Raw genomic sequence first — 63258 nt, 5'->3', positions numbered from 1 at the left:
AGCCACCACGCAACAGGCCACCACAACCACAACACAACAGGCCACCACCACCGCCAACACACAACAAGAAAACCACCGCAACAACACAATCACCACAACCACCACCACCAAGAAACAACATCTCGTTCATGCGTTTCCTCAAACAAGTGAACAGCATCAAGAATGGACTCAGAAGAACAATAACAATGAAGAAGATTGTTAGTTATAAACAAATCTGATCCAAACCCAGATTTTAAAACACAAGCATGTATCATGTTCCCCGTCTGTAAAGATCGAGAAGGGATCGTATTCCTTAAGATTGAGATGATAAACCACGAATCCATGATCTGGGTAGGATTTAATTGGGATCCATAAATGAAGAATCAAAAGGGTTTTTTGAAAGTATTACATATAAGGGTTAGAGAGAGAGATTGCTGATCTGGTCACCATGATTAACCTTCAGCAGAACTTTTTCCATCTTCCATGTGAGAGAGAAAGACGGTTGAGAGAGAGTAAATGAGGAAGGGAAACAGATAAAGAGGGATCTAGGGTTTCTTTCATTTATTGAGATTGAAAATAGAATTTAGTTTTTCTTGGTAAAATAATATTAATTAAGGGTAAAAATGTCATTGTCTGAATTCAGACTTAATGATTCAGATTGGAAAAACAAACATCTGACTTGTAAAATAATTCATCTAATTCAGATTCAACCATTTCAGTTCAGCCAATTCAGATTCAGCCAATTCAGATTCAGACATATAAAAAAAAACAAACAGCACCTTAGTCTATTATTAAAATTGGGATTCAGACAGACAAATTAATTTGACTGTATCAAAAGACATAATAAAAACTATCTTGAATTCAGGGGAACAAGTTGAAATAAACAATTCGTTGACTAGAAATAGGGCAACTTCAAATATTTTATACTCCAATCAAATCCAGATCTATATTCTCTTTCACATATAAAATAAAACACAAGCAAATCAGTATAGTCAATAATGAAGTATAACAAAAGATAATCACTAGAACAGCAAATTTATGAGTCAAGTACCCGTTTTCACCAAGTAATGAAGATCGTGAGTTCCTATTTATCTGATTATCAGTCGTGTTCTTCGCTTTCTCCTCCTATTTATGCATAAAATGATCCTAAAATCAAAGTATTGATAAAGTTGGGATTTTTTCTTTCAACATTGGATGTGTTAACAACGGTTAGGGTTTTTTTTCTAAGAAAATTGTATGGCGACACGGACTAATTCTGATTTAGCCCCTGTAGATGTTACCAATTCTTTTATCCTCCCCTATATGACCAACGCGCCTTTTCCCACATTGTCCAACAAGTCGTTTTAACTCGTTAACTAATCGTTTAGGCAAGATAGTTTTTTTTTTTTTTTTTTTTTTTAACTTACCTTACATTAATTAGAATAAACGTTATTACAATATTTATCAACTAAAATATAAGGAACATTTTACCACTTTTTGCTTTTATTCTTCTTTCTTGTCCATTTTGCTAGCTTGTCTGCTTGCGAGTTGTTTCTCTTCTAGTGTGTTTGAATTGAACTGTTCCGAAGGCTCTTCTGGTTTCTCGAATTCTTCGGATATGGATCAACGATTACCAATGCATTGTATGCCTTTTATTATGGATATGCTTGATGAGATTCATGTTGTCGCTTTCTATAATTATTGACTTGTAATTATGTTCCTTCGCCCATTCCATGCCATGTAAGATAGCCATAGCTTCACTTTCTTCACTATTACTTGCCTTCGAGGATTTCACTTGAGCTTTTATAAATTTGGATTCTGCATTATGTGCGATTAAGCTAATTCCAGTATTGGATGTTACATCTATAAAGGATGCATCAATATTTATCTTAATAAAAGAGTTTGTTGGCGGTTGCCATTTTTCATTGGGGTTTTGTTTATTTTCCTCCGGTTTTTTGTTGGATGTTGGAAATGTTATCATTCTAATGATTTTATTAAGATCATTTATCTCATGGCGGAAATAGTGGTCACATCTCACTTTCCATAATATCCAAAGAATGCTCACAAAATGAATATCATCACTAGTGTAACATTGTTGGGTATTGTCTTGCCACGAGAAGATCCAATATGAAATTGATATGATGTTCTCAAATATAATATTAAAATGAAACCAAACATTTTTTGCCATTGCACAGTGTAACAATGCATGCTCAATGGTTTCAATATTCATGCAATTTGGGCAAGTGATGTTATTGTCAATGTATTTTCCTATTCTCTCCCTCACCGGGAGAGCTTTAGTACAGATTTTCTAAATGAATATTTTTATTCGCCGAATAGTTGGAAGAGACCAGATGAAATTCTAATTAGGCGAATTAGGAGTGTGGGTGATATTGTTAGTGTTCAGATGTTCGTACATAGATTTAATTGTGAAGTTTCTCGATTTGGTTAGCCTCCATTTGAGCTGATCTATACCTTCGCTATTCACAGGGATAGCCTTGATCAGATTTTGAGTCGGAACATCAAAACTGGCGTGGACAACCTCATTGTTCCAGTTGTTATCCGTAATAAGTTGGGCCACCTTTGTCAGACTAGAATGATTATTGTTCGGAACAGCTCCATTAAATTCAGGGATCCAATTATCATCCCAAATGTTGATATTCTTACCAGAGTGCACTTCCCATGTGGCAAGATCATCAATGAGATTGTAGTGCTTTCTGATCGTTTTCCAACTCCAAGAATGACGAGGTTTCGCTGGACCAGGTTTAACGGTGTGAGGGAAGTATTTAGCTTTGAGGAGTTTAGCCCACAGAGCTTCTGGTTCAGTTTTGAGCCTTCAGGCAAGTTTAGAGAGCAAAGCTGTGTTGTCCAGCTATGGCAAGTGGATCCCTAGGCCTCCGAGATTCTTCGGCAGGCAAATATATGACTAGGCTTTGGTGCATATACCTTTCGACTTACCCCACCAAAAAGTCCTTTGAGCGGACTTGATGCGTTTGCTCACTCCTTTGGGGATAGCGAAGCACTGCATCTGGTATCGGGGTACGGCTGCAGCAATGCCGAGATGACCACTGTCTGTCCAGCTTGGGAGAGAAAAGAGTGATTCCATTTATTGAGCTTATTCTTGATGTGATCGACGGTATCATTGAAAATTTTAGTTTTTTGAGCTCCAATAAATAATTGAGCACCCAGGTATTTCTCAAAAGTGGAAGTATATTTGACTATGAGGGTACGCATGATAAGGCGTTTGAATTTCGGATGAGAGTTCTTGGAGTAGAAGATATTGGATTTGGTATAGTTAATCATTTGCCCCGAGGTCTCACAGAATTCTTTGAGGATATTCTTAAGATTGTGAATGTTATCGATAGTGTTCCGACTGAAAATAATGCAGTCGTCGGCGAAGAGAAGATGGGAAATCTCAAGATCAGAGTTCTTAGTAGGAAATCCCAAGAATCTATTGTGACTATTATTCGACATCAGCTTACGGCTAAGGCCTTCCATGACAATCGTGAAGAGAAAAAGGGAAAGCGGATCACCTTGTCTTATACCTCTGGAGGGGTAGAAAACATTACCCGGACGACCATTAACAAGAACTGACATCGAGGAAGCAGAGATGCACGTATGAATCATCTTCATCCAATGCTCGTCATAGCCCAAACGTCTCATGATGTCAGTAAGAAACTTCCATTCAATTCTGTCAAAAGCCTTTGACATGTCTAACTTAATTAGACCAAAGTATCCCACCGTTCCTTTCATTTTCTTGAAAGAGTGGATGATCTCTTGACCCATGATGATGTTATCGGTTATTTGTCTACCAGGGACATAAGCTGCTTCGAACGAAGTGATGATGGGGTTCAAAGTGTGTTTAAGTTTGCCAACAGCTTGGTGATGATTTTATAGGTAGTGTTGAGAAGACTGATGGGACGGTAGTCAGCAGGGGTTTGAGGAATGGGGTATTAGGGATTAGACAAATGTGTGTATGATTAATCTCAGGGGGGGGGGGGGGGGAGGTAGGCTGTCTTGAAGAAGTTCTGAACCAGATCGTAGATATCATCACTAATCATTTCCCAGTTTGATTGGAAGAAAAAAGGGGGGTAGCCATCCGGACCCGGGACTGTCTCCTTCTTAAGACTATGGATAGCTTGATCTATTTCTTTCTTACTAGGGATGACTAGCAGATCTTGATTTTGCTCACAAGTAATCACAACGGTGAAAAGGTTGAGAGTAGTCGCGTCTTCCTTGGGATTGATAGAGGTGTTGATGTCGAGGAGATGAGAAGTGAGCGTGTTCTGGATATCCTTCATGTCTTCCTTCCATTCTCCATTTTTATCTTTAATAGCGTTGATTAGCTTGGGAATGAAAATACTTGGTGTTTTTATCTCCCAACGTAATAAAGTTATTCCTCGATTTCTCCTTCCATAGGCTTTCTTGTTGGGTGTAAAGATCTTCAAGCTTGAGATTTGGTGGCACTATTCTGGAGTTTCTTAATGATCTGGTTGATATTATTCTCAATGTTACCGAAAACCTTTTTGTTCTAGGTTGTGAGCTTTTTGCTAAGCTTCTTGAGATCTTGTTGGATATTGGTAGGGTTCAGGGTTTTCTTGATGTTAGTCCAATTTTCAGCAATATCCTTCACTTGTCGTCTGACACAAGTAGAGAAAGAGAGGTCCTACCACGAAGGAAAATTCCCTTTCATCGGTCGATTGACAACTGGAAGGAAAAATCTCCTTCATTGATCACCTGGTAGTGGAAGAGAGAGAGAGAGATCCCACACTCAAGAAAATTAAAATTCCTTTGATCATTCCCCTCACAAAAAAGAGAAAAGAGGGGAAGGGTACAATTTATGCTACTTCAATATAAAAACAAACTATGGATGTGATAATTCAACATGGATATAATTTATTTAATTACAATTCCAAACTTAAATCAAATCCATCTCTAATCTTCTTGTATTGATTGATGATTATCGACGGGAGTTGATTTTTGACCACTATCATCAACATTCTGATACTTATACAAAACTGAACACATAATAAAATAACCAAAATTAATAACTCCTATAACAACAAGTAACCAGAACACCTTATCGATTCTACCTTCGTTAATGTTATTAGGCAACCATTTAGTAACCCTTTGAATCAAACTAATCACGGCCGTACTTAGATAAAACCCGATTGCCACTAATAAAGAAATCATAGCGGTAGATGTACTTCGAAGGGAAGTTGGAAATTCTTTATAATATAGATCTACCTGTCCAGGAAAATGAAATGCCTCACCAATACCAACTATAGTCAGTGGTAAAATTTGCCATAATGCTGACATAGGCACAATATTCGGCTGTTCGAGGTGGTGCGAATGGACTATGTGGAGTCTACGAGACTCGATTAGGGCTGACGTGGACATGCCAATGATGTTTAGGACGTGGCCAATTCCGACACGTTGGAGTGGTGTTAGAATCTTACGTGTCAGTTTTTGATAAGTAGGGAATAAGAAACGGTCGATGAAGGTGAGAGAAATAGCAGTTGATAAGAAGCTAAAAACAAGGAAAGAAGCAGCAGGAATTTTGAAGTTGTGAATAATGTGACGGTTCATAGTTAGGGCTTGAAGAACTACTAAACCGGCTTGAATACCAATAGGGACACTTAAGAAAAAACTTGAGGACCAAAGTGGGAAGATCCTAATTAGGGTTTTGAGATCTTCAACTTGTTGGACTGTGCATAATCTCCATGGTTTTGATATTGATCCATCTTCGTTAGTGTCTCCATCTGTTATTAGTGCTGCCCGGTTTAAAAACCTACATCAAAATTCATAAAATGAATGAGATTAGGTAGTATAAATCGATTTACTTCAGATTTAGAGTTGACAATTTGACCTATAAATAAAGGTCGTATATACAGATTCAATCTTGATCTAAAGCAAAGTTTCCGAAAGTTCAAATGTTCATACATTCTACATAATGTTTTATGTCGAACTTTTGAAATACATATATGGATCATTCAACTTATTAGTAGGTACAAATTTATGTAGTCCAGTTTGACCAACTATGTAATAATATAAGAATTCACGTGTTAAGTACAATCGTAGTAATAAAAGACAAAATTCGTGTTGCCCACTGAAATCTATTAAAAGAAATACAAATCTTGTTAATGGTGTAAGGAAATCTCTTCAAAAGTTTTTCTCCTCAAAAGATAATCATAAATAGATTACTACACTAAATAATCTAATCCATTATAAATACCACCAATATCTTACCAAAAGCGCACCTTTCAGTTTACTTTTCATGTTCCCAAATAAAAACTGGTTGATAAAAATGACACTAAAATCTTTTGCTGCTTTCGTGACGCATTAAAACCTAAAAGTTGGATGAGAATGAAATTAGGGGACAAAAGGAAATGGTGCAAAAGATCTTGATAAAATTATATTTCCTACTAGTCAGTGGTGCATGATCCTAGTGGGCATTCAATTTTTTTTTTTCTTTTGTTATACGGAGTAAGTTTAGAGTCTCAGGATATCAAGTATAATTTTGTGATATTGTCGTCGTGCATATTACAATTAAGCTTATATACTAAGATCAAACAACTAATCCAACAAAATGACATTTTTCTTTATCAAATTTAAACCTACAAAGATGATTTTAAAACTGCAAAGATGACTTTAGAATGATACCTATCTTTTAAGGTTGCATTTTAAATCAAACAAAATGACTCTATTTGATCCTTTAACACTTAGGTACAAAATATTTAGCATATTCCTATTAATTTATAGATTTATAATCTAAAAAGAGATCTTTTTTCTTTCTTTCTTTATATTCTTGAGATATCCTTTAGAAAGAGTCAAGTTACTGTGTTTCCTATTAATCATTACTATATTACTTGCACCAAAATATTGCTTTCTTGGAAAGTTTTTTTTTCTTTCAAAGTTTGCTTCCTTTCAAATTATCATGTTACTTTTTCCTAATATACCCATTGAAGGTCTACTCGGATCTTTAATGGAGGTCTCCACTCTCTCTAGATCTGATCTAGAGAGAGAGGAGAAGGAATTTTTTTTCTTTTTTTTATTGTTGAAGGTCGCCGGCCGGAAATTGGTCGGCCGGCGACCTTCACCGGTGAAGACGATGAGGTGGCGAATACATGAGGTGGCAGAGAGAGAGAGAGAGAGAAGTGAGGTGGAGAGAGAGAGCTGAGGTGGAGAAGCTATTTTGTTTTCCCCCTAAATAAAATTGTCAAACAAAATTGATCAATTTTTGACCAAGTCTTCACACCCCGGAAACTATTTTCCTTTCCCCAAAGCGCTGACCACATAAAATTACATACCTAAAACTTGAAGTTGGAGATGAAGATGATGGAATGGTTGCACTCATACTATCACCATAATAAAATGACTTTATTTCCGATGACGATACCAATACATTCCTCTTCTTAACCGTAGCTACAATAACGCGTGCTAAGCTCGTAAACGGGCTTCCTTTGGGCTTAACATGACAATAATAACGATTACCCGATAAGAAAACAACTAATCCAACGATATTAGCAGCAACACAAACCCCAAATCCTAAACCCCAACCAATATTATCTTGAATGTAAACAATACCAACTGCATTCACAACTGCAGCTATATATAAACAAAAGAAGTACCAATTGAAGAAAGTTGCTTGATCTTTTGGTTTATTGAATTGATCTGCTCCCATTGTAGCTATTGTATAACGTGTGCCTCCTAACCCTAATGAACCTAGGGTTATTGCTATGTACAAAACTGCAAATTGAAGAGTTGATGGTGACTGGCATGACAATGATGACCCATTCATGGTCAAGCACTCTGGAGGCCTTAGTGAAGGAATTGTCACTGATAATGTAAATAAGATCACACCCTACACATGTATAGATGAAAGAGGAATCAGTAACTAGGTATATAAGTAAATTGTGCGATGCTATCGAGAAATACAACCTAGTTCTAAGAGGTCAACAACAAGTAACATCATGCAATAAACTAGCTATATAGTGTTTGTACGCGTAAATGATCATATGACTTCACATAACTTTATGAGATTTTTATATGATGTAAATTGTTATCACATTCTTATCTATAAGGAGATTAAGTTGAGTAGTTAAAGATCATGTACTAATTTAAGCACGAAAAAAAAAAAGTTTTTACCAGTAAGGATAGGATGGAAGAAACGATTATGACAAAGAAACTTCCAAAGAAGGAATCAGCAACAATGGCAGCAACTATAGGCAAGAAATTTGTAGACCCGTTAACCACATTAGATATTTGAGCAGCATCAATACTCTTAATATTAAATTTTTCGATGAGGAAGACGATTAAGTTTGATCCCCAACCAGATGTAAGTGTTAGACCAAATATAGTCACTGCCATGAATGGAAGAGTGACCCATCCTCCTTGTTGTCGAAAATGGGTCGATGACAATGGTGGTGCTTCTTCTTCAACCCTGAAATCATCCTGGGGAACTCCATTTTTAGTCTGTAATAAATCAGTTGATGCTGCCATTTCTATCTCAGAGATAAATCAATAAAGTTTTGTATGTCTCACTGGTATATGTAGTAGAGGATGCTTCACATTGGAGCAACCACTACTTAATGAGTAGTGCTAGTTGATGTTGAAGTGTTGGGAGGTCCTTGTTAGTTAGGCCATGGTACAAGCAACACCATATCACCCTAACCCCATGATACTGTATGTTGCCACTACAAGTGTGGGGAGGTCCTGGTAGAATATTATATTATCAACATATCAAAACATTATATGGTTTTATCATGACTCTAACTTTGTCCTGCTTATAACAAATAAGTATCTTGTGGCACAAAGTCACATCAATCATTTTTTTTTAAAATGGAGTAGTTGTTGAATATGATCCACTTCCAAATAAAGTTGATCCCTTCTTTTGTCATGTTCTCCACGTGATACACAATAAACTTTTTATTCTCTAGTATGCTAATATTTGTTGGACCTGAACAAGCTCTACAACCTGAGCCCTATTCTAACTAGACAGATTGTATGGAGGAGGGTACAAGTCTCTTAGGCACTTTGAACTTTGATGTAACATAAAGGAGGAGAGAGGTGAATCCGAGTAAGCTCTACCCTTACGGTTTCTTGTACACATTTCACGATAATGTCTAAGTCACTTATGTGAAATGGTCTCAGAGCTACTTTTGGTGACAGTTTCTAGAACACTTCCCAGGATGGTTCCCCATCCAGTAACCATTTTCGCTGAACGTTGCATGTTCCACTTTGGGAGGGTCCATGATCCTCCCTTTTTCGTGGTTCCTTAGGTCACTTCAAGTGTGTTCCGTGTGCAACTTCCCGTGGCCAGACGGATCTGGACCACTTTCCGTGGCGTGTACTGGCACCTATTCGGAGCCATCGGCATCCAACTAAAGTTGACTTCACCCTATAGAAGAAGTTATTATTCTTTACAAAATGACAAAGTTAGCTAGAGAGTCCAATAATGGTGGGTCAGGTAGCCTGCCAAGAGAAACCTCAAGAGGAGGCTTGACATCTCTTCCAGAGAGGTGAGTGAACTGAAACATGTCACAAGAACATATAAACATGAAGACAATTGAAAGACCTATAAATTGAGTTCTTCACCAAAAAATGATATCAAAACCTCTTCTCTGTTATCAATTAAATTGAGTTTTATTAAGAATTTTGTTAAGTTTTGCATAACCTCAAAGAAATTAATGGCGGATGAAGTGGTTCTATTAGATTCTTGGCCAAGTCCATTTGGGATGAGAATCAGAATAGCTTTAGCAGAAAAGGGTATTGAATATGAATATAAAGAAGAAAATATCAGAGATAAGAGTTCACTGCTTATGAATATGAATCCTGTTTACAAAAAAATCCCAGTTTTGATCCATAATGGAAAACCCATTTGTGAATCCTTAGTTATACTTGAATATATTGATGAGGTTTGGAAAGATAAATCTCCATTGTTACCTATTGATCCTCACCAGAGAGCAAAATCAAGATTTTGGGCTGATTTCATCAACAAGAATGTAAGTTCATTCATACTAACTCTTCACATCTATTTAGGATTTTTCATTTCTCCATATTCTTTATTATCATATAATCTCTACCTTCTTTCAGTTAAGTTTGTGGGCGTCTAAGTCAAATCTAAATGGAAATGAGTTGAGAAACCTTAGATGGATCCAGTAGTATTCGTCACGGTCTGACTTGTATTTATCTCCAATGCGGATAGGGGGACTCCCTGGTACACTCCATGGTGTACTCCCCCTAATAGGACAAGGGTTATTTTGGTCTTTTCAGTTTGGTCTTTTCGAGTCTGAAAAAACTGTGAGAAGACTAAAATAAACCTTGTCTTATTAGTCATTAGTCAAAGCAGCTATAGAGTGTATCAAGAGAGTCCACCAGGGAGTCCCCCCCCCCCCCCCCCCCCCCAATCATTTTTTTATTTATCTCAATCTTAAAAATCTAAATTATTATGGTTATAAGCAAAATTATCATTCTAGGTTTTTAATTTAGGTATAAATGACAAAAGGACGTTCTCAAATCAGTCATTCAGTGAGTCAAACGCACCAGTTAGATTAAAAATAAACATTCTGAAATCTAATTCAAGTCAAGTAGCATTTGGAAACAGATTTCAGATCCGATAAAAAAAACACTAATTTAGTCATGAGACCTCCATTGATCTATGTGGGATTACTCTCAACAATCATTCTAATATCTTTTAGCTCAACATTTTTTAGGTAAGTGGGGTGAAGATGCTGATGAGTAAAGGAGAAGAATTGGAGGATGCAAAGAAGGAAATGATACAAGGATTGAAGATATTAGAAGGGGAGCTTGGAGAGAAGAGTTACTTTGGTGGGGAGGATATAGGGTTGATAGATGTGGCTTTGATTCCTTATTATAGCTGGTTTTATGCATATGAAATGTGTGGGAAATTTAGCATAGAAGCAGAGTGTCCAAAATTGGTGAGTTGGGGGAAGAAATGTTGTATGGAAAAGAAGAGTATTGCTCAGTCACTTCCTCAGCCTGAAAAGCTCCATGAGTTTATTCTCAAACGCAGGCAAACACTTGGAATTGAATAAACTCTCTTTCTCAATCTAATGAACAATGTGACTTGTAGTTGAGTATTAATAATGTTATGATTGACTGGTTGGTTTTGTAATAAAAATTAAGGTTAAAACCAACATTATTTATGCCATACCCGTGCCGTCCCAACACTTCATTTAGTTGGTGGTGCGTGTCAAAATTTTCGACACGGTCGTGTAGCCACCACTATCATAACATAGTTATACATAATCAAGGATAAGCTACAACAAATGGAGAGAGTTGTTTTACTTGAAAACCCTTAAATCTGCACCCCAAGAGGCAAGAGCTCATTAGAGTAATGAGATAGTGTTGCAATAATGCGATGCTAAGTTAAATAAGAAATTATGCTTATACTTGTGAAAGGGACAAACCTCCACTCCACCAATGTGAGAATGATATTTAGAACAATTTCTAAGACTGTTTTGACCACAAAAAAAAAGAAAATACAAATAACCTAAAGGTTATTATGGACTGATTCCTCACATTAAGCTTTATTTTGCACCTTATCTGATATATTACAAGCTATCATTTTGTTTATTCGGTTGCAGTATGCAAGCTTATTTTATAGAATGTTCTCCGCAGTTCTTGCTCCTTGTCACTGTGGTGAGAGTCGTACAGTGGCTATTTGATTTTCCCCTTGAAGTTGATGTATGATGACTTGATTATAGCCTTCTATAATCTTGTCTATGTTGGGTGTCTTTACTCAGAGAATGGAGGACTTGGCATTAGGTCGATACAACAAGTTAATGAAGCTCTGATAGTTAAATGACATGGTGGTTCATTACACAACCTCAGAATATACGAGTCAAATTATTAAAAGCCAAATATTTGAAACATGATGATTTTTGGTCTTCAAGTAATCCTGCTTCAACATCAACATTCTGGCAGGAAATTATCAGTACCAAATCCTATTATAAGCAGATGAAAGTGCTACCACAGTTATCAGTACAAGCTCATGTCATCAATGTTGGAATCTGACTCAAAAATACAAAAGATGTTTTTATCATATTTGAGTAGGGTCAACTCGTCTAAATAGCTCGAAACCGGTGTTGTTGAGTTCGTGTCGTCGAGGCTTGAATTTCGACTAAAGATTTGCGTAAAAAAGATTCCATATGAATAAGATATTAATATTTGAAGTCGGAGTTATAACATGGGAGCTGGGAGCTAATTATAGTTAGTCCCACATCTAATACATGCTTTAATATCCTGTACTGTACATATAATTATGTCTTACACTCTTCTCTAATTTCTTACAGATTTTAACAAGATTAACATCCAATTTGTTAACATAAACTAATGAATACAAACATTCCCCCTTTATTGATCATCAACGCACAATATCATCATTATCCTCATACACAAAAATTTATGTACTGCACATACCGAAAGAAGCTAACACTTAAATCTCTTAAAACCGAAATTTGTCGAAAGAAGCTAACACTTCAATCTCTTAAAACCGAAATTTATAGTGGAGATCTGTTACAAAACCTAAAGATTTGTTCAAGAAAAAAATCAAATTTGTTTAAGAAAAAAACCCAGATTTGTTCAAAGAATAATTCATGTAATTGTAAGGGATATTTAGCGTTTGGGTCAAGGATAAGTACCGGCTTTAGCGTTTAGGCCACAAGTTTGTCCGTTATAGCCTTTGGGTCACGGACTAACAGTTGACCGCGTTGACCGTCGACGAAAACTAACTACCGTTTCAATTCAAAAACGCTAACGGCGTGACGCTGACGAGTTAACGGTCGTCTGCTGACGTCATGTGACCGTTTTTTGAAATTGATCTGGATCGTCCAAATGAACGATCCAGATTACCCACAAATCTAACCGTTTTTTCTCAAAATCTTTTAAATACTCCTCTTCCCAGTTTCATACCTCAATCTCATCATTTACTTTCAACAAGTAAATTGTGTTTTTTTTCTTCAAGTTAGGAGTCTGCTAACATCAACATCAACATCAACATCAATTGGAGTTAAGAGAGAAATAACCAATATGGAATCAAAGAACCAATTGGTAAGTTTCATTTTTTCTGTCATTTTTGACCCAAATACTAACATTATGCACAAACAGATGTACCAATGCCTAATTTATACTTAATTTTCAGATATGTCAATTGTGTGATCAAGCTTCACATTCTGCAATTTCCTGTTGTTGGATGTACTCTAAATGCTCCAAGAGAGGATGCCCTGGTATTAGAATGCTATTGCAATTTGAAGGAACACTTGTTAAGGGAAAAAAAATACCTAAAATGTCAATTTTCTTCATATGATGGATTCCAATGGTTAGATGAAGCTCTTGCAAATGCAAATGGGTCATCTTCATTCTCAAAATGCTACTATTGTGGTGATGATGAACATAAAGCAAGAGACTGCCCATGGGATGGATGCCCATGTCCTAAACAACAATGCAAGGGTATGATGCATATAGGGATATCACATTCACATGAAAATGAAGGGAAAAAGTTTGTGAGATGTGAAAAGTGTGAAAAGTTTGAGTGGTTGGCAGATGCAATTGCCAAACATGAGGCAACCACCAAGCAACAATCCTTGTTGAGAGGGAAAGGCATGCAAACACCAAGTCTACATATGGATGAATTATGTGAGGAATTTATGAACAAGTCAAAGATGCCCAAGTGCTGCTATTGTAACTCATTTGAACATCATGGAAGTAATTGTCATATTTTGCTTACTACATGTGTTAGAAATTCATGTAATGCAGAAATGAAACTAGGAACTAGTGGCAGAGCTCATAGTTATGGAAAGAAGTTTTTTTTCATGACTAAACCATCATGCTCAGGATTTATGTGGCTTGAAGATGTATTGAAAAATCAAAACAAATGAATATGTTATGAGCTACTAGTATAGCAATATCCAACCAAAGTTCTAACATCAATATCCATTCAAAAGTTCTAACATCAATATCCATTCAAAAGTTCTAACATCAATATCAAAATGCATTCAAAAGTTCTAACATCAACATCCATTCAAAATACTAACATGGAAGAAACCATTGTGACCATAGTAACATAACATCCCATTTCAAAACAGTAACATCAAGAAACCATTCAAAATAAACATTAACTACACAAAATACTTAGGCAAGTTTTGGAGTACATACCCATTTAGTCGGAGTCAATGACAAATGTCTTCTCATTCAGAGCAGGATTACTTCTGAAACCAATTCTTCCACTTCTGCGCACAGGAGCCAACTTTTGCTTTTTGTGTTGATTCCCTTGTGATATCTGTGATTGTTGTGTGATCTGAGACTCTTGAGTTGTCTGGGTGAAGGTTTGAGATGGTTCAACTGAATCAATAGCATTACCTCTACCATTGCCCCTACTCAGAGCTCGTGGAACAACTCCTCTTCCTCTACTCAAACCAACTCAATCACTGCCCCTACCCAGAGCTCTAAGAACCACTCCCCTTCCTCTACTCAAACCAACTGAACCACTGCCCCTACTCAAAGCTCCTGGAACCACTCCCCTTCCCCTACTCAAACCAACTGAACCACTGCCCCTACTCAGAGCTCCTGGAACCACTCCCCTTCCTCTACTCAAACCAACTGAACCACTGCCCCTACTCAGAGCTCCTGGAACCCCCCTTCCTCTACTCAAACTAACTGGACCACTGCCCCTACCAATCTCAAATGGACCACTGCCCCTACCAATCTCAAATGAACCACTGCCCCTACCAATCCCAACTGAACCAATGCCTCTACTCAAACCTCTGCCACTGCCCCTACTCAAACCTCTACCACTGCCCCTTCCTCTGCCACTAGATTCACCATTAACTTGTCTAGTCTGATTCCTTACATGTGGGCCTTCATATGGACCAGTTCCAGCAGCTGAAACTGTATTAGCTGGTGCACCTTTGCAAGTACTCCTATTGTGACCATATTCTTTACACTTTCCACACATTTTCCTATCTCTTACAACTCCATTTTGCTCATCTCTGTCTCTTCTTCTCTGAGTTCTTAGTCTTCCTGCTGTTCTTACAAGGGGTGGTGGTTTCACATTGTATGTTGGCTACACAAGTAACCTTAAAGTGAGACACAATAGAGTAAGAGTTATAACATAAGATAAGATGCAAATGATTACCTCTCCCCATTCTGATGTATGGTTTAATGCTTCAATGTGATCCTGGTAGCTTCTCATGTATGCACTCACTATGTGTGATTGATCCACATACTTGTCAAAACAAGAAACAACATATTAAGAACAACCACTAAGTCCATATAACACAAGTAACAATGATATTATAAATTCAAACTTACTTCAGAACATTAGAAAGTCCATAATTTGGAAGAATCACTGCAATAGCATGAAGACATGGGATTCCAGACACTTGCCAAGCACAACAAGTACATGTCATTTCTTGCAGGTCAACCTTCCATGACATCTCCTTGTAATCATCAACTTTCCATTTTGTCTCTGTGGATGGCTCAGTCTGATACAAGTGGTAGTTTTTCTTATGAGCATTTATAACCTTCTTCAGTCTAGGAACCATATCATTCACATCCCACTGTCCCCCCTTCATTTTCCTCTCATAAAACAATCTCATTACCATACACTGATATGCATCCACAAACTTACATATTGGTTTAGCTCTTGACTCAAGAATCCAAGAGTTGAAAGACTCTGAGAAGTTGTTATTAATGTGATCACATTTTGATGTTGTATCAAAATGTGATCTTGCCCATTGAGATGGGTGTTCTCTGTCCATCCATTGCCTTGCTTCTTTCTTTGCCTTCTCTAGCTCTTCCATATGTTTCTTGAACTCACTTTTGCTATAAGTCTTTGCAGCCAACCAAGTAATAGTCTCAAGGTTTGAACCAGGGTGATATATCTTAAAGTTCTTATACATATGTCTGAAGCAAAATCTGTGGAAATGATTCACCTCACCAAACACATCATTACTGACTCAATCAAACCCTTTTGTCTGTCTGAAATGATTGTTAGGGGTTTTCGATGTAGCTTAAGATAACCACCTACAGTCATAAGATATGTAGTCCATGTCTCTCTGCATTCATTCTTGCATATATAAATAGCAATAGGAAACAAACCATTGTTAGCATCAAGTGACATTATGCTAAGACACATACCCTGATACTTCCCCTTCAAAAAACAACCATCTAAACCTAAAATAGGCCTACAACCCCTAACAAATCCATCTAAACTTGCTTTATAGGCAATACACATAGCTTTGAACTGCTCAGTTCTATCATCTCTGCTACAGGAGGCTATTGAACCAGGGTTTGATATAAGTACTTGCATACAACATTCTGGTGCCATCTTGTAAGACTCCTCAAAACTACCCAAGATCTTCTCCATGCATTTGTGCCTAGCCAACCAAGCTGTCCAATATGAGATCCTTACATGATGCCTTCTCAAGATGATCTTTCTGATGTCTTTGGGTTTATGCTCAATGTTTTTCCTCAGATCTTCAAGTATCTTATCTGCCACCCACTTGCTGTTTGCCATGGGGTTTTTTAAATCCCTAAGCCCTTTACAAGTGTGTCTTAAAACACCAGTCCTAAGCCTAAAGGTTTGTTTTTCTGGCAGTACAGAGCAATACACTCTCCACTCACAGTCTTTATCTTTACACTTATACTCTTGTTGAGTTGAGTGATTCCTTACTTGAGTTGTCACAAACTTCTTTGAGATGGAGTAAGCTCTTATAAAATTTCTACAGTGGGTCACACTCTGCCATTCCATACCAATGAATAACTCATCTGTGTCTGTGTCCCCTAACCCATGTGTTCCCTCATCATACACATCTTGTGATCTATTCACAAAGTCTGCATTAAACAAATCTTCTCTATCAGAATCTCCTCCTATGTACTCATCTTCATCATCTACATCTGTGGGAACAGATTCTTCACCATCACTGCTTCTTCCAGAATGGTATTCCTCATCAGGTTTAATACCATCATCTTCATCATCTTCAACACCACTATCTAACACATTTGTATATGAACCTCTTCTAGCAACTTGATCTTCACACCTTTTAGCAAAATCTATGATAGGAAGCCAATCTAACTCTTCCTTAGACACATAGTCAATGCTCTTGCCCTTTGTTTTGGTTTGTTTACCCAAACCCTTATTGTTTACTGTTTCTTTAGAGGTAGACCCCACCATTTTTCTGCAAAGTTATTCATGATATAACAATACAAAAGCATTGAAACTTACAACAACAACCACATATAATAAACATTACAAAAGCACAGTGAAAGAATTTCAAAATTACAAACATGGAAAACAGTGAAAGTGCTTCAAAATTACTAAATTACTACATCTGGAAATGAAATAAATCCTAAACCTTTTCCATATGGTAAGTGTTACAAACATGGAAGACAGTAAGGTAAATGGGTTTACAAGGTAGTAAGGGGAGTGTTACAAACATGGAAGGCAGTAAGTTAAATGGGTTTACAAGGCAGTAAGGTAAGTGTTACAAACATGGAAGTAATTTTGATGGAATAAACCCTAAACCTACATCCAGAGAGAGAAAGTTCGAAACACAAAGATTTTAGGTTAATCATTCAGCTATTCAACAATCTAAATAGAAATTAGGTTAATCATTCATATGGAAATGGAATAAACCCTAAACCTAAACAAGTTCGAAATCTTGGAACAGTTCTAAATAGAAATTAGGTCAAATAAGAAAAAATTGATGAACACTTACCTTACTGCCTTGTAAACCCTAGAAATTTGTCTTCGAAGTAAACAAAGAAGCTCGCACGAACATGTAACTAGTCGGAATTGACCTAATCGCAAGAACCCTAAACCCCTAAATTTAGAAATCGCACAGAAATCGCACAAACCCTAGGAATTTCGAAAATCCCCAATTCTGTCGCGGGAAAGAGATATAACGAATCTGACCCAAATTATATTTTCGTTTTCAATCTGACCGTCCATTCAGAACGAATTTGGGCCGTCGGATTCATTCCGTCAAGCTAATGGAAATAGGTTAGGTTATTCCGTAAATTATATTTAAGAGTTAGGGTGAAACAGTATTTTCGGTTGAATTGAAACGGTAGTTAGTTTTCGTCGACGGTCAACGCGGTCAACTGTTAGTCCGTGACCCAAAGGCTATAACGGACAAACTTGTGACCTAAACGCTAAAGTCGGTACTTATCCTTGACCCAAACACTAAATACCCCTAATTTTAATGTTGAATCTTTTAGATATGTTCTTAAAACCTCATTATTCTTTGCCCCACTGACTTGTAAATAAAATTTTAGAGAGAGAGAAAAAAATAAAACTCTTGCAAATTTTAAATAGAGGGAGAGGAATAATGAAAACTACATAAAGAAATAAATATGAAAATGAAGGTTTGAATGTTAATGTACGGCACAAAGGTAAAGGAATAAGAAAAAATATGTACAGTTAAAAAGGCAAAATTTAGAAAACAGTACACAGTCTCATGCTTTGAAACTACGACCCGTTTCCTGTACACGCTGGGTGAAGTCTTATCAAGCAGGGCCGGTTGTAGCCCAAAACGAGCTCGCTTTGGGGCACCCAGTTTTGAGGGCCACATTTTGGTAAAACTCAATTGGGCAGTATCATGGAAGTGCATATAAAAGAAAAACTAACCCAAGTCAAAAAACAGACTAAGAGGATGATGTGAAGGGCACTTTAAATCCAAGTTGTTCCTACCGGCCACCATTTCATTTGTGGTTGACTTAATAAGGCCCCTAGTGTTTAACCAACTATAAAATTTGGCCCTAGTTGTTACCAACTACGAAACTTGGCCCTCATGTTTATCATAATAACTCTAGGGATCGTGCTTTCATCTTGTTCTTTGGTGGGTGTTCTCAAAAAGTCTTGATATCTTCTTATATTCCCAATTCAAAAATTCACATCTATTAATTCTACTTACTATGATTATAGTTCTATTGTAGTTTATCATTTTAGGAATAACCTAAATCAAGAAAATTCTGAGATTCTGATCAAGATGATCGACCATGTATATTTCAAGTTCATTGATTTATGCAACAAACATTTCATGGTTCCCTACCAAACCCAAGTTATGAATATGCATAAACATAATAATTGTTGTTTAAGTTTTCATCTACGTGACCATGACCAATCATTCTGGTTACCATGAATGACCTAACCAAGTACATGAATGAGTTCCCTAAAACGAGATGATTTTCATGAGTTTGTCCCTGATTCATGATTATAGGTTATCTCCAATGCTCTACGGTCAAGAGCCCAAGCTAATAACTCACTCGATGAGCTTGAGCTCATTGAATCGGCAATCTTCTATGATAAACAAGTTAAATACCTAATTCATGATCTTGGAATTAATAGTCAACTCCTAGTTTGGTACGTTATATGCGTAAGTAAATAGTAAGTAATGAATTTTATTTATAGATTAATCATTTATTGATTTATCAAGTAATAAGATATGACCTATTTTTTTTTAGTTTCTCGCTAATTTGGGTATAAATTAGCTTCTCAAAATATATGGACAATAATTATTAATTTTAAATTTTCTTTGGAAATATATGTTACACGGTTATCTTGCATATTATACTCGTTTTATTATCGATTGTGATAAATATGATAGGACGTTACTCGTATATTCAATTTCGAAATAAATGAAACTCTGATATGGTAGACTTATATCCAGACGCATACAATTTTTGCTAGCTTTATATGTTATAGTTGCATATGCAGAAATAAGTTTCTCTAGATATGAAGTTTAGGAAATCTTATATCTGTTGTATACATAATGAACTTTTTTACGATACTAATAATGTTTCTATAGTAAATATGATTTTTGACTTGTACATAGTATAAGGGCCACATTTTTTTAGTTCGTTTCGGGCCACCAAAGAGTCGTGGCCGAACCTATTATGAAGCCATAAGTTTTTAAGACTCTACCTAACTCAACTCTCCATTAATTAATGAGAACACCCAGAGTTTGAATAAGCTATTAATAAAGGACTAATTATAGTTCCCTGCCCCACTCAAGAAGTTAATGACAAAAGATGACCAATCACCTAAACACAATAACACGCTTTCTCTCTTAAATGTAGAAATATATATATATATATATATATATATATATATATATATATATATTTTCACAATTTTAAAGGTGGTGATCTAGTTTGGCTTTAAGTATGTCTAAAATATAATCTTGGTGTTAGATTCTTAAGACTTACATTTATATAATTTATAGTAATTATTATTCAATAGTGAGCAAGAATAACAAAAGGCTTAAAGAATGTCACTTGGGCGAGGAGGGTAATGTCCAAACTTCCACGGAAATAAGTTTAACTAGTCCATACAAATTTCATACATTCTTGTGGGAGATTTTTAAAGAGGAATCTGAATAAGGTCATACATGTAATTTTAAATGAGTTGAATGGGCTATTTGGGGTAGAGTTTTTATATATATATATATATATGTATTTTGATGCGAAGATGGAATATATATTTTTCTAGAAAGAAAATGTATAAGGGGCAAAATCAAAATTCTAAGTTAGGGGTTTACGTAAAAGTTAGTGTTCAGAATTTTTCTTTTTCAGTTATTTACCTTTTAGGTCAATTATTAGAATATAAAGATCGAGATCCGACGATATCAAATATCAACCGCCCAAGATAATCATAACATGAAGAAAATATTAGTGAATATCTGAGAAAATATTTTTATAAATGTTAAGGGTATAGGTACTGCTTCAGGTTGTTATTCCCTTTTTTATGTCATTCAAGTTATATATGGTTTTTACTTTTGTATTTGGATCCATCTTTATACATTCTAGACTTTTTGTACAACTTTTGTAATTTAAATTGTCCGGTAAAAAGACAACGTACGTACTGCTGAAAGCAAATAAAGGAAATCCGAAAGGAAATTACTTTATAATTGTGGTGTTGGACAGTCTTGAGAATTAGAGTGATGAGTGGTTCATGTTTGGGGCTAGGAGAGAGTAACTCCTACAAACAGATAAGTTTTCTTGTAAAGAAGATGAAAGAAATGAAAATATAATGGATTTTGAACCCAAGACTTCAACATTTAGCTGCAAACGCTTAACCAACTTATGAATAACAATTGTGTGATATACAAAAAGTGGACAAAGACATCCACAACAATTATCTGATATGGAGTATACAAGAGTAAGGCAGAAGACCCAAATTTCAACCCAGACAAACTACCTGAGCTTTCTCTTAATGGGTCTGCCCAAAAATATACCTATCAGTGCTCGAACTCGAGACCTAGTGGAGTAAACCAACTTCATAACTACTCTGACCAAGGATTGTTCAAAAAGAATAATATATCTCTTATGATTTTTAAAAAAAGAATTACTCTTATACTCTACTACAATCTCCTTTTTAATATATTGTATTGTGAATAAAAAAACCACCCAAGAAAAGAAATATATTGGTTTTCCATCCGACATTTCACCCAATATTTTAAGTTACTACGTATTAAAGATTAGTTGAATCCACATGTATCTATATTTTCTGTGTCTAAGCCGAAAGTTCGGATTCTTATTACTGAATGAAAAATTATTAGGAGTAACTGTTTGATATATTTGCGTTTTATTTTGGGTGAATCTGAGCAGCAAAATTCTATAACAAAATCACGCCAATCTAACCGTCGCTAATATTAGCAGATGTGAGCTCAAAGACAAACATCTTAATAGACGGCTTTCAGTGACTTCTACCGTTGCTAATTATATAAAGAAGTTTCATATCAACAATTCCTTAATTTTCATATTAGCAAATGAATCCAATGCATAAGATCAACTAAGCTACAATTGCACTAGAAATTTATTAAATGGCCCACAAATTTAAGTCAGGGGGAACGCTGATGTAACCGACCCAGATTGACCAAGCATGATAGACAAATAGATAGATAGGAATCATAGGATGTTTGGCCAATCTTGTCAGACCACTCAGCACTCGCATCCATTTTCGGCCCAAATATTTGGAGCCAAGTATATCACCTTTGTAGTGAAATTGCAATCTAACAAGAGTAGTAAACAGTTCATCTCTATAAACCCATGAACATAATAAAAGGACTGATTTATAAAAAATAACAGGTTTTGCAACATATACAACACTTTTAATTGACTTGGACTATGAACTCTTGAAGTGAAAAAAAAGGGGAGAAAGAGAGAAACCCATTAAAGAAATCCAATCAAGAGACCATAAACTACAAAATCAGAAAACAAGAATTCCTTCATTCTGAAACTTCAATAGCAACCCTTGCTCTCCTTCTTCTACTTCTCCTTATTCCTTGTAATGAAATTAAAACCTTAACATATTTCCATACAATCATAAAAATCCTGAATTTAATCATCCCTCTCTTAGGTAATAACCTAACCCTTGGTCTCTGTACAATCATATTTCCAGCTCTAATCGCCATTAATGAATTGAGCTTAATTTAGTTATCTCTCTGTTTTTTTTAAAGAGAAAAAAAGAAGTGGGTTCAATATAGAAGAAACTGGGGCATTTTAAACATTAGGTTTGGGCTATTTTTATTTTTATAAAAGTAATAGCAAATGGTCAACCGGACCAAGTCCTCTTGTCTTGCCTTCACGCGGTGAGGAGTTCTATACACGCCTCACGTCATTTATATAAGCACCTCATTTTCACATAAAGCTTTCACTAATTTAGCTTGCTAGAAGCGCCTGTAGTACTTCTGTCTGGCGCGTATAGACCTTTCCTTACGCGGTATGGCGGTAATGCTGTATAGTACTTCTTTCTTGTCATTTAATATGAGACAAATTTCTTTAAAGTGGAGAGAACATATTAGGTGCACTTTGCTAGGGCTTATTGCCCCTAACTCTCTCTCTCTCTCTGCAAAATGGTTTAGAAACAAACAATTGGTTCGACTTGCAAATTGTTTGTAATGCTAATATATAAATTTCGAAATAGCCAATCAAAATTGAGTTAAGGTTTGTTTTTAATCACTCCAGAATCAGAACGAATAAATAAAAGATTACAAACTTGAATTTGTTGCATAAATAGTGTAATAGCTTTATTTTTATTTTATTTTTGGAAACCGATTACATTGTCGTAGATGTGATAAGCTTGCTACCCGCCCACTCAAACTCTAACATGACCTGGCCTATAGCCCACTCAAACTCTTAAGGCCTATAGCCCAACTAAATAAAGGCCTAAAGCCCAACTACACTACATTATTTATACCCTAATAATCCCCATTCAAATAACCAAAGATTCCACCTTCTCTGGGATTCGAACCTGAGACCTCCAGGGGTTTCTGGAGTTTATGTCAACACCTTGGAACCACTTGGGCTACCAACTGTTGACAATGTTAAGTTTGTGGCCATCCAACTCAAAACCAATTGGAAATGAGTGGAGAGGACCTATACTCTATATTCTTGGTTGCTAGTTACCTATTCTCTCATGTGTGACTATTCTCACACGCTCCCTCACGTGTGGCGTTCTTTGAGCCTAACACGTGTGTTTTTTTCTTTACGGGTGACGTGAAGCACGTGTGGCTTTTAAGCCTATCACGTGTGGGACTAGCTCTGATACCATGTTAAGTTTGTGGTCATCCAACTCAAAACCAATTGGCAATGAGCGGAGAGGACCTATACTATATATTCTTGGTTGCTAGTTACCCATTCTCTCATGTGAGACTATTCTCACATACAATAGCTTTATTTTGTTGTATCATATATTTACTTCGGGTTAATTTGTTGTTGGTTCTCAATTTATGACCAAATGTCGTTTCAGCATCTAATTCTGTCTAGACTTCCATCTTAGCTACCAATTGTGTCTGGTCTTCCCTTTCAGACTCCACTTTTTCTCTCACTTAACAATTATGTCGTTATGATATTTCTATAACTTTTCGTATCTTTTTCTTCTCCTCTTTTATTTGTACTTTTATTGTATATGGCGACTTTCTCTCTCATCTTCCTTTTTCTTCTTTCTCTTTGTTCATCCATAACCATCTTCACTCGCCATCTTTGTGTTCCACGACCACCTGAACGCCCCCATCACTCCGAACTCCACAATTCTGATTTCATCTTAAAAGGTTTACATCTGGAAAGATATAAGTTAGTTCTACTAAATGCTTCGTCCAGATTGGAATCTACATGGAAGAATTAGAGTGAGTAATTTTAAGGGTTAATTTCGTTTGGCCCCCAATTTGTGAACGACTTTCCATTTTGGCACACAATTGTGTCTGGCAGTTGTATTAGCTGTATTAGCCTGTGTGCAACAGATCGTTTTGACCCAACTTTTGTCAAATGTATCGATTTGGCCTTTTTATACAAATTTTTTATTTTTCAATTTTTTTCTTTTTTATTGTTTTCTCTCTTTAACTTGCAGATTATTTCTCTCTTTCTCTTTAATTTGCAGACTATTTGTGACCGATTGTCCATCAAAATTGTTGGCTCTATGCAACCGAATAAAAAACACGGGACGAGGTAAACTTAGGAACTTCGAAACCAAATAATTCATCATAGAAGGTGTGTTAGAGAGATAATCATCAATTCACAACATCACTTTGGAACAAAAAATCCAGACGACGAAATCTAGAGAAAGGAGAGTTTGGGTAATAGGGAGAGATTACGTGAGACAAAGCATGATAAAAGTGCAGTTATTATTAGATTAGGAGAACAAACGCATCGACGAACCTTTTCTACATCCTTTATATAAGTTGAATAAACCACCACCCCTATTTTCTTCTTTCTGATTTCTTTTCTTCGTCTCTGGTGTTGTTTTGTGAGCAGCTTATTCGTCTTTGCACTTGAAGGTGAAGACTAAAATGAGAGCAGTGAAGAAAGAGATTGTATTTCTTCATACCTCGATTTGTTTTTCTTCAATTTCTTGAGAAATTTTTTTTGGGGAATTTCTTTTGAAGAGGATGATGATGGGAAGACATGAAGGTGACAATAGATAAGATGATGGTGGTAAGGATTTCTTCATATCAGTAAATTGAAGAGTGGGACGAGATAGGAAGAGAATTCAAATTAAAGATAAAGAAAAAAAAATTGTAAATTACAAAAATGTCACAATGGAAAGATTAGCACATTTGACACAAACTAGGGCCCAAAATGAACTGTGTCGAACGGCTAGACACAATTTGGAGCCAAAACAATAAGTTGGTCACAAGTTGGTCACAAATTAGAGGCCAAAATAGGATTAATCCTTTTAGTATGTATAAATCCTTCAGGAGAAGAGAAGATAAGTGGAGAGATGAAATTTTTCCATCACAGAACATAAGGGATCCAAAAATCTTTATCATTTCAACATTCTAGTTGAAGTATATTTTGTCTGAAGAATATCTAGAACTTATTGGTGGAACACAAATCTTTATCATCTCATTTTCTCTCTCTGCCAACTCACCTATCACGCCACATCATCATTTTCTCCGGCAGGGGTCGCCGGCCGGCCAAATTTCCGGCCGGCGACCTTCAAACCTAAAAAAAAAAATTCTCTTCTTCTTCCTCTCTCTCCGGCCATTTTAGAGAGAGAGAGAAGAGAGGGGAAGAGAGAGAGAGAGGAAGAAGAAGAGAGAGATAGAGGAAGAAGAAAAGAGAGAAAATAGGAGAGAGAGAAAGGAAGAAGAAGAGAAAAAAATTAGGTTTGAAGGTCGCCGACCGGAAATTTGGCCGGCGACCCCTGCCGGAGAAGATTATGATGTGGCGTGACAGGTGAGTTGGCAGAGAGAGAAAATGAGATGGGGGGAGAGAGAGTAACGGAAAGTTAAAGATAACGGAAAAAGGGGGCCATACAGAAATTATTGCTAAAATAGGGGGTCAGGCAGGAAGCTGGTCACAAAGTTAGGGGCCATTTGAAAAATAACTCAAAATTATATTATCGTATTGTTTAACTTACATTTCAAGTTTTAAGTTCAATTTTTTTTTTATTGTAAAATCACCCCTAGAGTATATTTGAAAGGGAAAGATGTATTTTCGTTTAATCAGTTCAAAAGGTCAAATCAATTGAAAATTAAAACCCCTACCTTTGGATGGGGTTCATTTCATCAATCCACTTTCTTGTGTTTTTATCACGTTTAACTGAGACCATACAAGTGAATTTGCCACAATAATTTGTTTTTCCAGCCTAAATTAAAACAATATCTTTAAAATAGTTTTTTTTAATTAATATGGACAGAAGAATTACATCGTTATATAGATACATCACGAACGCATTACATCTCAAATTACATAAACTCAATAATTGTCATCTCAAAGGCATCTTGGGTCCGAAGAGTCATATAGAGACCCTTAAGGCCGCACATGAGAGCCCATTTATTTCTAAATCTATCTTATTTATACCCAAATTTAACCAGACTAATTAAGCCAACTATATCGTATCCAATAAAAGAGATAATAACAATACAATTATACAACAATATTCATCAAATACAAAAAACCCTCAACTTTCTCTCTACATAAACACTCTCAATAATTACCCCAAAAAAATCCCAAGAAATCTTGGTTTTTTTCCGGCGAACGGAGGAATACCTTCGCGAAATCCCCTACACTTACGAAGAGGAAGTTTGCTATTATATCTAATATAAGTTTTTTGGAGTTAAAAAGAATGTACGAGAAAAGGAAAAAAGGAAGTTAGCATGGTTACAAGTTTCTTCTATCTTGAAAAATTATCTTCATCTTCACGAACAAACGAGACTATCTTCAAGTGGTGTTGGCTCTCCTCTATCTCTTTCGGGGTTATCAAATTTGAAGACAAGTGGTTTAGAATTCACATACCTCTCAATGGTCAAACCTTACAAAAAATCATCACTTCAGATTTTCGGCATGAAGAAGAGACTACATAAAGAAGAAGATACGAAATGAAGAAGAAAATACGACATCAATATATATGAGGAACAAATGAATCTGAACAACCTGTCTTTTATAATGGTGGGTTTGGATAATAAAAATGACTCAAAGAAAAGACAACATTAAGAAGAAAATATCATATTCGATCAACAACCTCAATGATCGTTCAACAAAAAAAAACCTCAATGATCCACAAACTCATCAAATTTACAAATTCTCCACTAATTGCTATGTTAGGTGTGTAGTACTCTGAAATCCAATAGGCTATAGTTCGATTTATAAGGGCAGTTTTCATTAATCATATGTAAAAATTATATGATTTTTTCGTATAATAAAGTATACATCTTTGCTGGGTCTTGTAATGGCCATTAAGAGTCATGGTATAGCATTTTAGAATTTTACTATGACCTTTAAAGACCCAAATACTTGTATTTATGACAGTAAACTGTTCTCCCGATCATCATCAAGTAATTTGATTTTGTATTAACGTGATGTAATGAAAATCGTGTAAGAAGTTTTGATTTTTACTCCATTATTAATGAAATTAAAGTTTTGTTCTCAAAAAGAATATTTATTATACAACTACCAATATTTAATCTCCTAGTTAGTAATAAAATTTAGGGTTAATTCTGTTTCGGCTCCCAATTTGTGACCAACTGACCGTTTTGGCCCCCACAAGTGTTCGACAGTCCGTTTTGACCCCAAATTTTATCCAACCTCCCAATTCTATCCCCATGGCATTTTTGTAATTTATTTTTTTTCTTTTTCTTTGTCCACCTCATTTAACAGTTACCACATCACCTCTGTCCACATAGGATATCGCCGGAAAAAAATTGCCGGAGAAAAGTCGCCGACCGACAACTTTTTTCGGCGACCTCCATTTTTTTTTAATCTTCTTCTTCACCAATCTTTCATCTCCTTTCTCTCTCTTCTTCCTCCTTTCCCTCTCATCTTCTCTCTCTCCCTCCTTTACTCTCTTTCCCACTCATTTTCTCTCTCTCCCTCTCTTTATTTCTCTTTTCCAGCGAAGGATAAGGGTAACCTTCGTCGGAAATCGTCTGGATCTGGGTTTTTCCCCAGATCCAGACTCCTCTTCTAAAATCCAGACGAAGAGAGTTTCTCTTCGTCTGGGATTTTAGACGAAGAAAGCTCATCTTCGTCTGGGATTCCAGACGAAGAGGAGTCTGGATCTGGGGAAAAACCCCAGATCCAGACGATTTCCGGCGAAGGATACACTTATCCTTCGCCGGAAAAGAGAAATAAAGAGAGGGAGAAGAGGAGGGAGAGAGAGAGAAGATGAGGGGGGAAAGAGAGTAGAGAAGATGAGAGAGAACGGAGGAAGAAGAGAGAGAAGGGAGAAGTTTTTTTTTTTTTAATAAGGTGGCCGGCCGGAATAAAAAATTCCGGCCAGCAATATGTCGCCGGAGAAGAAGGGTGAGGTGGAGAGGAGGTGGTGTGATGGAGGAGAGATAAGATGAAGTGGGTGATAAAGAAGGGTGTGCTGTGGCTTTTTTTTTTGTTTTTAACCTTTTTCAGAGTAATTCCATTTTGACCCCCGAGGATAATTTCGTCAAAAATTTAGCCCTTGGGGCCAAAACGAACTGTCTGACACAATTGGGGGCCAAAACGGCCAGTTGGTCACAAATTGTGGGTCAAAACGGAATTAATCCTAAAATTTAAGGGTTATTTCTCAAATAGCCCCCAACTTTGTGACCGGTTTCCTGCCTAGCCCCCTACTTTATCAAAAATACCCAGATGGCCTATTTTTTCACTTACCGTTATAACACCGTTAACCAGTCAGCATTTCTCTCTCTTCCATCTCATCACCTCTCTCGGCCACCTCATCGTCTTCTCCGGCAAGGTCGCCGACCGGCCAATTTTCCGGCCGGCGACCTTCAAATATTAATTTTTTTTTCTCTCTCTCTAAAAAAAAAAAATTTTTTTTATTCATCTCTCCTCTCTCTCTTTCTCTACACACTCCGGCGAAGGGAAACCCTTCGCCGGAGTACCCCGATCTGTTCAAGGAACAGACGTTGAAGGTCTGTTCCTTGAATAGATCTCGGCATGTTCAAGGAACAGACCTTGAAGGCTTGCTCCTTGAACAGATCTCGGCCTGTTCAAGGAACAGACCTACTCCGGCGAAGGAGAGATGATGATAATTTTTTTTTTTTTAGAGAGAGAGAGGAGAGAGAAAAAAATATTTAATATTTGAAGGTCGCCGGTCGACAGCCTTACCATGAGACGATGAGGTGGCGAGAAGATGAGGTGGCAGAAAGAGGTGATGAGATGGAAGAGAGAGAAATGTTGACTAGTTAATGGTGTTATGACGGTAAGTGAAAAAGGAGGCCGTCTGGGTATTTTTGATAAGGTAAGGGGCTAGGCAAGAAACCGGTCACAATTTTGGGAGCTGAAATAACCCAAAATTTAATAGTCCATCAATATCCAATAATCCAACTGGCAAGACAAAGTTATTAGAAACATATGACAGAGCAGTGACATGTAATTGTAGTACCATATAACTTCTCAAAGAGGATGAATAAGTCGTTGCCCAATCTATTTTCTCACATTGTTACAATATTTATTACAAAATATAATTTTAATGTACTAAACAATGTTAGACAAGAAAATGACATGACAAAAATACCAAACCGTGTTTTTCTATTTTATTTTGTAATATACCAAAAAAAAAAAAAGAGTAATCCACACACTAAAGCGACCATTGTGATTAAGAAGTGTGGTTAGATTTATTAATATTTGCGCTGTAGATGATAGGGACACTTGTAAAGCTAAATTAATTTTATTGATTATTAAAATATAAAAAACATAAGTATTATATTATTGATATTATTAAAATATCATTTTTTATCTACGCCTATTAATATTGGAATGTAGATATGTACACCTAGGAATATTGTTCATATATATATATATATATATATATATATGTGTGTGTGTTTTATTTTCTACTTCACTAACAATTGGTAGCCCAAGTAGTTCCAAGGTGTTGACATAAACTCCAGAAAGTCTTGAGGTCTCAGGTTCGAATCCCAGAGACGGTGGAATCTTTGGTTTATTTGAATTAAGATTATTAGAGTATAAATAATATAGTTGGGCTTTAGACCATTGTTTAGTTGGGCTATAGGTCCGGTTCTGTTAGAGTTTGAGTGGGCGGTTATCGAACTTATCACATCTTTGATGTATTTATATCTTTTCATAAGCGGTAAAAGCAGAAGAGAATTACCCCGTCCACTACTACTTAGAGTAGTAGTTCGACACTCACTCATTAATCTAGAGGTCCAGGGTTCCATTCTTATAAGAAGTGAATCTATGAGTTATAAATTTTGAGATAAATTTAATAAGATGGGGACCCTCTCTTAGCCACCTCCACCCAATCTTTCATCTTCTTAAACTTATCAAAGCCACTAAAGCAGGTTCCTATGTTTATACCATGGCTCGCGTTTTGGATAAATAACATAAATTTAGGAATAAATTTTTTAAAAGGAAGGTGTAAATTTGACGAATTATTCGAGTGAAAATTTTTAAAGGGGAACAAGTCATCTTCTTCTTCCTCATCTCTTACCATCAACTCCAAATCCGGCCACCACCATTTTCCCCTATTTTTTTTTCTTTTTTCCATCCATCACCTCTATTTATTCTTCTTCTCTCTCTACTCCTCTTATTTCTATCCTCAATCCTCCCTAATACTCAATAAAAAACCGATCTGGTTTGGGATTCTCCTAAACCAGTGTCGATTTCTAGCTATTCCTTCGCCAAAAGTGGCTAGAGAGCCTATAGGAAGAGAAAGAGAGAGGGAAGAGAAGAGAGAGATAGACGGAGAGATTAAAATAATGGTGGTGATTGTGGTCGAAAGTGGTGAACGAAACAGAAGAGAAATATTCTAAAAAAGTGTTGAAGGTTGCCAACAATGGTCGTTTATCAACGACCATTGCCAGAGTGGATAAAAAATGGTGGGGTTGTAGAAAATAAAAAGGAAAGCAAAAAACATTTCACTCAAAATGATTTTCCGCAAACAATTAGAAAAAAAATTAGTCAAATTAAAGTTAACTAATTTTTAACAAAGTCTCTACACTCCAAAAAAAGTATTATCTTCTTTCCTTCGGAGTGCCGGCCTTATACCAAAAATGATAGTATGCGAAAAAGTGGTTAACTTCACATTTAGAATGAATTTGGGTCCATTTTCTCAGACACAATCACAATTGTATTTATAGAGTTCCATAAATTTGTCCCCCCTCTCTCTCTTCCTCCTCCTTGTCAACACAACTAAACAGAAAAAGGAAATCAAAACAAGTACACTACTTAACCACAAGCATAAAAAATCCCATTAAACAGAGAAAGAAACAGAGTTAAAATCTTCAATTACCGCGGTTGCGGGCCCTATCAACTCCATCATTACCTCCGGTTCCGGCACTTCCACCACCGTAACTAGAGAAACCTCCATGGCTGTCTCTGTACTCTCATGGTGGGTAACTTGATTACCATCTTCTAATACCAAAATTGACAAGACTAATTTTATCACATCTCTGAATATTTTACTTTTGATTGCACCTCTTTGTGGGGGAAATCTTGTGTTTGAACTATTAATCCATCTCTGTTGATTCTCATAGGACTCTCTATTTCCAATTTCCATGGCGGACTCTTCTACTGAAATAGTATAATTTGGAACTTTACTCTGTTTCCAGAAATAGGGTAAATAAGAAAGGGAGATTGGAAATGGTTATGTATAATGTAAGTTGTTGGTTCAATAATTGAAACTTGTAAAGTCTTACATCACCACCAACTTGACTCAAAGATGTCAATTAGATTGTCTAGATTGTCTTATTTCTTTGTTTAGGTATTGTATATTGGATTATTGTGAATAGATAAATTTAATCGTAAAGAAAGTTCATATAAGTCTAGAACTAAATTTTTTTTTTTTTTGTTAAAAGGGTCTAGAACTAAAATATGATGACTAAGACACTTAGAAAACTTCTTCAACAAAAAAAAAATGACACTTAGAAAACTCGAATAGGACAACCTAAATTTCGATTTTCAACCGAAGGAAAAAAAAAAAGGGAAATGCTGTTTGGAGGGAAAGCGCCAAAGCAAAAGAAAAAGCGACCCAACCATATGCGGACACGTGGCGAAGAAAACAGCATGATTCTTTCAATTTTCAAAATCTTATATTTCGGTCGCTCATTTTACCGCATTTACTTTTAAGTCCCTCCGGGTTTAGCTTTCAGTCCCTCCACGTTTAGCTCTCAGGTACCTCCCGTGTTTAGCTTTCAGAAATAAGATCATATCCAATAAACCTGCTGCCAAGTGCCAACTGATCCTATTTTATCACTTTCGTTTAATTTTTTTTTTTTTTGAGAAATGGATTACGATCTACGTTAGTCCTTACAAGGCAATGATACATCATGAAGATGTGATGAACACGATAACCGCCTAATTTAAACCAAGAATGAAAGAGGCCTAAAATCCAACAACATGAAAGAGGCCTAAAACCCAACAACATGAAAGAGGCCTAAAGTCCGACAAATTTATTATATTATTTACTATATATATTGTCTAAATTACATGGGATAAATATTAATGGCAAACTGCTTCCACCGAGACTCGATCCCACGACCTCATGGGCTTAACAGGGAGTGTCCAACCACTGCACCAAAGGGTGGTGGACACTTTTGTTTACTAATTAAGTTCCCGAAAGCGTCAAATTGCCTAAACTCCATTCAACATTCAAACCTTATAGCATCTTTATTTTTGGGTTCACATTTTACAACATACGAATTTGATTTCTTCCAAAATCTATCATAAACTACTTCTAATAAGATTCATTGCTTCTCTGAAAAAGTGTGTATTTGCACACAAATAAATTCATTCCCTTTTTGGTTAAATTGGGAAGACTTCATAAAAAATTTAGTAGTATTTTTTTGTAGTAATTTTAACACTAATTTTAGCAGTAGCTATCATTTATAGGTCAAGGATTTGAACCTAACGTTGTTGATCCAGGGCAGCTTCATTTTTAGGTTAGGATGAGATTCATGAGACTATGGAATCTAATTGTAGTCGAGGCGAGAAATCCAAAAGTACAAGTATTCATTAATATTTAGAGGTTCATGATGGTCTAAGTTGGTCGACGGAGGTGCACCAGGCCAAAAACCAGGAGAGAGGGGGATATATGTGTGGGGCCTGAGTTTATTTTTGTTAGATATGATCTGGACCGTTGAAAAGATCAAATATCCAGATCTTATTTTTGAAAGCTAAACCTAAACATGGAAGGACTGAAAGCTAAATACTGAGGGATTGAAAGTTAAACGCGGAGAGACCGAAAATTAAACACGAACAAATGAGGGATCGAAATATAATATTTTGAAAGTAGATAGAATCACGCCATTTTTCTCCGCCACCTGTCCACCAATGGTTGGGTCGCCTTTTAATTCGTTTTCTGCTTTCGCTCCGAACAACATTCTCGAAAAAAAAAATCTTATAAATTTAAAATGTCTTGCTAAAGATCTTTAAAATAACTACGTTCACACCAACTTGGTCTACGCTCCCACTTGATCTTTCAAAAACCGTATTTCTAACTAAGGATATCATATACATATTAATATTAAGGGAGATTTTGACATTGACCCCCACTTTTATATTAATATTAGGACTACACCCCTGTCTTTTTAAAACTTTTGATTTACACTCCCACATGGACGGAAAATGTTAACTTCTAGTTAAATGTCAGTTGTGTGAATCACACACGTGAATCAGGACATAAGTGCCCTTATATATGATTTTGACATTGGCCCCCCACTTATATATCGATATTAACACTAAACCCCCATTTTTTAAAAACTTTTGATTGATACCCCTCGTGGACGAAAAACGTTAATTTCTAGTTAAATGACAGTCGTGGGAATCACACATGTGAATCATGACAAAAATGCGCTTATTTACATTTTAATTTCCACCTCAATACCTTCTTCTTTTTTCTTCCATTAATCAACTTCATCAACCACATACAACTATTCCCTTCATCGACTGCCACCACCATCATCATCATCATCATCATCGTCATCTTCTCCGACCTATGAAACAATCGCCACAATCTTAATCTTCACAAACTGCTTGAACTAATTTTCTTGATAATGGATCTTATAATCTTTACCATCTCCAAGTCCATCATTATCAGCACTACCCAAACAATGATTTCGCGAAATTTTGTGAAAAGAGGTATCGACAACTTATTTCCTAAAATGGAGTCATCTCATTTCAAAAACACAGACCGAAGTATGAACAACTTGTACATCCCAAAATGGAGTTACCTCTTTGAAAACACACAAATTGGAATGAACTAGTTTTGAAATCATGGCGATCTTCGACTATTGCCACCACCACCACCACTATCATCATCATCATCTTCTTAATCAACTCTTAAATTTGATTTCTTCTATGAGCTAACCTCTAACTCAATTAGCTCTAATCAACCAAAAAAGGCATACAACTTTGATCACTGACTAAACTCCTTAAGGTTGATGATGGTTGTGATGGTGGCTTGTGAAGATAAAGATTGTGCTGGTGGTTGGTTAGGGATGTTGGGAGTGGAGGTAAGGGAATGGTTGTCTGTGGTTGATGAAGTTGATTAATAGAATAAAGAAGAAGGTATTGAGAAGGAAATTAAAATATAAATACGAGTATTTTTGTCCTGATTTACATGTGTGATTCGCACAACTGAAGTTAAACTAGAAACTAACATTTTCCGTCCACTTGGGGAGTTGGGGGTATAAATCAAAGTTTTAAAAAACGGGGGTGTAGTCCTAATATCCATATAAAAGTGGGGGTCAATGTTAAAATCATACATAAGGGCATTTTTTTCCTGAACTGACATTTAACTAGAAGTTAACGTTCTCCGTCACGTAGGGGTGTGAATCAAAAGTTGTAAAAAAACGGGGTATAGTCCTAATATCGATACAAAAGTGAGGGTCAATGTCAAAATCTTTCTAAATTAAATCACGTCAAATTGGACTGACCCAAAGTCTTCCTGCCTACTCCTAACATTTAAATAACGGTGAAATGAAAGAGTTGGTGGTATTTCGTAAATTTATTTCATTATTTGTGACGAATGTTGTGATTTATGACAGATTCTAAGGCTTTGTGTCAGTTTATATTCATTTGTGGCAGTTGCTACATATTTTGGTAAGGATAATCTTTATTTGCGACAGTCATCTGTACCTTGACCAAGGAATCAAATGTTAGAAGATGAAGATCACCACCAAATGTTAGTTAAAACTCACTTTTGTGGTCACACCTTACTTGAAGAAAGAAAAATTCTCTGACCAAATCACACCTCTAGGTTTGGTCTTGACCTTTAGACGGTTGACATGGGGCGGCTCTGCCAAGGCATGCCCCTTTGTCCCTGCGCACGGCTTGGGCCAACACCTTCTCGCGCTAGGTCGTGCGCTGGTCGGGTCGCCCATGCGCTGGCTCAGTGCGTAGCTTGGGCTGACGCGATTTTTGGTCGGCGCCCTCGACTAATTTGCCTAAACTAGTAAATATAATAATTTTCTACAAATGTAAATAATAAGGGTCGTTTCCCAAATAGCAACAACTTTGTGACCGATTTTCTGCGTAGCCCCTACTTTGTCAAAAATACTTAGATGGCCCCCTTTTTCAGATTCTGTTATAACACCGTTAACCAGTCATTATTTCTCTCTCCTCCATCTCATAACCTCTCTCTGCCACCTCACTTTCTCGCCACCTCATCATCTTCACCAGCGAAGGTCGTTGACCTGCCAATTTTCCGGCTGGCGACCTTCAAACATAAAAAAAAAAAAATTCTTTTCTCTCTCTATATTTTTTTTAAAACCTCACCTCTCTCTCTAGATCTGGTGAACCAGATCTAGGGTCTGCGAACAGACCATTGAAGGTCTGTTCGCAGACCTTCATGGCCTGCGAACAAACCTTCAATGGCCTGCGAACAGACCTTCAATGGCCGGCGAACAGATCTTCAATGGTATGTTCGCAGACCTTAGATCTGGTTCACCAGATTTAGAGAGATGTGAGGTTTTAAAAAAAAAATTAGAGAGAGAAAGGAATTTTTTTTTATGTTTGAAGCTCGCCGGCCAGAAAAATTAACTGGGCGGCGACCTTCGCCGGTGAAGACGATGAGGTGGCAGAAAGATGTTATGAGATGGAGGAGAGAGAAATAATGACTGGTTAACGGTGTTATAACGGAATCTGAAAAGGGGGTCATCTGGGTATTTTTGACAAAATAGGGGGATAGCCAGGAAATTAGTCACAAAGTTGGGGGCTATTTGGGAAATAACCCAAATAATAAGCTTATAAATCCTTGTAATTTAATTGATTTTCCTGTCAAATGTTCTAAAAAAATTTCTACAACAAACCATAATTGTAGAGGATGGTCAGGAAGTGCAAACGGTGCTTTCACACCAAACCCCCTCGAACCCAAAATTTTGGCGAAGAACCAAGGACCCATAATAGGATCATCAATATAACGATCGTCGTCGAAATGGCAAATACCGATGGTCGCGAGTTTGGGGAATAAAAAAGATTCCGGGAATAAACAATTAATCAATAGAAATTGATTTAGAAGGCATATTTTTCTTTTAATCCAAAAATTGACTTCATCAAACATTACCCCCTAATCTTCATCTTCTCTCTCTCGCTGACTACCTCTTTGTCGTTCTCACTCTAGATCTCTCTTTTTCATTGTAGAACACTCTCATCTCTCTCGTTGTAGACATATCTCTCTGTAAATTAGTTTTTTCTGTTTTTCTCTCGCAGTCTTTATCTACCTTTCTCGCAGCCTCTATCTCGTCATTTTTCTCTTGCAGTATGTATAGATCTCTTTGTGGAGATCACGAAATTCGTGGCCACGAAACGTTTTGTAGCCAAGAAACCTTTTGCAACCACGAAACATTTTGTAGCCACAAAACGGTTAGGGTCACAAAACGTTTTGTGTCCACGAAATATTTCGTAGCCATGAAATACTTGAAAGATTTCGTCAAAAACCCTCCTCGAAGTCTGGTTCTGGCGAAGGGAACACTTCCCTTCGGTGGAATAGTGTTTGTGTGAGAGAGAGAGAGAGAAAAGCAATGAGAGATCAATCAAGAAACAATGAACGATTGAGAGAGAAACAGTGAGAGGTCGAGAGACATCGATAGGGAAAGCAATAGAGAGAGATAGTGAGAGAGAGGAAGAGATCGAGAGAGAGGGTAACAGTAAGTGAGAGAGGAGAAGAAAGGAGAGAGAAGAGGAGGCAATGGTAGTTAAAATGGTGATAGTTAAAAGCTGTTGTGGCGATGGTGATAGAGAAGATGAAGATTAGGGGACAATGTTTGATCAAGGTATTGGGTTAAAAGATAATATTACCCCGAGAATGTAAAGAAAAACATAGAATCCCTAGAGAATATATTCCCTAGAGATTATTCTTTATGCCCCAAAGCCGCGGCCACAACAACGTTCAACTAATCGAACAAGAAATGAGCAAAGACCAAGTTTAATAATTAAAGGACAAGAAACGACAACCCAGACTTATTCCCATGTAAATAAAACTTAACGATATTACAGAATAATATGACAGCCCAAAGATATGAACACAAAAACTTAAATTGATGTTCAAAGAATGGGCATCACGAGTTGAGAACCACGTATATGTACGAAGAATCAGTCCTGCACTCTAGTACAGAAATATAATAATAGTTACCTGTATTCAGATGGAATTAGGATTTCCCAGGCAACTTTTTGCCTATTTTCGGCAACTAAGCACCAACTCTCTAAAATCTAATTCTGCAACTATAGACCGATCGGATGATTGTTTATCTGGATATCGGAACAAAGAATCTTACCTTACCAAGACAGGTATTTCCAAGTACTATTATACCATAGATGTTTTTATGTACCCAAAGAAATGGTTGATAAGGACATAAAAAAGCTAACTACCTAGATCATAACAATGTACCATGTATATAAAACCTGATTCCACGGAGACCCATCGGCACAATCGGTTAAGGAGTAGAAATTCTAGTTATCAACATGGTGCGAAAGGAGTTGGCATGGGTAACATACAGGTATCGAGTATAAGCAGCTTAACAAGGCTGATCATCTTCGGTTTGATCCAGAGTGATAGCTCTTGACATTCCTCTTGTTTCAGTGTCAATATCATATGATGATAGAATATTTCTCTGCACCATTAAGAAACATCTTTAGCTTGATAAGAAAGACTCCATAAGATCCAATGAAATTAGACTTTTTCAGTATGTATGGAACTTCTGTCTAGAACCTAATCACACCAAATTCGTATTAGATATTGTATAATTTCAGAAATAATAGCACAAATATTTTGCTTCTCTCATATAAAAAACCATCTCTGGATGCCTCATTGACTCGCATGATACTTTTTAATACATTCACAATATATATTAAAACCGGAAAACCATTTAGATTTGTAAGGCATCTCATATCTTCATCTTCAAAACTAAAAAAAGATTATCTAGATCAAAGACCTAAAAGGTACTAAAAAAATGCATAAAAATTCTAAATATATCAGCTTATATTTCTCGGGCTAACACTCGAGTGAAACAGAGGGGCTATACGTTCGGGTAGGAGATTTTTTACAGGTGCTCACGGGTAGCCCATCTAAGATATCGGGTCGTGCTGCATTGTACTTTTCAGAAAGGATCTTCTCCCATCGGACTCGGGTGTTTTGGATCAGGTAACGGACTCTCGGGCTATATTCCCACATCTACTACTATCTAATAACCGTAAGGATATCGTTATTATAATGCATGGAAAGAAAAAAAAAATTAATTACTAGGAAAGAGTTAATGAATACTAACGATTGGCTCAAACTCGGGACTAGACAGATTGAGGGTGAGGTTTCTCATCAACAATAACACCTGCAGAATAAGTGAAAATATTTAAGTATGCATACAGAAAAGATGTTAAAATTATGTCATCACAACCACTAGGTTTCAGCTATTATCGTTTGTGTATTGAATTTTCACCTGGTAATTTCAAAATTGAAACATCTGAAATACTCACAGTTTCAAAATTAATAGGATCCATGTCCTCAAGCTTTTGCATATGACCAGTTGTCTCTGGATCAAACACACTACCAATGAAACCATAGACTTCAGCAAAGTCAGGTATACCTGCAAAATAGTAGTGCTGAGTAATAACCAGCTAATAATGACATAACAAAATGGTTTATGCCTTGTGTTTATACAAAATACATAAGAATACGAAGGAAAATTAAAAAATTCTTGAAGTAGCATATCTTCTGTCAATCAATAATCCACGAGAACTAAACAGATTACAGCGACTTTACTAATCCACTTGTGGCAATAGCCACAATAAGATTATACATAAAATTTGCAAAATACTAGTGCTATAATAACTTATCATATACTAAGAGGGTGCAAACCTATAATTCATTAATTACGATAAGTCTTTTTTTCCGGATAGAGTATGATTTCAACCCTGGTCTCCCCAGTAGGGAGAGTCGGAGAGACACACATTACCACCCAACTTAAGAGGGTTTCACAAAAAGTACTCATTTACCTTGCTTTGGTATGTCAACAGTCAGCACTATCTCACTTGAGCTTCCCATGCCACTGAGGTTACCAATCGTCTCTTCACCTTCGAATCCAATATCAGTAGAGTTAGTGACTTGAATACATAATAAGAGTGGGTTTACAGGGTTACAAAGAGAGAGTTACGTATTAGTATAACCTCAATTCACATACCTCCAACTCCAACATTGGTGTAATCATCTTGAGAGAGGATATCAGTATTAGATGTAGAGGTTGTAAGCACAGACGTCTCAAGCCAAGGGGAATTCCCAGTAGCAAAGCTACTCAAGTTGGAGACATAAGCCATTGATGCTTGAAATGGTTCTAAAACTATCAATTGTTTAGAAGGAAGAAGTCAATACCGTAATAGACGAATTAGAAGAAAAAAATGCCACCTTGGTTTAAAATGACAAACCATATCTTAACGGCTTATGCGGATACGGATGAATAGCTTTTCGTTTGGGTCGAGGAGGGGGAACATGGGCAATTGTACCATTCTTTTGAACCTTTAAAAAGTATTTTTGAGCATGACTTCTTATCTGAAAGTGGGAAGAATGGTAAAGACGACATAACAATATGTGAAACTAATGGTGTACTACACACTACTTCTAAGAGAATCAATACCTGTATGACTGTCTTTGAACCAACATAGTCTTCAATTTTCTTCCAGTCACGATCAAACCTAATTATCCAAAAACAAATCAAAAAAAGGCTACGGTGGCGGTGTTTGTTTTTTCTCTCATTGTTTGAATCATCTAACTCAAATAGACCCAAAATCAACCCAAATCGACCATTCATACGAGTCAGATAAAACAAGACATTCTGAAATTTGACTATCTGCGGGGAAGTTTTCAATGTGATGGGTGAAACTATAGTGGAAGTTAAAGCTTTCATCTATTCAAGGGAACCTTTCTCAGTTTTATTATTTTGAAATGTAACTCTAGTCAATTTCAGACCTCGAGTAATATTTCAGATCTGACTCCGGACAAATCGAACACTACCTAAATGTAGTGAGAACTGGTCCACCGCTCTTTGGTGCAGTGGTTGCAAGCACATGGTCATCAAGATTTATCATATGTAATTTAGGCAATAAGTATAGTAAATGATGTAATAAATTTGTCGAGCTTTAGCCCTATTTCATGGTGTCGGGCTTTAGGCCTCTTTCATTATTAATTTAAATTAGGCGGTTATCGTGCTTATCACATCTTCATGATGTATCAATGTCTTGTAACGACTAACGTAGAACGTAGTCGATTTCTAGAAAAAAAAAATGTAGTGAAAACTGAGAATCCCACTCAACATAGGGGAATAGTTCCACAAGAAATCCAGTTAGGTAATTACACAAACTGTTCTTTAGAACAGAATTAAGTTAAAATTACCAGATCAAATGAGTATTAGGTTAAAATCTTCAATCACAATAACAATCAGTAACCAGCAAGAAAACAAACCAAATCTTAAGAAACAAATTACTCAAAAGCTACACAGATTGAAGAACAATTTCACTTCAACTGTTCTCTATTCATTGAAAAAAAAAACCTAAAATTGAAAATCGCCGTTCACTCAGGAAGAACAAATTTCCTTACTACTAGAAAGAGTAATTACTAAAAAGAATCGAAAAGTGATCAGAAAATGAAACGGAGAGTATACTAGAGAGAGAAAGAGAGAGAGAGAGAGAGTTACAGTTGAAGAGCTTCGATGAATTTATCATGTTCTTCATCAGTCCAGCTTTCTCTAGACTTAGTAATGGTGTAGGGTTTCCGTACTTTCTTACTGAGTATATCAGTTGGAGTTGATGAAGAAGCCATAGATTAAGACTAGAATAAAGCTCGTATTCATCAGATTCAGGGGAGTCAATTACTGATGATGATAATGGATAACCTCAGAAAAGGGAGAGAGAAAGGATTTAAAAAAGTTAGAGAGAGAAAGTGTTTCAAGTGTGTGTGTGTGATTGTCTGCTTCTTCGACTGTGTGTGTGTATGTGTGTGTGTGGATGAGGCGGAAGAGTGATTAGTCCCCACCTGGTCGTTTAAAATCGTACATGAATTCATTTGAACCGCTAATTTTAATCACCCAATTTTATTCTCCACCACTAGTTCTCGATACACAGTGTAAAGTGCCTCTTATTTATTATTTCTGGTTCACAATTTATTATTAATTATTTATTATTATTATTATTATTATTATTATTATTGGGCTTGGGTCAGACTTTTTCTCAGATGAATAAATGGATTCCACTCTCGACAAATCATGGACAAGAGAGATGTCTACTGTTGGGAAAAAATGTTTTCGTACACGCAATTTTTCATATTATGTGCGGAAAAAATGGCGTGCTGAAAATAACAAATATTTATATAGTATGATAGTTCATAATGTTTTATGAAAAATACGGAATTTCTAAATAAGAAGAGAAAGAACATCTTAAAAGAAATATGATTGTTTATGTTCATAGTGTAAGAGAAACAAAAAATAGTTTTTTTTTTTTGTTGAATGAGAAACAAAAAATAGTTTAGAAAGAAAATAATGTTGTGTTCATGTTGAAGGGAAAGAAATTAAATATTTGTCGTAATACATTATGAATGTTCATAATGCATTGCATTATGAGTGCTCATAAAAAGAAGGATTCTTAATACGTTATGAACAAGCGTAATGCATTTTGGTGAATTCACGGATTCCACAAGTAGAAGGATACTTTCGTTCAAAATTTTGGTTTAGACATCAGGTCAATTATAATTTCCCAAATAATTTTGCTAAATTTAAGATTACTCTTAAAAGAAATTAGACTAATCACCTATATTTGATCGAGTCAGGAGTAATTGCCCATGATGGATTTAGTATGATTTTTCTTCTAGTAGATGATTTATCAGTCACATTTTCAAGATTTTTAATAAAAATGAAATAATTTAAATCTTATTGTATGTCCTTAAGAGACATAATAAAAAAAACCTTATTATTAACAGGAGTAGATGATTTATCGACCACGTTTGTGAATTGAGATAAAACTTAGTGTATAAATAGCAACCATGTGGTTACTAGACCATAAGAGTATATGTGAATAAACATTTTAAGGTTATTGACAAAACGTATTGTACAAATGTACCAAGAAAGACGTTTTTCTTTAGCTAATCTTTCTTTATCATAACATTTTCCTTATTCCTAAAACTACTTCTCCTCAAACGCCGGCAGACTATCGTCCGATTAGCCTATTGAACACTACTTATAAGATTATTACAAAAATCCTAGCAGAAAGATTTAAACACACGCTTACTAATATCATATCTCCCTTTCAATCTGCTTATGTCCCAGGTAGACAGATTTCTGACAATATTATCACGGCTCAAGAGATCATCCACTCCTACAAAAAGATGAAAGGAAATAAAGATTTTTTCGGCCTCAAATTAGATATGTCGAAAGCTTTCGACAGAGTTGAGTGGCATTTCTTAGAAGAGCTTATGAGAAAGTTAGGATATGCAGAACACTGGATTAGCATGATCAACTGTTGCATCTCGACTTCCTCAATGGCAGTCCTCATTAATGGTAGGCCAGGCCAGAAATTTCTCCCTTCCAGGGGCATTAGACAAGGTGATCCCCTCTCCCCGTTTCTCTTCACAGTGGCAATGGAAGGTCTCAGTAGGCTCATCTCCTCCAAAGTGGGAACGGACTCTTTTCTTGGTTACCCGATCAGCAATTCAGAGTTGGAAATCTCTCACGTATTATTTGCAGATGATTGCATCATTTTTGGCAAAAACTCCTTGGATAATATTTACAATCTAAAAAACCTTCTCCGAACCTTCTGTGATGCTTGAGGACAAATTATTAACTATAGTAAATCGAATATCTTCTTCTCAAAGAACTCTCATCCGAAGTTCAAAAGGATGATTACGAAATCCCTTAAAGTCAAATATGCTTCTACTTCAGAGAAATACTTGGGAGCACAATTATTCATAGGAGCAAACAAAACGAAATTTTTCAACGAGCTCATTGAGCAGATTAATAATAAACTTAATAAATGGAATCACTCTTTCCTTTCTCAGGCAGGTCGAACGGTGGTCATATCTTCCGTGGCGGCGGCCGTACCTCGATACCAGATGCAATGCTTCGCACTCCCGAAAAGTGTTAGCAAACGCATTATGACCGTTCAAAAGTCATTTTGGTTGGGTAAGTCTAAAGGGATCTGTACTAAGGCCTGGACATCTATATGTAGGCCTAAAAAAGAAGGTGGACTGGGTATACACTTGCCGGATCTGGATAATAACGCTTTCCTCAGTAAGCTAGCCTGGAGATTACGCACGGAGCCAAAAGCCGCTTGGGTGCAATTGTTAAAAGCCAAATATTTCCCTCATACTGATAATCCTGGCCGTAGTAAAAATCACCATTCCTGGATTTTGGAAGAATATCAATAAAGTTTACAATCAAGTTCAAGATCTGACGTGTTGGGAAATTCACTCAGGTACAGAGGTCAATATCTGGAATGACAATTGGATCCCAGATCTTCAACCTCCTCTTCATAATGATAATAACTCGAGCTTTATCAAGGTCTCACAGCTCATTTCGAATGATGAATGGAATGAAAACATTCTGGCAGAAACGTTTGATATGTCTACGAGGAAACTAATTAAAACTATCCCCATAGATAGCAACGGGAATGATCATGTTAGATGGAAACTCTCAACGTCAGGGAAATTCACAGTTAAGTCCATGTATAATCATCTGAGAAATAGCATCCTCACCACCCCTTCTACCCCCTATAACTGGAACTTCATTTGGTCGATCCCCACCATTCCACGTATACAACTTTTCATCTGGAAAATTTGCACTAAAGCTTTACCAGTTAAAAATCGTATTGGTAAATACATAGGTAATGACTTTCTATGTACAAAATGTCCTACCCAGGAAACTATGGAACATGCATTATTACATTGTTCTATGGCGAAGAACATATGGTTCTACTTTAATGTTATCACAGAAAACATTACTTCGATAATAGATTGGATCTTCTCTTGGCAGAACTCACCTCTGAGAATCACAACCTCTAATGGCTCCCACTTTGCGACGATTCTATGGTTTATATGGAAAATGAGATGTGATAATTGCTTCCAACAGACCCCTACATCAAAATCAATGTTGATGCCTCTTTCATCTCTGTTACTGAGCAAATTGGGATTGGCCTCATTGCTCATAATGCTGAATCCAGATTTCTTGGAGCCTTTGCATCCTCGGAGAAAGCGAGAAACAGTGAAGAAGGTGAAGTTGTTGCTATTTTACATGGACTCCTCTGGGCTAAACATAACAATCATAAGAATATTATTATCGAAAGTGATAATATTAACCTCATCAATCACCTTAATAATCAGAAGCATACCATCCACTGGTACTCTAATATTCATATCAAGAAGATCAAGGAAGTTACAAGAAGATTGGATAGGGTCCATTTCAACTACACAAATAGACAGCTAAATGACAAGCTGGCTAAATGGGCAAGAAAGAAGAATACATCTAAGTTGTGGAGAGTTGTCTCATCTTTTTTAATTCATAAGTATTGTAATAGTGTGCTACTTTGAGTTTATTCAATGTATTTTATTAACAAAAAAAAAAACTAGGGTATATCTCGTGTCCTAGGACACGGACACTTGTATCAATTAAATGTTACGAAATTTATTGTTATATTTTATTGAAAGAGAGATTTTTATTAGTTAATATTTTGTATAATATTTTTTTTGTTTCTTTTCTCTTAAATTAGTTATTATTTTATTGAAAGAGAAAGATTTTAATTTCTTTTTTTAATGTTTAAAATTTATTTATTTTTTTTTTTTTCTTAAATTAGTTATTTTATTTCTAATAAGGAAACGATTATTGTTTTTTAAATAGGTAATTTTATTTCTACGAAAGACTATATTTTAAATTTTGAGAAGGGCTTCTAGGCAATTTCCTTTATTAAAAAATGATGTTTGTCCCAGGCATCGTTTTCCCTTCTATTTCTATTTTATTATATAGATATATAGATGGTTCTTATACGGAGCTGTATATGTCATTCTTTCACGGAGAGGAATACATTGCTATTTTTACTACTATGTCCAATTACATTATCCACTTTTTTTTTTTTTTTGTTGAAGCTCATTGTCCACTTTTTTGTTTTCCATTTCACATCTTAGATCATTCTCAGATTCTCCTGCCCATTTGAAGCTATTTTTTGGTTTCTTCCAGTTGATTAGTGGATAAGAAAGGTCAACCCTCAATTTGTGCATGCCACGCCTTAGCATGCCCTCTAGAAGGACCACAAAAAAGCGTCCATGTAGCCTTTTTGAACTAACCATTATGTACGGGGACCACATCTTACATAAACATGTGCGTAGTATTGGCCGACAATCGAATTCCTGAGGATGTGAATTAGTAAAAGAGAATCTTCAATTTAGAAGACATTTTTAATGCAGTATAACAATTTAAAATTTTAAAAATTGTTTACGTGTCATTTTTTAAAAGAAATGACACTTATTTTACATTGAGAGTTGAAAATTGAGATTTTCAAAAGAAATTTCAAATATTGAGATTTTCAAAAGAAATTTCAAATATTGAGATTCTTCTCGGGACATTGGAATATGAAATAGTGTTAATTCTGTTTTGGGCCTCCATTTGTGACAAATTCACAGTTTTTGCCCCCGTAAGTGTATGGAAGTTTGATTTGGCCCCCAAGGGCTAAAAAAATTGAACTTTTTTCGGAACTACCCTTGGAGCTGAAATAGAATTATTTCTAAAAAAAATTAAGAAACATAAAGGCCACCTCTCCTTCTCTCTTCCATTTCATCACCTCTTTCCTCCATTTTATCTATCTCTCTCCTCCACTTCATCTCTCTCGCCACCTCATCACATTCTCTCGTGAAGGTTGCCGACCAGTCAAAGTTTTCGGCCACCTACAAAATACTTAAAAAATAAATCTTCTTCTTTCTTCTCTCTCTCTCCCCCTTTTTGTCTCTATATTCTCTGGCGAACCAGATCTGATGAACAAGACCATTGAAGGTCGTCGGCGATAAGATAAAAAGAAGAGTTTTTTTTAGTTTGATTGTCGCCGACGACCTTCACCTGAGAAGGTTATGAGGTGGTCAAAGAGATGAAGTGGAGGAAAAAAAATGATGAAATAGAAGAGAGAGGAAGAGGTGAGGTGGCTTTTATGTTTCTAAAATTGTTCGGAAATAATTCTATTTTGACTCCCAAGAGTTGGTCCGAAAGAAGTTGAATCTTTTTTGGCCCTTAGGGGCCAAATCAAATTGTCGGACACTTATGAGGCCAAAACAGTGAGTTGGTCACAAATTGGGGGCCAGAAGGAATTAACCCTATTAAATATTGAGTTTCTTCAAATAAGGTTAATTCTGTTTTGGCTCCCAATTTGTGACCAACTGACCGATTTTGGCCCTCAACCTTCTACTCTGGCAAATACCATTTTCTCCGGCTACTACCATATGTAAATTCTTCAACCTTCACCATCTCCTTCTTCATCTTCATCACGACCAACATATCACCTCCTCCCTTTTTTTTTTGTTTGTTTTACCTTTACTTTAATATAAAATTAGAGCTAGGCCTTCGTATATTGAGAGGCACCCTCCATATGTCACCAAGGGGGTTTTCGGAAGGATAAAAAAATTTGCTAACATTTTTCCGATTACAGAACCAAAGCTATTTTAGCTTAATCCGTGCCTACCTAAAAAAATTTATTAGGACAGATAAATCTAATACCTAAAGGACTTTAGAGCAACAACGAAGGGGCGCTACCATTGATGTGAATCGAGAGCCAATTATAATATAGTGATGTCATCCTATACTCTTACAACTAAATATATTGTTACATCTAAATATATTGATTTTAAAAGAACACAAAACAAGATTTATATTTTTAGAATTTCGAAAGTAATACAGGTAAAACCATGATAGTACCAAATTGAATGGATAAATATGTAGTTACTTTCTCCCTGAGTACAAGTGAAGCCAAATTGTTTGGTCACTCGAAATAAAGTCAAAAGATCAACCTATCAATAATACTTTTAGCAATTATTCAACAAAAATTTTATCTTTTCAACAAAATATACAAAAATCTTTCAACAAGAAAATAAAATAAAAATAAAAATTGTACTAAAAATATCAACTTGGCTCTCATTATCTTTTCCGTTAAATAATTTCGTAACGGTTAACGGAGGTGGTTGTTGAATTAATAGATCAATTAGAACCGTAAGATCAAAGGCGGCTTTAACCTCAGCCGTATATCTCATCTTCAACGCGTTTACTCTCTGAGATAGAGAGAGAGTTTTTAAAAGAGGGCTTTAGAGAGAGAAAGTGACAAAGACGACGACGAAGAAGAAGAAGAAGAGTATTACTCTGACTAGTAATAAGTGCTTCTAAAGTAGTAGCATCAATGGCGGATGTTCCGCAAAACACAAATTCCGGCAACACCGCCGATTTTCCGGCCGTTTTAACTCATGGAGGTCATTTCGTTCAGTACAACATATTCGGTAATCTCTTCGAGATCACAACAAAGTATCGTCCTCCTATTATGCCAATCGGTCGAGGTGCTTACGGTATCGTCTGGTAAATACCTAATTTAAACTAGGTTTTGATTTTTTTTAGTGATCTAGTTCAATTTTTATTCTAATTTTGTTAAAATCTTACCAAATTTGGTTGACTACTCTAAATCTTGTTATTTGTGTGATTAGTTCGATTTTGAATTCGGAGACTCATGAAATGGTTGCAATTAAGAAGATAGCTAATGCATTTGATAATTACATGGATGCTAAAAGAACCCTAAGAGAGATTAAACTTCTTCGGCATTTAGATCATGAGAATGTAAGTGATTCAATTTCTGGATACCTTTTACTTTGGAATTGAAATTGAAATTGAATTCTTGTTCTTCTGATGATTCTCTTAGTGTGTATGATTGATGTTATCTTTTGGGGTTTTCTTTGTTGTGAATTTGAGCTAATTTTATCATCAATTTTTGACTGATCAAGCAATCAACTACTTTGATTTCTTAGCAACTAAGTATATAACTTACCATTTTTGGTGAATTGGTTCATTTAGTTCCATCTAAATAGAAACATCGAACAATAAATTGGTTTTAAGTATTTGCAAGTATTAGAATATATTTGGTACGACCTATGTATAGGAGCAGATCAGCAGTTAATCTACAAAGAATGTTGCCGATTCGTTTCAACCAACTTTCGAGTTGGATGTTACTTAATATGGTACCAGAGCTAGGTCCGCTTATGTTAAGTCGCAGGTTTATACGTGCTTACATGACCCGACAAAGAGAGACGTGCTAGGTTTAAAGAACACCACATTTGATCAAGGAATTAAAACTCAACAATGCCTTGTCAAGGAATTAAAACTCAACAATGCCTTGTCAAGGAATTAAATTTTGAAATATTTCGATCGAAATGACCGAAATATTTCTGTTTCCCTGTCTACTGATATTTCCACCGAAACCAAAATTTCATTCCTTGCACTTGAGAGGACGTGTCTAGGTGTGGGAATAGTCTCACATGAACAAAAGGTACTCTCGTGACCAAGAATGTAATGTACGAGGTCTCTCCAGTTATTGCTAAATAGTTCCAAGTCGGATCAAGCTTAAAAGGTAATTTTCTGTGCTCAAAACAGGTGATAGGCATAAGAGACGTGATCCCACCACCCGTACCAAGTGCATTTGCTGATGTCTATATTGTAACGGAACTCATGGACAGTGATCTCCATCAGATAATTCGCTCCAATCAAGGTTTATCGGAGGAACACTGCCAGGTAACACTATTGATATCGTAATCCTTATGACTAATTGTTTCCATCTAGAGCTGTATCTGAAATCTCCTCCATTCATCTTTGTGCAGTATTTCTTGTATCAGATCCTTCGTGGTCTGAAATATATTCATTCTGCCAATGTTATTCATAGAGATTTAAAACCAAGCAACCTCTTACTAAATGCAAATTGTGATCTAAAGATCATTGATTTTGGTCTGGCACGCCCAGCTTCAGACACTGAATTTATGACGGAGTATGTTGTAACAAGATGGTATAGAGCGCCAGAGTTGTTGCTCAATTCTTCTGATTATACTGCTGCAATTGATGTTTGGTCTGTGGGTTGCATCTTTATGGAGCTAATGAATAGGAGACCATTGTTTGCGGGTAGAGATCAAGTTCATCAGTTGCGTTTGCTAACAGAAGTAAGCTGATGAATCCATAATTGATGTGATTTTCCATTTTTGCTTTTATCTAGAAAAGGAAGCTAACCCATGGTTTCTAATGTTGTCTAGCTTCTTGGTACACCTACTGAAGCTGATCTTGGTTTTGTTAGAAGTGAAGATGCAAGAAGGTATCTACAACAACTAACACCACATCCCCGTCAACCTCTTGCAAAGGTCTTCCCACATGTTAATCCTGTTGCCATTGATCTCATTGAGAAAATGCTAACGTTCGATCCCACAAAACGAATTACAGGTACATAAATTCTTTCTCTTGCTATTTCTGTTGACGATTTAAATTTGATTAACGACTTTCATGGTCTTAGAGTCAATAGTTAAAGACAGTAATAATCACATGATCATTGTTGTGTACAGTAGATGCACTTAACTTTCTTGACTCCTCCAATAACTCTTCCATTCCTTAATCTTCTAATCCATCTTATACTATATCTAGTACGATAACTATTATTCCAAGCAGTTCTCACTGAGCTGGGATGTGGTGGGATGACCCATCATTTACCTGTGGTGTGTTAGCCACACCGTGGGCATGCCAGGAACTTAACGGCACACCTCGTTAATTACCTTTGGCGTGTTAACCACGCCATGGGTATGCATATACTGCTAACAAATAGGTTGTGCTTGATGTAGCCAGACCTCTGAGGTCCTGGCACGACGTCGACTAGCCGAGTTGAATACTGGAATGTTAATGAAGCAAGTTGAGGGGGTTTGGGGCTGCTCTCTATGGTATACTTAAATGTTGAATATGTTAATTGATGCAGTTGAAGAAGCTCTAGCTCATCCTTATCTTGAAAGGTTACACGATATAGCCGACGAACCAGTCTGCCAAGAGTCGTTTTCTTTCGAATTTGAGCAACAGGTCTTAACACAAGAACAGATAAAGGAGATGATATACCGTGAAGCCATTGCATTCAATCCTGAGTATTTAAATAGGTAAATCTATGAGCTTTAGTATAATTGATGCAATAACTGAAACAAAATATCAGGACCATTAGTCCAAACTCATTCAACTTAGAAAAGAAGGAATGATCGATTATAAGATCTGTGAAAATATGAGAAGCTTGTAAGCTATATAATTTCGTCGATATTTATTCGGACGGCAATGTCTCCTCTCTTTAATGCTTGGTGTTGTTGTATTCCTTGTGAAAGTTCCAAACTTTATGCGATTTGCCTGAATTTGTATTGCCTATTTGAGATTGATGATCAAGATTCTGTTATTGTATAAAGATTTATGTATAATGTTCTATTTATGAAATTTAAAGGATTTGATTTAGGTATGAGTTGGAAACAAGATACTTTAATACTCAATACTTGCATTCTTCCAATTTGACATACAAATCTTATACAAATACCATTAACAGCCCAACTATAGACTTTGGTGAAATACTTAACCTCAGAAGAAATTACTCGTCGGGTAATACTTCATGACATTTGTCGATAATGGGTCTACTTATCTGAGAATCTCTCCTACTTGGCTCTCGTTTTTCTTTTTTCGGAATCAAGTCATTTTCGGACCTCTGTTAATGGGGGTTGAAGGGACATGGCTCCTTCATTCTTTATCACTTTCTTTGAATTGGTCGATGGGTGAACCTTCTGCTCCTTCTGAGTATTTTTTCACCATTTTTTCGACGTGATAAGGAATTTCCTGTTATCAACATCTTTACCGTCTTAGCATAATTGAAAATCAATGTAGTTTTAACCATTTTTCGAAGTGATAATTACATTTTTATCATCACAACAATTTTTTTCGATCACAAAGCTATAACTACTATCACAAAAACCCAAATAGTTAATTAGTTGAAGTAAACACTTCATATCTAAAACTAGAAGTAGGAAATGGAGATGAAGATCTTCCTTACTATATCTCAATTTTTTTTTCCAAAGAAAACAAATTCCAACCAACAGACTCTGACAGGAAACCGAACGTTAAATAAACTACCAGATAGACTAATATTTTCGACAAAACATTTTATAGCATAAACCTAATTTATTCATTTTAAGTAGATTGTTAGTGACAACCCCAAAGATTTGAATCATATTTTAATCCAACTTTTTGTCATATATGAAATAGTTAATGTATGAGTCTGTCAATATCCCAACTACCACAAAAGAAGCTATATCACTTGACAATTCAGAGTAAGTTTGTTCATTTCCCTTACTGATTGTATCGATTTCTAACTAAAGTAGTAAACCCGTTTATATACACTCTGTTTGGTGGGAAGTTAACTAGAACAATACCATCTGAGAGATGTATCACTATATATATATATATAAAATCACTCTGAGTTAAGGCATAAGAAGGATATCCATTTTCTTTGTTCATTCTGAGAAAGATATGGCAGCAGTAGCAGCAGAACCTCAATTAAACCCTAACAATGGAATCTCCCAAGACTCATTTATGGTTGAAGAAGAAGCACCAGCACTGTCGACCACCCATTGCGGACGGCAAGGAGGAGGATGGGTCACTCTTCCATTCATGGCAGTCACTATGATTGGTCTAACACTATCAGGTGGTTGGGGAGCAAACCTAATTGTCTTCCTCATAGGACAATTTAATATTAAGAGTATTGATGCTGCTCAGATCTTCAACATTGTAAATGGTTCCACTAGTTTCATACCTATCATTGCTGCTGTCCTGGCCGATTCTTTCTTTGGAAGCTTCTCTGTTATTGTTGTTTCCTCCATTCTATCCTTACTGGTAACGATCGTCATCCATTTTCTCAGAATCCACAATTGGTTTAGACTTAGTGCCAGACAAGATCTTGACAAGTAGCTTAGTGTGTGAGTAGTCTCACATGAACAAGGACTATAAAATTTGATTAGTGCTAGGGAAGAAGAAATTTCCGGCAGTCTGTAGGCAGAAATCTTATGTGGCTTCCCATGATTGGAGCTTCCAATGATTCATATCTACTTTTTCTCCAATTATTGGAAGCCACATCGTATTTCTACCTAGAGTCTGTCCAGAGTTTGTTGTTCCCTAGAAAATTTTCATAGAATTTAGTCCACTCAATGTCGATTAATTTTGAGTTGTATGCCCACAAGTTAAACATGGTATCGGACCTTGCCCACATCGACCCAACGGCAACACATGATCCACATCACCCAAGCAACAAAGACAACATTAGGCTCAAAAGAACCATAAACATGTGAGGGAGTGGGAAATTGAGAATAGTCTCGTGGAAAAATGGTAATCTCGTAACCAAGAATTCAAGTTTTGGATTATCTTTTCTCATGACCAACAAAAATTTGAGGTGGATGTCTACAAACTTAACATAGTATCGAGATAGGCCTACACGTGTTAGGCTCCAAAGAACGTCACACGGGAGGAAACATGTAAGAATATTTCACATGGACGAATAGTACAAAGTTAGCAATTGGTTTTGAATTGGATTTCCACAAACTTAAGACACCTCGGAAGCTTTGCTACAATTGCAAGTACTAACTAGCTAGTTTAGTTTGGATAACAGTGCAGAAATTTCTACATGTTTCCTTCATTCCTTAATCATTGATATGTGTGTGTGTGCAGGGGGTGATTTTATTCACATTATTAGTGACAATTCCTTCACTAAAGCCAGCAAAGTGTGTCACCATCAATGGCTTAATGTCATGCCAATCACCATCAACTCTTCATTTTGCAGTTTTGTACATAGCAATAACCCTAGGTTCATTAGGGTTAGGAGGCACACGTTTTACAATGGCTACAATGGGAGCAGATCAATTCAGCAAACCTAAAAATCAAGCAAGTTTCTTCAACTTGTATTTCTTCAGTGTCTATGTTGCTACTATAGCAAATTTTACTGGTGTTATTTATATTCAAGACAATATTAGTTGGGCTTGGGGGTTTGGTGTTCTTGTTGCAGCTAATGTCATTGGACTAATTGTTTTCTTGGCGGGTAAGCGTTATTACTCTAAAAAAGTTAAGCCCGAAGGAAGCCCATTCACGAACTTAGCACGGGTTGTTGTAGCCACAGTTCGGAAGTGGAAGGTGTCTGTCTCGTCATCTGATACTAATTCATTTTACAATGGAGATAGTATAGTTAGTAGAACAACTCATCAGCAGTTTACATATCCATTTCCTACTTCGAGTTTTAGGTATGAAGTCTTTACCATATTGTTTTGAGGTTTGATATAAGGGTTAAAAAAAAACGTCGCAATATATAGGAATAAGATTAATATATGAATTTATTATTGAGAAATAATTGTTAATCTTATCAAAACTATTCTTTTATACAAGCTCGCGATTAGGTTAAACTCATATCTTATGCTTAATTTTGTAATCGACCACATGCTGCGCATTGAAATTTAAATATCAATAACTATTGTAAGTTAGTATCTTTTGTTTTTGCCATTGAAACTCAAAAGCAATAAGTAGTATAAAGTAATGATGAGAAGGAGACATCACGGCGATTACAGAGAGTCATTGTTATTACTATTATTATTGTTGTTTTATTATATAATTTTACTCTTATTTTGTCTCAGAAGTCGATGTGTCATCTTATTGTCCACGTTCACTAATTGTTGCAGCCCTTGTTCGACCATTATTTTGTTTCAATTACTTGTATCTAATTTCATTTCCATACCAATATACTTGCAGGTTTCTAAACAGGGCAGCACTGAAAACAGTCGGAGACACAAATGAAGATGGATCAATAGCAAAACCATGGAGATTATGCACAATTCAACAAGTTGAAGACTTCAAAACCGTAATCAGATTATTCCTACTTTGGTGCTCGGGTTTTTTCGTAAGCATCCCCATTGGAATTCAAATCTCATTTGTCGTTCTTCAAGCTTTAACCATGGATCGTCATATTGGTCACCATTTCCAAGTCCCTGCTAGTTCTTTCCTTGTTTTCACTTTCATATCAACAACTATCTCTATTGCCGTTATTGACCGCCTTCTTTTACCTTCTTACCAAAAACTAGCGCGACGAAAACCCCTAACACCACTTCAACGTGTTGGTATTGGCCACATCCTCAACATTGTTGGCATGGCCATGTCAGCAGTAATCGAGGCACGTAGGCTCCACGTTGTCAAATCTCACAACCTTGAACAATCAAGTATTATTTTGCCTATGTCAGCTTTATGGCTAGTTATACCACTAGCTATAGTTGGTGCTGGTGAAGCTTTCCATTTTCCGGGGCAGGTAGAATTGTATTATAAAGAATTTCCGACTTCTCTACGAAGTACATCAACGGCTATGACTTCTTTGCTAGTGGCAATTGGGTATTATTTAAGTACAGCCATGATTAATTTGGTTCAAAGGGTTACTGGATGGTTACCTAATAATATTAATGAAGGGAGAATCGATAAGATGTTCTGGTTATTGGTTATTATAGGAGTTATGAACTTTGGCTATTATCTTATTTGTTCGGTTATGTATAAGTATCAAAACAACGATGATAATGTTAGTAAAAGTCGTCAACAAAGCCTGGAAGATTAGATTTGATTATGTATAAATGTATATTATAGTTGTGATGTAGATTGTTGCGGAAGCGGAATAACATTAGAATCCATTACTAGAATTAAGAAGAGAGAGAAGAAATAACTAGAATTAAGAAGAGAGAGAAGAATTAACTAGAATAACTGTAAAGAGAGAAGATGCAATCAAGGGATTTGTTTATAACTCAATTCAATGTGTTTACAAGATAAACTGAACTTCTCTTATATAGAGATTATACTTTCCTAACTGGACTCAAAGTGGGAAACAAGATAACTACTAATATTACTTTCCTTGATTGCTAATATTCCTAAACATAGAAACCCCAAATAATAAAATAGGAAACTTATAATAATATATCTTCTAGGCCGGTGGGCCTATAGCTGGGTTAGCCGTGAAGCCCATTGGAGGATGGCCGCCATCATACTCCCCCTCCGTGGAGCAACTTGCCCCCAAGTTGGTGTCTTCATAAATTGGTTCGTCCGGAAAAAACGGATAAATATCGGAAACATTAAAAGTGTTGGAAATATTGAAATCCGATGGAAGATCAATCACGAACGCATTATCATTGATTTTGTGGAGAATCTTGAAAGGACCAAATTTCTTTTGGCCTAACTTCTTGAAAGAACCCACGGGAGTACGTTGCTTCGAAATATAAATCATTACCAAATCACCTTCTTTGAAGTCTTTATGAACACGATGACGGTCGGCGGACGCCTTGTAGGTCGAATTGGCCAAAGAAATATTATGACGAACCTCATCATGCAAAGCTAAGACATGAGAAGCGAAAGTGTCGGCAAGAGGGTCGAACTCGGCAATAGAAGGGAGAGGAACGAGGTCGACCACATGGTTCGGCCGAGAGGTGTATACTATCTCAAAAGGTGACTTTCGCGTAGTACGGTTAACGGTGCTATTATAAACGAACTCTGCATGAGGAATAGCGGTTTCCCAATTGACACCTTTATCTTTGATAATACAACGAAGTAGGTTACCAAGAGAACGGTTGACAACTTCCGTTTGACCGTCACTTTGAGGGTGACAAGTACTACTGAAATTAAGCTTAGTATTGAGTCTCTTCCATAAAAAGCGCCAAAAGTGGCTTTGAAATTTCACATCACGATCAGAGACTATACTTTTAGGTAACCCGTGAAGACGAACAATCTCCCAAAAGAATAAATTCGCAATATTGGAAGCATTGTCAGTTTTCCTGCATGGAATAAAGTGAGCCATCTTGCTAAAACGGTCAACGACTACCATAATTGAATCTCGTCCTTTCTGAGAACGGGGAAGACCAAGAACAAAATCCATCGATAAATCTTCCCAAATAGTTCCCGGCGTGGGTAACGGTAAGTAAAGACCCGAATTTTGTGTTTTGCCTTTACTTGATTGACAAACATAACAACGTTCGACAATTCGGGAGACATCTCTTTTGAGCTTAGGCCAATAAAATCTTTCCGAAACTAACATGAATGTTTTGTCACGTCCAACGTGGCCCTCGTTGTGTAATTCACGAATAATATGTTCGCGAAGAGAAGAGATAGGAATACATAACTGATTACCACGAAATAAAAACCCGGAAGAGATAAAGAACTCACCTGAAGAATGATTTTGACTGCATGAATCCCAAATTGGACCAAAATCGGGGTCATCTTTATATTGGTCGGGTAATAATTCAAACCCCGGAACGTGAACGGACATGGTAGTTAACAGACTAGCTCTCCGACTAAGGGTGTCGGCTACTGTGTTAGAAGACCCGGATTTATGCTTGATAACGAAGTTAAATCGTTGAATAAACGAAATCCATCTCATATGCATAGGGTCCGCGGTTCTTTGATCGTTAAGTGTTTGTAACGCTTTATGGTCCGTATATAGGACAAACTCTACCCCGAGGAGAAAACGTTGCCAATGACGTAGTGCTCGGTATAGGGCATAAAATTCCGATTCATAGACCGTCCACTTTCGTCTTGCGTCCCCTAATTTTTCACTCATAAATTCAATGGGTCTTTTATGTTGAGACAGTACTGCTCCAATACCTAAACCTGAAGCGTCACATTCCACCTCAAAAAGTTTGGAGAAATCTGGGAATGCCAAGACTGGAGCCGAACATAATCTTTGTTTAATTGTAGAGAAACTCTCATCCTGTTCAGGTCCCCATAAAAATTTACCCTTCTTCAAGCAATCAGTAAGTGGTGCCATAACCGTACTGAAATCCCGAATAAAACGTCTGTAAAAAGAAGCCAAACCATTGAAGCTACGAACTTCTAACGGTGAGGATGGAACAGGTCACTCAGAAATAGCTCGGACTTTAGCAGGATCAACTTTCATACCGCTCTTACTGATAATGAAACCTAAAAAATAAACTTCATCCAAGAAGAAAAAACTTTTGGGAATATTCATGAAAAGTGAGTTTTGTCTCATAACCTCAAAAACTGCTCTAATATGGTCCAAGTGATCGTTTCTTGATTTGCTAAAGATGAGGATATCATCGAAGTAAACGACCACAAATTTGTTCAAAAAAGGTTTAAGAATTTGATTCATGAAACGCATAAAAGTACTAGGAGCGTTAGAGAGACCAAAAGGCATTACTAACCATTCATACAGTCCTTCCTTTGTTTTGAAAGCAGTCTTCCATTCATCTCCTTCTCTAATCCTTATTTGGTGATAACCTGATTTGAGATCGATTTTGGAAAAAATTGTAGCCCCAGTGAGGTGATCAAGCATGTCTTCTAAACGAGGGATTGGAAAACCATACTTGATGGTAATTTTGTTGATAGCTCTACTGTCAACACACATACGCCATGTACCGTCTTTCTTTGGAACCAAAAGTGTCGGGACTGCACATGGACTAAGGCTTTCCCGAATAAAACCCTTAGATAATAAATCTTCTACCTGTTCCTGGAGTAATTTATGTTCCTGAGGGCTCATCTTGTGGTGAGGTAAATTTGGTAAATTAGCTCCCGGTATAAGGTCGATTTGGTGTTGAATATCCCTTAATGGTGGAAGAGAAGGTGGTGTGATGGATGGTATAAGATCATGAAATTCATCAAGAAGGGGTTTAACGGATGGGTGTGGTGGTCGGTCGGGTGTGGTGGAAGTATCTTTGGTTGCTAGCAAGAAGCCGCGAAGTGGGGCTACTTCGGTAGGGGTAGGCTTCGGTTGTGGTGTGACGGTGGTGGGTGTTGGTTGTTGTTGTAGGTGTTGATCGGTGATGGGTGAAGTTTTGGTGTGGGGATCGTTGATGGTGGTCGATCGGTGATGGTGATCGGTTGTGGTGTAGGTGGAGTTCGGTGATGGTGATCGGTAAGGTTTCGGTGTGGTATAATGGATGGAAGAGGTGTTTCGGTGGTGGTTGTTTGCGGTTGTTGTTGTTGGTGATGATCGGTGGTAGTTTTGGTGGCTTGCCGTGGTGGTTCCGTGTTGGAAGTTTGAACCGAGAGATCGGTCTTTTCCGTTAACAGTAGTAGTTTAAGGGTACGGTTTGACCAAAAAAACTCGAATATATTTGCCCGACAATAATATGTGGCGTCGACGTCAAAAATCCATGGTCTTCCGAAAATAAGATGACAATTATCCATATCGACGACGTCACAACAAATTGAATCACGATAATAAGAGCCAATGGAGAACGGGAATGTGCATTGGGTTCTTACCGCTAATTCTTTTTGATTAGAAATCCAACCAACTTTGTAAGGATTTGGGTGTTCAGTTGTCGGTAGTTGAAGTGCATTAACGAGTCGTCGAGAAATCATGTTTTCTTCACTACCATTATCGATAATGAAATCACATACCTTTTTATTGATTGTAAGTCTTGATTTGAACACCTTATTCCTCTCTAGATGATTTGTTGGAAAAAAAATTCAGGATTTTGAAGGCTCATGATACCAGCTGATGTAGATTGTTGCGGAAGCGGAATAACATTAGAATCCATTACTAGAATTAAGAAGAGAGAGAAGAAATAACTAGAATTAAGAAGAGAGAGAAGAATTAACTAGAATAACTGTAAAGAGAGAAGATGCAATCAAGGGATTTGTTTATAACTCAATTCAATGTGTTTACAAGATAAACTGAACTTCTCTTATATAGAGATTATACTTTCCTAACTAGACTCAAAGTGGGAAACAAGATAACTACTAATATTACTTTCCTTGATTGCTAATATTCCTAAACATAGAAACCCCAAATAATAAAATAGGAAACTTATAATAATATATCTTCTAGGCCGGTGGGCCTATAGTTGGGTTAGCCGTGAAGCCCATTGGAGGATGGCCGCCATCAAGTTGTCTGTATGTTTGTAAGAAATAATTATGCAAAATATGTTGATTATCAAATCCAAATTTTATATAAACCAACTACCGTTTACTCTAATTTGAAGGTCACAACATTTTGAAATATAAAAGGAAACAAAAAGTAAGGTGAAATTTTATCTCTGATTTTGTTTCTGCAACTACATATTGGTTGCGTATTGTTATTTTGAGTTTTCTTGTACCTTTATCTTTTATCAATGAAAAGATCTTAATTCTAATGGTTGGGAAAAAATCTAGTCAATCTAAGACAATTTAAACTAGTGGAGACCACGGATGTGGCCGGCCAAATCAGCCCCTTCACCGGCTTGGCCTGTGTGGCCAATCTCATGTGGCTGACCATCCATGTTCGGCCTTATCCTTGGATCTTAGGTCGGGCCTTAAGCCTGCCACCTTTTGGTTTGGGCTTTTGGCACGACCTTGCTATCTTTGTCTGGCACATTTGGTCTATGCTTGTTGATAATACTTTTCTACATCATCATAACCTTCGTGAATTAGGTGAAGGTAAGAAAAGAGGAGGACCTTCCGTAAATAAAATTTTACATATCAGTTCCAATGCTATACTTTGAACCACCTACGATAATGACCTTGAAAGTGAGTGAATAGCGAGTCATTTACTCGTTCATATAATTGCAGTAAGGTACAACCAATTGATTCTGATAAATAGAAATATATACTGTTTGGTGTGGGAAGTTGACTATTATTCAATGACTATATATACCATCTCAGAATTGTATTATTGTGTGCACGATACATATTTTTATATGTATATAATACATTTGTACTTTTGAATATAATGATCACTCTGAATTAAGAAGTAATTAAGAGGGATACACATTTCCATTGTTGATTCTTAGAGAGATATGGCAGCAGTAGCAGCAGGAACTGAATTAAACCCTAAAAATGAATTTTCTAGCAATCCATTAATGGTTCAAGAAGAAGCACCACCCGCGTCATTTAGCATTAATTCCCCACGACGGGGAGGATGGGTCACTCTTCCCTTCATGGCAGTGACTGTTATTGGTCTAACACTTGGAGGTGGTTGGGGAGCAAACTTGATCGTCTTCCTCATCGGACAATTCAATATTAAGAGTATTGATGCTGCTCAGATCTTCAACGTTGTTAATGGTTCCACTAATTTCATACCTATCATTGCTGCAGTTCTCGCAGATTCCTACTTTGGAAGCTTCTCTGTCATAGTCGTGTCATCCATTTTATCCTTACTGGTAATAATATTAACATCATTTTCTTCATTATCAATTGATTTTGAGTTAAATACGAGATAAAACATTAACACAGAAGTATTGCATTTTTGTTCCTAGACACGTACTAAAACCCCTTAAAGCTTAGTGTAGGAATAGTCCTCAAGGAGAAAGCATACTCTTATAACCAAAAAATCTAATTAATGAAGTCATCCCTAGTTATTTCCATTTAATTTTGGGTTAGATGACCCAAATTTAACATGGTATCATAGCTATTCATACACGTGATAGGCTACAAATACTCCACGTCACTCAACAATAAAAGGATGTTAGGCTCAAAAGAACCATAAACATGAAGGAGAGTGTGAGAATAGTCCCACGTAGGCAAAGGATAATCTCATAACCCAAAATTTTTATCTATGTCTCCTTTTGACCAGTACGTTTTGAGTTTGATGTCTACAAACTTAACATAGATATTCTATTTTCTTATTGTTGCATTACTTATGATAAAATTCATTTATATGTAGGGGGTGATCTTGTTGACATTATCAGTGACAATTCCTTCACTAAAGCCATCAAAGTGTGTGAACATCAATGGCTTAATATCATGCGAAACACCATCAACTCTGCACTTTGCAGTTTTATACATAGCAATAACCATAGGTTCATTAGGATTAGGAGGCACACGTTATACAATGGCTACAATGGGAGCAGATCAATTCGACAAACCTAAAAATCAAGCAAGTTTCTTCAACTTGTATTTCTTCTGTGTCTATGTTGCTAGTGTAACAAATTTCACAGGTGTTGTTTATATTCAAGACAATATTAGTTGGGCTTGGGGATTTGGTGTTTGTGGTATAGCTAATGTCCTTGGATTAGTTATCTTCTGCACGGGTAAGCGTTACTACCAACATGTGAAGCCTGAAGGAAGCCCCTTCACAAGCTTAGCACGTGTTATTGTAGCCACATTTCGGAAGTTGAAGGTGTCTGTATCGTCATCTGATACTAATTCATTTTACTACGGAAGTACTGTGATCAGTACAACAATTCAACAACAACTTTCATATCCATTACCTACCTCAAGTTTTAGGTACGATGGATTACCACGTTGTTTTAATATATGTTTGATGTAAGGGTTAAAAGAATTGTTAAATATATATGTATAGGATTACTAATACATCTAGTATCGAAAGTATCGAAAATAATGGTTGGTGTTGTTGTACGAACGAAATACTTTTTCAGTCTGAGTCAGAATCTGATGTGATATTCCTTACCACGTTTAGTAATTGTACCATTTGGCATCCCATCAATATTTGTTTCCTTCACGTGTAGGTTTCTAAATAGGGCAGCACTACAAACAGAAGGAGACACACATGAAGATGGATCATTAGCAAAACCATGGAGATTATGCACAGTCCAACAAGTTGAAGATCTCAAAACCCTAATTCGGTTATTCCCTCTTTGGTCCTCAAGTATTTTAGTAAGTATTTCTATTGGAATTCTAGTCTCATTAGTAGTTCTTCAAGCTTTAACCATGGATCGTCACATGGGTCACAAGTTCCAGATCCCTCCTGGTTCTTTCCTAGTTTTCTCCTTCATATCGACATTTATTTCTATTGCCATTATTGATCGTTTCCTCTTACCTATTTATCAAAAAGTGACACGACGAAAAACCCTAACACCACTCCAACGTGTCGGAATTGGTCACGTAATGAACATTGTCGGAATGGCCATGTCAGCCCTAATTGAGGCACAAAGACTCCATCTTGTTAAATCTCACCACCTTGAACAATCAATTATTACTGTTCCTATGTCAGCTTTGTGGCTAGTTCTACCACTAGCTATAGTTGGTGCTGGTGAAGGATTCCATTTTCCCGGACAGATAGAATTGTATTATAAAGAATTTCCTAGGTCGCTTCGAAGTACATCAACGGCTATGATTTCTTTGTTGGTGGCAATCGGATTTTATCTAAGTACTGTCATGATTAATTTGGTTCGAAGGGTTACTGGATGGTTGCCTAATAATATCAACGAAGGGAGGATTGATAAAATGTTTTGGTTATTAGTTGTTATAGGAGTTATTAATTTTGGTTATTATCTAACTTGTTCGATCTTGTACAAGTATCAAAATGTTGACGTTAATGTTCAAAAATTGAATAGGGTTGACTTTGATCAACCAAAACAGGAAAATTAGATTTGATTATGTTAAATGTAAATCTACGTTTGCAACAACAAAACAAATGTTCAACTATGTTTGAAACAATTAATAAAACAAAGTAACGATAAAGGAATAATTCTGTTTGGAGCCACAATTTGTGACTGATTCGGCCTCCATAAGTGTCTGGCAGGTCGATTTCACCCCTACTTGTGTTCGACGCGAAGTTCGATTTTCTCAAATTTTCCATTTCTACCCTTACAGTATTTTGCAAAAAATATAACTTGTTTTTAGTTTTCCACCTCATATCTCTTTCTCTCCTCTACTTGACCCTCTTATTCTTCTCTACTTCATCTTTCTCTTTCCTCCAAACTCACTTTCTTCTCCTTCTTCAACCTAAGAAGGTCGTCTGGCTGCAACCTTCTGTCACTGATCTTGATTTTTTTTTTATTTAATTGTCAGCGTGCCACGAACCCTTGCTAAACCTCCAGTCAAGGGTTGTTGGCTCTTTGAAATTTTTTGTTGAACTCTTCTATGTAGTAAGTATATCGGGCTT

At 36.4% G+C, this 63258-nt stretch overlaps 6 protein-coding genes across 6 annotated transcripts; 4 read left to right on the top strand and 2 right to left on the bottom strand.

Annotated features, from left to right (window-relative positions):
- Window positions 1-4824: 4824 nt before the first annotated feature.
- Window positions 4825-8512, bottom strand: LOC147558348 (protein NRT1/ PTR FAMILY 2.3-like). The gene is made up of 3 exons (XM_086657485.1): window positions 8104-8512; window positions 7266-7819; window positions 4825-5746 (listed from the first exon to the last, which is right to left on the bottom strand). The coding sequence occupies exons 1-3, from the start codon at window positions 8455-8457 to the stop codon at window positions 4891-4893; spliced, it is 1764 nt and encodes a 587-aa protein (XP_086513611.1). The 5' UTR covers window positions 8458-8512; the 3' UTR covers window positions 4825-4890.
- A 1132-nt stretch (window positions 8513-9644) lies between these two features.
- LOC147558347 (putative glutathione S-transferase parA) lies at window positions 9645-11012 on the top strand. Its single transcript, XM_086657484.1, has 2 exons — window positions 9645-9959; window positions 10671-11012. Exons 1-2 carry the CDS (start codon window positions 9645-9647, stop codon window positions 11010-11012), a joined length of 657 nt encoding a protein of 218 aa, XP_086513610.1.
- Window positions 11013-37287: 26275 nt separating this feature from the next.
- Window positions 37288-41473, bottom strand: RVE8 (Homeodomain-like superfamily protein). The gene is made up of 8 exons (XM_086660012.1): window positions 41058-41473; window positions 40002-40059; window positions 39793-39916; window positions 39552-39707; window positions 39367-39444; window positions 38848-38957; window positions 38643-38702; window positions 37288-37988 (listed from the first exon to the last, which is right to left on the bottom strand). The coding sequence occupies exons 1-8, from the start codon at window positions 41180-41182 to the stop codon at window positions 37893-37895; spliced, it is 807 nt and encodes a 268-aa protein (XP_086516138.1). The 5' UTR covers window positions 41183-41473; the 3' UTR covers window positions 37288-37892.
- Window positions 41474-47343: 5870 nt separating this feature from the next.
- Window positions 47344-50883, top strand: LOC147558345 (mitogen-activated protein kinase 3-like). Its single transcript, XM_086660011.1, has 6 exons — window positions 47344-47948; window positions 48074-48203; window positions 49014-49151; window positions 49238-49570; window positions 49661-49844; window positions 50368-50883. Exons 1-6 carry the CDS (start codon window positions 47776-47778, stop codon window positions 50541-50543), a joined length of 1134 nt encoding a protein of 377 aa, XP_086516137.1. The 5' UTR covers window positions 47344-47775; the 3' UTR covers window positions 50544-50883.
- Window positions 50884-51889: 1006 nt separating this feature from the next.
- On the top strand, window positions 51890-59406 carry LOC147558344 (protein NRT1/ PTR FAMILY 2.7-like). Its single transcript, XM_086660010.1, has 4 exons — window positions 51890-52304; window positions 53133-53698; window positions 54201-55078; window positions 59322-59406. Exons 1-3 carry the CDS (start codon window positions 51942-51944, stop codon window positions 55045-55047), a joined length of 1776 nt encoding a protein of 591 aa, XP_086516136.1. The 5' UTR covers window positions 51890-51941; the 3' UTR covers window positions 55048-55078; window positions 59322-59406.
- A 684-nt stretch (window positions 59407-60090) lies between these two features.
- LOC147558343 (protein NRT1/ PTR FAMILY 2.3-like) lies at window positions 60091-62823 on the top strand. Its single transcript, XM_086657483.1, has 3 exons — window positions 60091-60571; window positions 61075-61637; window positions 61880-62823. The coding sequence occupies exons 1-3, from the start codon at window positions 60209-60211 to the stop codon at window positions 62739-62741; spliced, it is 1788 nt and encodes a 595-aa protein (XP_086513609.1). The 5' UTR covers window positions 60091-60208; the 3' UTR covers window positions 62742-62823.
- Window positions 62824-63258: the final 435 nt, after the last annotated feature.

The sequence above is a fragment of the Eschscholzia californica genome, unplaced genomic scaffold (assembly GCF_041429995.1).
Source record: "Eschscholzia californica isolate CP2 unplaced genomic scaffold, dmEscCali1.0.p SCAF_2, whole genome shotgun sequence".
NCBI lineage: Eukaryota > Viridiplantae > Streptophyta > Magnoliopsida > Ranunculales > Papaveraceae > Eschscholzia > Eschscholzia californica.
The sequence above is the reverse complement of the archived record's forward strand: the minus strand, read 5'-3'. Positions and strand labels throughout refer to the sequence as shown.

Coding starts and splice junctions, on each gene's coding strand:
- LOC147558348 (XM_086657485.1), bottom strand. CDS start 8,457: ATGGCAGCATCAACTGATTTATTACAGACTAAAAATGGAGTTCCCCAG. Junction 7,820..8,103: donor CTTCCATCCTATCCTTACTG/GTAAAAACTTTT, acceptor ATACATGTGTAG/GGTGTGATCTTATTTACATT. Junction 5,747..7,265: donor TCTCCAACTTCAAGTTTTAG/GTATGTAATTTT, acceptor ATTTTGATGTAG/GTTTTTAAACCGGGCAGCAC.
- LOC147558347 (XM_086657484.1), top strand. CDS start 9,645: ATGGCGGATGAAGTGGTTCTATTAGATTCTTGGCCAAGTCCATTTGGG. Junction 9,960..10,670: donor CTGATTTCATCAACAAGAAT/GTAAGTTCATTC, acceptor AACATTTTTTAG/GTAAGTGGGGTGAAGATGCT.
- RVE8 (XM_086660012.1), bottom strand. CDS start 41,182: ATGGCTTCTTCATCAACTCCAACTGATATACTCAGTAAGAAAGTACGG. Junction 38,958..39,366: donor TGTTGACATACCAAAGCAAG/GTAAATGAGTAC, acceptor ACTATTTTGCAG/GTATACCTGACTTTGCTGAA. Junction 38,703..38,847: donor ATCCTATTAATTTTGAAACT/GTGAGTATTTCA, acceptor CTTATTCTGCAG/GTGTTATTGTTGATGAGAAA.
- LOC147558345 (XM_086660011.1), top strand. CDS start 47,776: ATGGCGGATGTTCCGCAAAACACAAATTCCGGCAACACCGCCGATTTT. Junction 47,949..48,073: donor GGTGCTTACGGTATCGTCTG/GTAAATACCTAA, acceptor TTGTGTGATTAG/TTCGATTTTGAATTCGGAGA. Junction 49,845..50,367: donor TCCCACAAAACGAATTACAG/GTACATAAATTC, acceptor TAATTGATGCAG/TTGAAGAAGCTCTAGCTCAT.
- LOC147558344 (XM_086660010.1), top strand. CDS start 51,942: ATGGCAGCAGTAGCAGCAGAACCTCAATTAAACCCTAACAATGGAATC. Junction 52,305..53,132: donor CCTCCATTCTATCCTTACTG/GTAACGATCGTC, acceptor GTGTGTGTGCAG/GGGGTGATTTTATTCACATT. Junction 53,699..54,200: donor TTTCCTACTTCGAGTTTTAG/GTATGAAGTCTT, acceptor ATATACTTGCAG/GTTTCTAAACAGGGCAGCAC.
- LOC147558343 (XM_086657483.1), top strand. CDS start 60,209: ATGGCAGCAGTAGCAGCAGGAACTGAATTAAACCCTAAAAATGAATTT. Junction 60,572..61,074: donor CATCCATTTTATCCTTACTG/GTAATAATATTA, acceptor ATTTATATGTAG/GGGGTGATCTTGTTGACATT. Junction 61,638..61,879: donor TTACCTACCTCAAGTTTTAG/GTACGATGGATT, acceptor CTTCACGTGTAG/GTTTCTAAATAGGGCAGCAC.